Here is a 72,089-nt window from a genome sequence, read left to right as displayed (position 1 = left end):
TGTTTGGAAAAAGGAGATACATTACTTCCAAGAGCCTCTACCATCTCACCACTTCACTGCTCAAAAATTACAAATTAGAAAGGAAGCAAACACTGAGTTAAGCTGCACTCCCAAAAAGAATGCCCAGATTACCATAACTCAAGACTCCATGCACAGGCCAAATATCTAACACTGTAATCAGTTTAGAGTTATGCACAGATTGACATACATATATAGCTCCATCCTGTATGAGGAACTACTAACTGGAATCCTATTTAGTATGCATATGTGACACCCAGTTGCAGACAGGCCTAAGATGTACTAACCCTTTCCTGTAGGAGACTCATAGAACATTTTACTGGATCCAGGCCTCAGGAAATAGGAGCAGGTGGCCTTTCCTTACAATTTGCTGAACAAGAAGAATTTTTTTCTTCTATACAAGTAGTTGGAAATATCATTCACCCTTAGTGATTTTTAATTTCCCATCTTTAAACAGCATAAACAATTGAGACAAACTGAGACAAAAATATGAATATGAAAATGTAAAGAAGACAGTAAATATTTTGTTATATGTCCTGTTTTGTAATAAAAAGTCATGTCTTATTCTGTATAAACACTCATATAGAGGGTGTTTTGAAAATGCCCAACTATACTCATAAATTGTATATTATAATGAAGCCTTTTGACTACACAAGACTAGTTGGTAGAATCTTTACTGCTCTTGTGGTTAAAACCCGTATAATTTCATGATATTATGAGGCATTAAAGTGTATTAGGACACAGAGTTCAGATGGGATTAGGTGATTTTTCCTTCTGAACTCCACAGTTTTTTGTGTTTTTTTAATATAGCTCTTAGGTTCTTGAAAGATAAAATTCAAAAAAACTTGCTGTGCCTAGGATTTTAGTGTTCAGAAACACTGTTATTAGCACAACCTGATAGATGGTCTGAACCAGCACTCTTTCTCCTGTCAAATGTAATATTTCTTCCAGAACAGACCATGTTCCTATCATAGAAATAAGAAGCCCAGATTCAGGAAGATCCTCCATCAGTTGTCCAGAATCGAGTTGGTAAAGTTACTGTGTTGCTTGCACTCTCACTCTTAAGTATGTTTTTAAGTGATGGGGAAGCTGAAGCATTCTGAATTTTAATTTCTGGATATAATATTAATTTAAATTAATTTAGCTTTAAAAAACTAATTTCCCTTAAAAGTTCAATTTTAACAGCTCTGTTAGTTACCTTGCAAGGAGTTCCTTCTGAATGTGAGTCTCTCTTCTAACATAAAAGCTGCCAAGCCTTTCAGATGTTCTGCTAGACCTCAGGCAGACCTCAGACCCTGTATTAAATAATTACAGTCTCGGAGCACACCTTTGAAAGATGCTCGTATTACACTTTTTTTTTTCTTTTTTTTGATGGAGATTAAAATATTCCCAAGAACTAATAGCAGTGAAAAGGAATTGCCAGTAATCCTCTGGACATCCCTAAAAGCAATCCTCAAAGACAAAATAAATGCTTTTTTGAAAGGCATAGCAGTGGGCAGAGAAAATCCTTTTGATCCTTTAGGATCATAATTGCACATTTTAAGGAATGCAACACAAAAAAATCCCACAGGTATACTGCTAAAATCTGCAAAGTGCTATAGAATGGAATTATAATAATTGTAAAAATAATAACAATTGCAATAATAATAGTTAAACAACAACAACTTAAAACTAACTTGAGAGATGTATAAAATCAAACCTGGGAAGGAGGGTGCTGACATTTTATCTGAGGGAGCAGCAGCCCTCCACCACAAGCCCACATATTTTCTATTTGTTGTTGACTAAACCAACAAAGGAGATGGAGCTCAAGGTTTTCCTGTCAAAGAATAGGAACACAGAAAGCAGCAATCCCAGGTCTCAGCACCGAGATAGAAACCTGCCTGATTACTATCACAGAACATCAGCACCTCTCGGAGAATTGCTGGGAGAGTGGAAGAGTAAAATACTCATCATTAAGCCTTTTAGCACTCACAGAATTCTAGTCACTACTGGAAAATCTCTACTGAACTGTGAAGAGTATAAAGTAGCCAGCATTACAGTCATAAAATAAAATGTAAAAAAACCAGCATTCATCTACTTTTACAGCAGACCATATAGATTAAAATGCACTGCTACAGAAGTACTTTGGGTAGTGACTGTTCAAAAACCATCTATATCAAGGGGACTCTCTCCAGCTGAGGTTCAGCTCAAGATTAAGAGACGTCAGTTTGGGTGCCTGTATGTAGAAATCCTCACTGTGTTAGGTATCTAAGCTTCCATTACAGTCAGTGGCTATCAAGGCAGCAATCAAATAGCAATTCAGTTCACCTTGGAGTAACTGGTCAGCTGAATCATTCTCCAGGCAGCTCTATTGACCAGATCTCCACTGAGTTTAAGGGAGTTTAGACAGCTAGCTCACAGGCAGACACACTGGTGTCTGAATCCCAAAACAAATCCCATCTCTTTAAAGGACTTGGAAACACGATATTCTGGCACCTCCTGAGTACAGTAGCGTTTTGTTCTGTTCCAGTCTGTTTCCACTAAGATTCAGCCTGCTCCCTGGCTTGGAAGAACAACTTAAATGCTGTATGCCAATTAAGGTATGCAATTACTGTTCTTCTACCCTTTGTATATATGACAGGATATATTATTTAATTGTATGATCATATGCTGTTATTTTTTCCCTCCAGAAGCTGTCTTATTGAGTGCAGAAGGCTGATGATACATGTGATAAAAGGAGAATTTCAGGCACAGAACAAGAGGACGCTGCACACCTGTTTGAGATCTCCTTCCACAGTTCTCATATGATCTACCGAATCTTGTTCTCGAGTACTTATCGTGTTCTTTGCCATTGTATTCCTCAATGATTACTCCTCTCTCTTGTTGAATGTGTCTCTCTACTTCTCATTATTTTTTGCAGGCAAGTGATTTTTTTTTCCCCCTCTTTCATCCTAATTCAGAGCATCCTAAGAAACACCTTACATGTAGAAGCTGGATACCTCAGTCCAGCCAAAACATTACAAAAAAAAAAAAAAACCAGATAGGAAGGAACTGATCTCGGAAGTATTCTCAGACTACATGTAATGTGCATAGAAATCACTGACTTCAATGAAAAATGACAGTAGTCACATTGAGAGAAGCACAAAGAAGGCTCTAGCAGTGACTTTTTATGTTAAGAAATTATTATAGTGCTCCAAAAACTGTAAAACCAAGCTTTTGGGGACCTCCTTAGACTGCTGAGGCTGAAACCTACAACCCACAACTTCCCAGGAGACTACACTAACCACACCACACTTTTTCATCCCATCTCTTAAAACTAGGCCACAGCTCAGCCAGGAGTTCCTGGTACAGAGAGTAAGTAATGTGGACTTTGATCTCATAGCCTACTGATGAACACCATGAGAGGGGAAGGGTCTTGGGACCCTACTCAAGGGCCTGCTTATGCATCATGGATTAAAACATCAGTGGAGAAAATGTACCATTGACTTGGGTAGCAGGTACTAGATGCCATTGTTGCAGCCAGGAAAACAAACCAGATCTCTGAAGCCTGGCCCTAGCCGCTGCCCTTCCATCATTTATAAATGCATTTGGCTCCTACTCTAAAGAACTGCAGTAGCTTCTGCTGTATTAGAATGATTTCATAGAGATTTTTTAATCCGTTTTTCAAGTAAATGAACACAAAGACCTATAAATAGGTTTTAAATTACTGTCTCTATCACACACAGTTGTGGAGGACATGAAAACTCCTGGGAGTTTGATCTGTGTTAATTAAATCCAAAAAAATCTCCATAAGGTCTAAAGCATGCTTAATGAATTAACATGGAGGCCCCGTTGAGCAAAAGCCTTTTAAACTCCAGTGAAACAAATCAACTCACATTTTATTATTATCCACTTAACAAATTTAATCTGTCGCTTTATATCATGTGAAACCACAGGTTTTCATAAATGCTAATTAAAACCATTAAAAATGGAAATCTTCTAAGGGGCTTATGCAAAGTGTGAATATTGATGCAAAGAGATAGGCATATTTGTCCTTATGAATGAAAGATAGTACTTCTGCTAAAACAAACTGTACTTGAGAAATCTGCTGGGAGTAAGCATAGACACCTAAATAAATTTGAGACAGGGAGAGGCTTCAAAAAGCACCACTTAAAGGAAATTGGCATTGCCATTTCACTGACAAGATACAACAAGTTTTGAGAAATGCCATCACTCCTGAACCACAAAAAGCTGGAGAAAGGAAACCAAACTAAAATGAAAAGTAAAGCACCGCCTGATTCGAATCCCTAGAATCCATACATATTGAAGCCAATTTAGTGATAATTTGATCCATGAGTTGTTAACGCATGGGAATAGTGACGCTTATAGCAAAACAGTGGAACTCGTTTGTTTGTGCATCTGTTAGGATTCTCAGAGCACCCGAGTGAGTAACCCTCCTAGCAAGCGGCAGGAAGTGTGGGAATTCACATGGACTACATCCCTTCTTTAGCAACTGGTTTTACTCTGCCAAATTTTTTCCAAGCATGCACTGAGGAGCACGTGCACATGATTGCTGCCAGATTTTCTGCTATTAGATCCTAAACAGGATGGCAGATTAGTAGGAAGAAACATGAAGAGTCCACAGTTTAAAAATCTGCTTGAAGTCCTTGTAAGCAGCCTTTAAATCTTGCTGTCTTTATACACTCATCTGACCTTTTCTGTTTGTCTTGCATATACAGAGTTAGCTTTTTATTTTTTCCTCAAGCTCTTCAGACTAATTCACTTCCCAACACTTCAGCATAAATCAGAAACATTAGGGCCTCCTACAGAAAATCATACAAAATAACAACTTGAAGAGTCATCAGGAAATCATCTCATCTATTGCCCAGATCTACTGTGTGATAAACTGTACCCACGTCATTCCCGATGGATGTTCATATAATATGATTTTTAAAAGCTCCAGTGGTAGAAATTCCTTCACAGAAAACAAGACACTTCTCAGTAGGAGCACATGTAGGCCTTAGCATAAACTCAGTTTTTACTATTACCTATTTACTACTATTTGTTAAATCAGAAATCACTTTATTTTTATATTGATGTCATATTTCTATTATACATTAAAGTATATACATATACATAAATGTTATATAACAGTATAGGTATTTTTATAACTTCATATTTGTATTTATAACATGAAAATTCTCCTGGCTATTTAATTTTATTAGACAAATATGCCTCACTATTAGAAACAGTATGCGTTTTTTAGAAGCTGCACATCATGTTTTTATCACAGTGACTATTTTCTTTTAATCTGAACTATCCTAATTATCAGGACCTCCAGACAATATTATTCATCTATAAATGACACTTGCTGCCTAACAAGAATTTATATTAACAGATGCCACAATATAGAATAAATAAGCTAAGTTTACCAAAAAGAGTTGTCACCTATTACTGGTAAATGTGATGGTGTTTTATTCAATTGAGGAAATTCAAGACAGCTCTGAGTCACTCTCACTCACATGATGTTCAAGTGCCCACACATGAAAAATAATATACACAACTTTTTACCCCAGAAACTTTATACCTCAAATGTCTTAGACTGATGCTTTCACTCTGGTTTCACTTTTTGTCAACATAACACTCTAAAAATGAAATTTTGCCAACATGGGAACACAACCTCAGACCTGTTTCAGGAGACACTAAGTTAGCTCGACCATTCCAACAAGAGATTTTTCCTCCATCAGGGGATTCCTTACATACTTTTGAGCCAGGATATTGTCTTTCTCCTTTTTCCTAAAACTTAGTCAGAATGGGAAAAGCAAAAAATGAAAGAGCACTACTGTGGTATCTACTATTACAAAAAAGCTTCCAGTGAATAGGCCAAAACCAGGACACTGAAAAAGTGACAAAAAGCCACCTTTGTCACCTCTCTCTGATTCTGTGTCATAAGCAGGTAAGAAACTTGAGGAGACAGAAAAAAATCATAGCAGTAAACCAGATGTATTTAGGAGGGGAGAAAACTGATTCATTTCTGAAAAGCCAGTAGTTGACTTCTCTCTTATTTTCAGCAGGACTCTTCAGAAGAAGGAAAAAAAAAAAAAAAACAACAACTATAAATCAACATATTGGGTGGCAGCAAAACTAATGTGGTAAGAAGGAAAAAAAGACCAGACAGTCAAGGTAGAGAAAACAATGGGGCATTTCCAAACTTAGAAATTCAACTATGGGCATATTAATTTAAAAAAAAAATCCATGGGAGTATTTAGGCAAGAACAAAATAGTGATTTCTGAAATGGCAGAATGATAAGAAAGTGGCAGACTGACAAAAAGCCACAAGTTAGCCCAAACTTAGGCATTGCCCTTAAGTTCTAGTGATAAAACCAAACTGGCATGGATGATTTCTCAGTTACTACTAACAAGAGAGTGATACCTGATCAGTAAATAGTTATTCTGTTGGGGTTAGAGCACTCACAGCACTGAAAAATCACCATCGATGTCCACATTGGGTTGGAGGCACATGCACATGCTCAGGACCTCGCGAACAGAGTCTCTGAGAATTTTGAGAACGATTCAACAAAATACATAAAAACATAAAGAATAAAGAAAAACTTGTATTCCATCAGAAAGGAGAATGACATGCAAGTGCCAGGCTAAATGCTTTGCATAAGGAAATTATTCATATCTATATTTATGAAAACTGAGTGTAAAACGAAACCAAAGCAAAATGGCAACATTAACATTTACGACATATAAGATAAACCTGACTTGTGTGTATGTTCATAGTTTATCGCAATACTATTTTATCTTGTAAGTCAGGCAGCAGCTTTGCATTTAATAAACACTTTTTTCTTCCAGCTATTGCTACTTTTTATATCTTTCACTTTTCTACCTTGTCCTTTCATTACCTTATCACCCACCTGCCTTAGTCTTATTAAGAACATGGCATCTTTTCTTTTTACATATTCTCAAATAAGTAAGGCCAACAGAGAAACTTCCTGTGTTAGACAGCGGAAGTTAGAGGGAAAAGGGTCACAAAGATCCTGAAATATAGTGAGTCATTCGGACATGACATAGAGACAATCTTATGGAAAAAGCTACTGATAAAAACATGGCCAAGATAGAAGAAATTAGTTCAAACAATAATAGCAAGGAAAATACCCACCATTTTGGAATTCAAATACGTGAAATTAGAAGAGCTTCTTAAAGCTCTGGCAAATTTTATTTTTAAATTAGCTGTTTCACCTCCAGGCCTACCACAACCTCTTCTACTAAAAGGACAGTTTTTTCAGGTAAATGCATAGCCTTCCTTCCTTCCTTCTTAGGCCACAAGCAGAAAGCTCCTGATCATTGAGGGTAAGCAGAGCAGAGAAAAAGAGGATTTATGATACTTTCTACCCAAAAGCTACTTTCAAAGTCATAGGGAGTTAGGCATCCTGCATTGTATACACATATGTAGATGTGTATATGTATTCTGTGCATGTACACCTATATATTGCCTATATGTGCCTACAGAGTTTCAAGTACTCCATCTACATCACAAGTTGGGTGACACTGGACTCGGCGCTTGCACAATGTGCACACACACAAAACAAGTGCACGCGGCCCGACCTCAGAGCAGCCTGCACCGCTGGAGCCATGGCGTGCACAGTTAGGGGCATCTCCTCCGTGGGAACATGAAGCCCTTGGATGCAAGATGGACATTTCCTTCACGGATGCCAAGTCCTTGCTCTACACTCCAAGACTCATTCCCACCGAAGAAACTGGTGGAGAAGCATAACTACATTTAAGATCGATTTAAAAAGGGCATGCATGATCTCCTGTTTAAACATCACATGTTTTGCAATATGTTGAAAGAGTATAGATTCCCCCTTTCTTTATCTCTAAAAATATGTAGTGACATTTGAAAGAAGGAAGTATGGTCCAAATATAGATGTGGGAGATTTCAGCACTGTCATCCTGTGCTGCTAAAAACTGCAATAAAATAACTAAACACCTATTGTTCCATATACACAGACCATTACAAGAAACTGAGCAATTATAGGACACTACATATTTTCCATACATTCAGGGTATGATTTTGATGTCTTTGCTCATATTAATAGTCCTTTACTTCTTGAGTAGCTGCACTTAATGTCAGTGGTAGCACTCATGCAATATGAATATTCTAAAATTGTATTATTTTTTAATATTGTTTTATTGTTCTTTTAAAATATAAGTAAATTTAAATACATCCTTCCATTTTTGTGGGTTGATTTTGGAAGAAATTTTCTTTCAAGGATAAATGGACCGAAACAATCACTGATATATATTTTAACAGAGTAAAATAATAAAATGCTTACTTTAAATCTTGGGTGTGTCATGAAAAGATAATGGTCTGCAGATTAATTGAGATGCCAAGATTCTATTAATTATGACTGTTAATTGAAAAAAATGTTCTATGTGTTTTGGAAAATATGAGGGAAGTGATTGCTATTCGGAAAGAAAAACCATCTTGGATTTTTGAGATTCTAGCTTTTTGTGGTAAATTGCTGAACACACCTATTTTTATATGACATCCAGTTCTACAGACACTTTGGGGGCAGTAGCACATGAATAGGCTTCTTGTCTCCATCAGATGTGAAGAATCTGAATGCCAATAAAACATCAGTTGAGGGTGGTTTTTTTTTTCCTTTTTTTTTTTTTATAATGGGCTTTAAATATAAATTGACCAAAGAAGGGACAGAAAAATCAGGACCTGGTTACCTCCTCAGTGTCAGAGATTTTAAAGAACACAATGTCATTTTATTTTTTCTCTGTCTTTCATCTAGCTTCCTTTTTCTCAGCTTGAGAAACCTCTGACTGTCAGAAAGGAGATTACTTTCCTACTACCTTGCACCCAGGCCAGCTATTCCAATTAGAAAATAAAGTTCTGGATCTGTCACTGTGCCATTCTAAAACTTCTGACCAAAATCAGCGATGATGCAACTTTATGTCCAATGCCATTTATACCTACTTCTTGAAATCGAGAGGTGAGAGGAAGTCAGTGTGCGAGAGTCTGAGTATGAAATCATTACGTTACACCAGATTCTACATCTTTCAAAACTCCGCGCCACATTTGCTGCTCTGTCTTTCATCAAAAGCACAACATAAAGCCAAGATAAGAGGGATCAAGGCTGGTAAACTATTCTTCCACCTCCACACATTAGGTTTTACATGGCTGGAAATCTTTGCTCCAGAAAAGCTCAACTGGAGAACCGTGGCCCCGAGGAGGGCATCAGAGCTTGACCAGGACCAAGCCATCAGCCTTGCCCCAGCTGCGGGGTGCACCAGCCGGCAGGACGGGGACAGCCACGGCTGCCTCCCCTGTCGCTCTTCCCTTTGCTCTCCCCCAGCACGGGTGAGGATGCACAGCTGGAGCATGGAAAAGAAGGTGACTCAGGCCAGGTCATCAGCTAGCACCAACAACTAACGAGCACTGCACTTGCACGCACTGCTGTAAGAGTGATTTTTAGCAGCATACATCAAAGAATATGATTCAGCCAAGAACACCAGACCTGTATCTAAACATCTTAGCACTGACCTTGTGAAATACTACAATAGCCGTGTAATAACATCAATGTACCCAGTATATCGCATGCAAAATTTTACACATAATAATGAACTTCACAGCATCTTCATAAAACAGATAAACATCCTGGTATTAGTGTTACTCTTTCCCTTAACACATTAGTTTTCTCATTTCATTAGACCTTTAAACTACGATACAAAGCATTTTATGGCAATGAAATGTCTGTTCCTGTTTGTCCAACACAATGACCCCCAACCTGTTCAGAACATCTCTGGGCATCGCTGTAATATAAATACATAATTAAATATTTTAGTTCTCATAGCTTGCTGCAATGAAGTTATGTCTTTTGACTTTTTTAAAATCAGTAATGTATTTCAATCAGTAGTAACTGCTTTCTTGTTTCTATTTCCTGAAGAAATATTCTGAAAAATGTTACCTTCAGTAATGCTGCAGGTACATGATTTGCTGTATGTATTTTCTGTATTGGCTTTTCAGCACAGAACATGTTCTCCTTCAGTTCTAAATGAGCGACTCTGTCTCCCTTTAGACAAGGTCATGCTATATAAACCAAAGTCGCTTCCTCTTTTTCGCAGAAAACTCATTTCCCATTTATTAAACAGAAATGTTAAGCTGTGACTAATGTAAAAGCATAACTATTTTGACTACTGTCAGCCTTTTAGAGAAATTTCAGGATATTACTTTAACATTAGAAACAATAGGTGTTTCTAAAATGCTATTCCTCTAACACAACTCTACTGAAGAGGCTGTGAAAATAGCACAGTATCTGTTAGCAAGTGTCCAACACTGCATGTGATAAAAAAATCAAATATACATGTTTAGTTTAATGAATAACAATACGATGCAATACCAAAACCTAAACAAAAAAGAGTATAACTGATGACTATTTCCTTATGAGGTCAACTGCATTTAGAAAAAATTAAGTTATGTAAGTATTTTAACGTTATCTTAAATTATGGGTATAATTTTTCTCCTTATTCACTTTAAGTGTTCCAGCAAATCAATACACAATTTGTCTTACATTTTGCAGACTATAATATTTTATAGATTTTTCAGTAAAATTTGAGTATACATAACAAGCATTGTGATGGTTAGAGTCAGAAAATAGCATGTGGCATTTAATTATTAACACTCAGGATACAAAATGCATTCCTTGCTCTGAAAATGGCTCTGAATTGAATTGAATTTTTCTTCTATTGCATTTGGTGTTGAAATGTATTTGTTGTCTATATGAGTTTTAGATGTTTTTCTGACCAATTCAGGAGCTTTCAGGAAATAAACTCTTTATGTCAAATCTCATTTCTTCATTAATGTTGCATTTACTGTACACAAAAATGGCATCTCTGAAAGGAAAAAGTACTATTCATTTAATGGAGGCTTCTTTTCCAAAGTTGTCATGCATATGTTTTTGCCTTGGGAATGTTCTCTTTTTCCATAAGAAATTTTTTTCCAGGCAAAATTTTCAGGATTTTTTTTTTTTTTTTTTTTGGCCTTTGTTTAGAATTTTAAGATGCACTTCAATGTATTCAAGATGCAGTCAGCTCTGGATATTTCTGAAGTACATGGGTTTCTCAGAAACATCAGATGTAGTACGATGAGGACTAATTAGTGCCTGTGAAATATGTCACCACGTTAGAAAATTTCTGATATGTAGACATAGAAGTCTACCATCAGCAGGTAATTCAGTACTCTTCAGAACCTCTGGATTCATAACTTCTGAGCTTCTTAGTGCATGCTCATAAGAAGTAAGATATCTGTCCAGGAAATCCTCTGCTCAAGTGTCCTAGTCTTCCCCTAAATAAGGATCAACATTTAGGTTCTGACGTTCCTAACACCTACCAGTAACTTCCAAATCCGAAGGCCAAGAGTACATAATCACAAAGACTAGCAACTCTCTCCTCACATTTGGTTTCTAAATTCTTTATTATAACCAGTTTGCTTGCTATTTCTGAGTTTTGCCATTGAAACGCAAGTGACCAATGCACACACTGACAGTTTACAACATTTTCGCGCTGCTGTCAGTCAGGCCAAAGCCGCAGCCCTTCTGCTGGCCACTGAGGAACCAGGTTGGTACCCACCAGCGTGTGGGAACCACCTGGGTTCCTCCCACCCCTGCTTGAGAGCTCACTGAAGGCCGCATTCCCATCTTCACATTAGACATAACAAAATCTGATCAAATGCGGGTTATCGACCCTCAGGGTGTCATTTTAGTTGATTTCCACCCACACTACCCTTCTCTATACTCCCACGGTTTCATTATATTGCTTTACCTGAAATTCCCTGACTATACACCCTGCTCCCCACCCACGCATACAAATACTGTGCCTCAACAGGCCATTTGGTTTGCACGCTCTTGTGAAGGAACTTTAAGGGAAAGCATCCCCCCCAAAATCTCCCTTTTCCATAGTTTAACCTCACTGCAAAGTAAATTCTCATACCACAACAGCTATTATGGGAAGCTGAAGAGTCGTAACAGCAAATGACAGAAACTGGTAAGTCAGTTAATAATGCTTAATACATTCCTACTTTATAATGAATATATCTGTTCTTTGTGTCCAATCCTTCATTCAGCATCAGTAGCAAAATCTCCTAAGCCTTTAGAGATGAACCAGACCTTGTAGCCTGTAATATTATATACAGTCTGCTGTGACAGGCCGTTCTAGAGCATCCTCTAAGAGCTAAAGCTTCTGACCTCTTTGTCTCTTTTTCCGGAATTTTTTATTGTCTCGATAGTCATGCTGAAGTAGGAAAAAGGAAATATTACTGGCATTTTAGTTATTATATATTTTGTTGTAGGAAGTTTTTCTATGCTTCCCTACTCTACTTACTGGTTACTTCCTCTTTATTCAATATGACTAATTCATAAACTGATAACAACCTAGTTCTTGTTAGAAACTCCCAGGAGGTGCTATTGCGGCAGATGCTGGAGTTTAACTGCTGAGTCATTGTGTCATCTGATCATACCAAAAATGACTTCTAAATTTACAGGTTTATATCAAAATTCAATCAAAATCACTAGACGGTAGTAAAATTCTTTGTTATGGATCTGTATTTGTAGGTAACTACAGTAAAGCACTCAGGATTAAGAAAAGTTACTGCAGACCTTGACAGTAGAGCAGCACATTCAGTAGGACAAAGTGCCTGAGCATCCTATCCACCGGTTCAGTGGGACTGCATGTACCCATCATCCTGGAAGAGTCCTTATGCTAGAAAATAGTGTTTCTTAAGAACAAAGAAAATTCTAGACATATAGCCTCAATTGACAGTCCTCAGTGTAGAGAACCAACATGTTTTGACACTGATTTCACTTGCGATCTATGGAGAGAGAGATTAATTTATTTTTAAAAGCTAAAATAAATGCATGATAATAACAGAGAATAGGAAGATGGAAATAAATAAAAGAAAAATAATATAATTAGCAAGACAAGGAGACAACCAATGTATTGATGGCCTCTGTCCCTCCCAAAACATCTGTAAGAACATGTCCATACAGACATTGCAAGCTGGGTACCACCACAGGCTGTGTCCTCAGAGGGAGAGATGCAGAGGGGAACCCAGGGGAGGGGCATTTCCTCAGGACCTCCTAGTGATTCTCTAGCTATGGAATAAAGAGAAGCGGGAATATAACCTGCGATAGCTGGGCATTGCCAGTAGTACCTACCAGTCCACACTGATAATATGCTTGCCCTAGCCAAACTAGTCATCCCATTTTTTCCCTCAAAGATGAAAACCTAATTTCAGCAATCAAATTCTAAGTCTGATGTCCTGTATAGGTTCCCTTAACTAATATATGCCCCATAGTACCTCTTCTTAAAAAAGATGGCTATGTACTCTCCATCGATTGCCTGCTATCTGAATATACAAATTATCCAAGTCCAGAAGAAGGAACTAAGTTATAAGGGAAGAATTAGTCATTTTGTACTCAGGCAATTCTATCTTTAGTCATGTATTAACAAGTAAATGTTTAATGACAAATGATAAATTATGTCACAAATAAAAAGTTTTTTCTTTGTGGTAAATAACTGCATGTCATGCTAGAACAGGAACAACAATTATTTCTTTAAAGTCAGAAGGAGAGATTGTTGCAGTGAGAGCTCTACAGAGACATACATGTTGCCTTGTTCTGCCTTGAAATTTTATTCATGAGGCTTATCGAATGACTTACATACTTTTAAATTCCCTGAAAAAAAAATCAAACACCCCCCACCCTCCCCCCAAAAAAACCCAAAAAACCCACAACCAACTGATTCCTGCAATTTATACAACTGAAGTATAGGTGCATACAAACCACTTGCCCCACTGCATCTTCCTTTAAATGAGTAGCCAGTTAAAGAAACGGAAGAGCATTAGATAGAATAATATATTTCTGTAACTAGCATGAGGTCCATGATCCCTTCACCTCTCTGGGTGTATTTAATATGGGCCTTACGCAGTGAGAGTTTGCAACCCAGAGACAGCAACCTCCACTGCTCCCTAACACCGCTGTCCTCAACAGGCACAACCTGCTGCAGCGAAGCAGACAGTAAAAATGCTGAGTGAAAAGGCTTAGGCTCCGCGCTGCCGTGGGGAGCCCGCGCAGGGAGCAAGGCCTGAGGTACCGAAAGATATTTCAGAAGAAATCGCTGCTGCAGCGTGCGGTGGTCCGAGCACCATCAGTAGCCATCCCTAACCTGCCGTCAGCCACTAGAGGGAACACGTACATGTTAGAATTATTAACAAAGGAAAACCAGATGTTTGCATTTTCTTAATTGTTTATATTTCTTTTAGAATTCTTTTCTCAAAATTGTCACCTACAGAATGTTTCTGAAATGTGCTCTACTGAACCATTTCAAGTCAGAGAAAGTACAGCATTGAAGTTTAAGTGAAAGTGAAACATTTTCAAGTGAAAAATTATTATCTGCAATTGAACTTTTTGCAACCCAGTCTGCCCCATTTACTTTCAGATTTGCCGAAAGACCCAACAATACCACTGAGCTGTTTGTGAGTAAACCAGAGGGAGAACTTTTCAAGGAAAACAGCCTAACAGAAAATGCTGACTCACTGAAGAATCCTTTTTTGCAGAAATGAGACTTATATTTAAATTCAGTAAGTTCCTAATTTCAACTTCCATGGAATTTCCGGGCAGAGCAAAAGTGTGAATTGCAATACCAGAGAAGTGGTTCTGCTCTGCTTCCCGGCTTTCTTGCATCTCAGGTGAGAGACATATCCAAGAAGCTCTTGGATAAGTCTGAGTTGGTCTATTTTTCAGAGGCTGTTTCAGTTTGCATAAACAAATATGCACACTTATTGAGGCAGGATTTCTTTCCCATTCCTTATGACAAGAGGAATATTTACTATTCTGGAACCTCTTTCTCTGAGAAGTTTGTAAAGTTTCTGGTTTATTCTAAGACAACAGAGGACCTTTTTAAGGTCAGAAACTTCTGTATATCAGAGAATCTTTGCCCTGTTCAGCTCCAAATGTCTGTCATCTAGATTCTTAATAGGGTTTTAAAAGTAGTAATTTAAGATATTAAAATGATTTCCACAAAATACATCACAGACAACATAATAGCTGAAAAATATGCATAAGCTTCAATTAATAAAATACAAAAATGTGTATTTGGAGTGGGGTGTTAATATGTACTGAGAAGGCTGACCTTTAAAGCACCAAATGAGGCAGTTAAATAAGGCAAAAATATGGCAGAGTTTGGGTTTTGTTTTGGTTTTTTATTATTATTAAAATGCAATTAAAAATTAAAATAAAAAATTTAGACTAGGGACAGGCTACAGTCTCACAAGATCATCTATACATTAAGGAAAAGAATATTAAGAACTATTCGTAATAGTGTTGCATCACTTTTAGGAGAAAAATACTTCACAAACCCATAAGGTGGCAGCAAACTCCTTTTTAGTTGAGAGCAGTCACTTTCTGTCCTCTTTCGCACAAAGTTGATGTTTTTGATGTGTTTCAACACACACCCCCCCCGTCCAATTAACACCCAAAAAAAAATTCGTACACCAGTAGCATATATGTTCCTCTAATTTAAAAAGTATTATTTCTCATCAGGAAGATCAGATGCTTTCCTAAAGTAAAACCAAATACCATTTAGATCCTCGGGAAAAAAAAACCAAAGCTCCTACAATGAAAGGACCAAATGTGCCCCCCCTGCGAACTGACTGGCAACTTCTTTTCACTACAAATCAGCTGATCTCAGTCCTCTGGCTATTGAATGAGCAAAACTAACAACAAGGCTTACGCAACGGTTCACCGCAACAAAATCCCCTTCTCTAAGTTTTCACCTTACTGAGCCCCATGCCGGTTTAATACTCAGCATCTCCGGAAAGCACACATTTGCAAGCAGCATGGAAAACGTTACTTTTCACAGTCATGTTTACAGCTCAGAAATCTCTCCATCTGTGCACTGGAGAGGTTCGCTGTTAGAAATGAACAAGCTGTATTATATATGAAATAGTTTCATTGCTTCTACAACTCCACGGCTGCGACATAGTATCTGTGGTGCTGACAAGCCTGCAAGAGTCTCATCTACAAGCCCTGCCCTGTTTTTCAAATCTATTTGATGCACGAAACAAGTTACCGTATGTTTGGGTTTCCCCAGATACATTTAATCTTTTTGCACTGAAGATGGGCGCAGGCAGAATGAGCGGGACTGCGCGGTTGTCGAGGGCGTCAAGGTACGGAGTTATGGCTGGGCTCCTGACCATGCAGAAATCCCAGACACGGACACTCTGCACACGCATTTCTAATTCAGTATGCACATAGTTAGCCCGGTACTGCTGCAAAGCGTTCGGTTCAGCGAATCTATTGCATAAATAGTCCCATAATTTCATTGTACTTTCTGATTCTGTACAAATGCCATCCTATAGCACCCACTGGACATAAGCCACACTAACAAACACACACACAAAAATCACAGCTAAGTGTACATAGCAGCCATTTAATTTTGGTCATAATATACATAAGCCTAACCACATTACTGGATAATTTTGATCATAACATACACAAGACTAACCATGTTACTGCAGTCTATATGTAACAGCAAGAGCTTGTTTCTTCCATTTCCGAATAAAGATGATTTTTATACCTGCTACCCTTGCAATCTCATTCTGGAGTTTTGCAGATCTTAAATGTTAAAAGCTGCTCAGCTTGTAAAACACAGCAAGAATGAAGACTTGCATGTCTGGGTTGTCAGAGCCTCCCTTGGCTTCACCACCAAACTAATGGTAAGTGACTTCTGGAGATCCCTAACAGTAACACCCAGCAGGCAGTGGAACTAGACCCGAACCAGATCACACCGCCTCACGGTCTGCAGGATTTACAGCTACAACTTCAACTACTGTCACCTTTTCCTTGCCTGTGAAGGAGCGGGGAGGATTGAATTTGCTGTTTCCTGACTTTCTCACAGGTGTTTCCTATTCCTAGGCCTCTCCCAACTTAGTTCTCATACAGTTCAGTAGACACTGTTTTCCCTGTTTCTGCTTCCATAAACAATCACTGAACATTACATTTTGTCAGCTGAGACAAAAGATATCAGTGCACACTACGGTCATATAGAAATACCCAGTGTCAGGATATTCCTCTGACCTTCAAAAACAACTTCCTTTTTTAACTGCTCTTCATGCATTACTGTGAGCCATCTGTTTTTATGCTTTCCTGATTCCATAAGATCATGCATTACTTTGTCATAATTAATGCACCAATATTCATGATTATGCATTACTTTAAATCAAAAGAAGGAAAAAGAATTAAGCAAGCCCCACATCTGCTTATTAAATTAATATTAAATTAGCTGTGAGCTAAACTTGTCAGAAAATTGAGCTGGTTTAGTTGAGAAGATTTATCAACAGAGCTTTTACATGGAAGAACTGTGACCTTTAGTTAGCACTATTCTTTCTTCTTTGGACTTTGTTCAAAATCTAAACTAACTTTGACTCTTGCAGCAAAGCAAAATAAGTAATAAAATGTCTTCTCTATGTAACAAAGAATAATTCTTAGGGCAGCTGGAAGACATTCCTGCTTTAACACATGCATATTTTGGGAATGGTTTAATGAAACCATAAAAAATACAGTGGTCTAATTCTGAAATGTTTTATATATTGAATACACAAATATTTATACATGGAATAAAATGCCATGGGAAAGATATCTTCATTCAGCACTTACTTAAAGATATATGAATCAGTAATAGGAATAAATCCTCTGATGTCATACAGTTAGTATGACATAGTTCCTTCAGAGCTAGAAACAGCTCTCAGGATTGCCTTCTTGGGCAATGGAAAACATGGGCCATTCATACTGCTACTTCTTATATCAGCGGTTCCCTCATACCTGTCCCTTTTCTCCATGTGAGCTGTAACAATCTCAAGTTTATTTACATAAGCTGAATACTTAGGAAAATTGAGCTTTTTAAGCAAGACACATCTTGGAGTTTCTATTTGTATTTAAACTGAAATGGTTGTTATGCTTTTAGAATAGAGTACAGAGCTGCCAGAGCTGGACTTCTTATGATTGCAAGAAGTTACCAGCCTCACCCTTTCATTCCATTTTGCTTTCTGAGATGCCTGCTGAGTTATGCCAATTAAACTGTTTGCAGAGCCACAAAATAAACGAAGCTGCTGTGATCCACCCACGCCAACATGGGCACAGAAACGTGTACATGGGCACGGTTAAGAAGGAAGGGGACTGCTCTGGGGGAGTCAGTGGTGATTTAAATGTATCTCAAACTACAGCCTGAGGATGCTGTTTTGACAGCTGCTTTGACAGTCAAAGGTGTCACAGCTCCCTCTGGTCACTTGTTTCCTCTCATCTCTTGATGGCAGAGTGAAGTAATTCGAACAGATAAACTGGCAGAATATTACCCTTGTCTATGTTTCCTGCTGGCTTGGGAAGGCAATAAAGCTCACTGCAGGATCAGACCAGCAGAAGAGATGTAGTAAAACCCTGAAACTAGGAGCCAGAAGGTGTGGGATGGCCTCCTGCTAACACCAAGTTTGACCAGCTCCAACTAACGTGGAAAGGGAAGTGCAAAGGGTCAGCGTTTCACTGGAAACAAGTGTGCACCTTTCAAAAGGAAGAAGGCAGCTGGGGGTGAGGGGAACCATAAGTTCCTACCTTACAAAACTTAGACTGATGAGCTGGGAAGCTTTGGAGATCAATGGTTAATTGTAAATAACAAACTGGTGCCTATGATGTTATTTGTTTGGTTTTCTGCTTCACATAATAGCAATTAAATCTTAATTTTACTCCATTACTTTGTCAAAGTCAAATGCCACTTCAGTCCCTTAGTATTACAAAAGGGCAAAAGACAGTGGTATTGTCATCACTGATTCAAGCATTGATTAAAATTTGGTGGGGGGAAGGGCTTAAGCAGGATGGAGTGGAGGAATAAGAGGCAAAGAAATCAAAGTTATCCATATAAGATGAAACCCACTGGCTAAACTCCTTTGCATTATGCCCACAGCTAGATAAATCAAAACACTAGTGACTCACTACCCAGATTATCTTTGGGTCCTATGAGTAATTTGGTTGAAGTATTTGGTTGGGTTTCTACAGCCCAAAGGAGCTTTCAATGTTACTTTCTTCTGAGTTTCTACAAATAGCCTTGCTTTTGATGAAAAACTCTAAGAGAAAGTTGCATACCTAATAATACCTGAGAGAGCCAAACTAAGCAACATTTCTTGGAACCGTATTCAATGGTTACTCCCAGTTAAGATGTTAATCCATACAGTCCTCCTGCCACCTTTGCTTGGCTCTAACACATGTCCAGAGGCCCTTCCAAGCTCAGCTGTTCTGCGGGTCTGTGATTCTGTGAAAATAAGTTAAATTACTCTGGCCTCAAGGCTGCAAATACACTCCCCAGCTAGGGGTGATCGGACAAGAAAGCGTGTGATTAACTGAACATCAAAGATAAAAAAGAAATTGCTGTCTCTAAAGGATGAATCACATCACCCTAAGACTGGTGTCTAAGCCAGATGAATCACCCAGTAGTAGTACTTACTTCTTTCCATAGACTATAAAGGGAGCTCAGAGTGACTAGCTGTGACTCATACATTTAACTCCTACGCATCTACGATTGAATGATAAAATCCTCTTGTTTAACAGTGAGAGACAACTGTATCTGTCTTCTGAGGGAATACAAGAAGTTGTAGACTACCCTACAGTCTATGTTTATACCTGAGCAACAATGATGATTGGACAGATCTGTACTGAGCGATGATCCATGGTAAGAGTAGGTATTGTCATCAGCAGCACTGCTGTTACACCACATACACCTCCTGCTGGCAGCTCTTTTCTCCCCAGGAGCTGGGTTGTGTGTGGAGGGGTTATTTATCTATTTATTTACTTATTCTGGTTTGGCGGTTGCTCTGTTTATTACTTTTCTTCAATTCAGATTACTGCTTCTTGTAGCTTCTAGGAACATCCACAGATAACAGCATCTGGCTGACTGAGGCTTTTTTAGGCTGGTTCATGATTAAAAACCGCCTGCCTCTTTAGTCATTAGCTTCCTATTGATTAGGGAGCAATCTGCTGTTCATCCACTGTGGGGACCCCTATTTAGCTGGTAAATAGGAATGCAGCAAATGGAGTTTAGTATGGCAGCTTGTTTAGAGAAGGCTTAAAAAAAACCTGCTCCAGGTGGTGTGGGACTGTGTAGCAATGGTGGTGATGTGCCGTGTGGCGCAGTCTCTGTCACCAGCTGGAGAAAACACCCTGGCACATAAGAGACCTCAACCCTGATGGCAGTCTGGAGGGGATATGCTGTGGCCAGGTGACAGGGTGCAGGGAGTCTCTGGGCTGGGGCTCATGGTGGCCTCATTTGTGGGAGATGTGCTCTGCTGAGGCTGCCAGGTAAAGGGGTTGTGGGATGAGGTGACTGACAGCACACCATCATGAAAGAGGAAGAGGAGATCGTGTCTTCCCAGACACCTAAGCCACACAATGAAGTACGTAAGCACGGCACGAGGCTATGCTTGAACCCAAGGTGGATGGAGACTCCAACAGTTGGGGAAACTGGAAGTTTATGATTTCTGGCACCAACAGAATGGGTCCTTCCTCTGCCTTCAGATCTGAGCTTACAGTGCCCTAAGAGCCCGTGAAGAGGCACCAGCTGCACTGGGGAGAGTCTGGAGCCTGAAATGAGCATCAGGACCAAGATGGAAGTGGTGGCTTATAATGTTTGGAGGGGATGGAGCTGCTGTCACAGGAGGTTTGCTGTTTGCTGTGTATCCGATCCAGGACATTGTGGAGAAACTGTTGGGGATTATGATGCCCTCAGACTATTATTTCTCATTGGTCATCCACACAGGCACCAAGGGAGACCTGGACCAAATCTAGGGGGTCTACAGAGCTCAAGAGGCAAAGGCGAAGCACATGGGAATCTGAGGGGAATTTTCCTCAGTCCCACAGGTGAATGGGAAAGGCCTGGCAGGATTGAACATCCTCTGAGTTATCAGCTGGCTGCATGGCCAGTGTCACAAGCAGTACTTTGGCTTTTATGACCATGCTGTAAATTCCTTTTTCCCTGATAAGAGATGAAGTCAGAGGGAGATGTAGGTCACAGTCAATATTTATTAGAGCACCTTTTATTAAATAAGCTATTGTTACTAATAGCACATAACTATTCACACAGTACTCTTCCCTCACTTAAACATACATACACAATTACCAGTTGGAGCAACAGTTAAAAGCCCAACCCCAGCTGCTTACTCAGAAGCAGAGAGTCATATTGATGCATCAGTGGCTTTTATGTAGGTGTTGAAAATAATCCCTTCAACGGTCCTTTGTTTAACCAGCTGTATATGCAATTCTGTAGTATTCATCTGCATACAGCAGCCACCATTGCTTCTTCATGTGGTCTGAGCTACACAACCTGTTGTCGATGCTAGTGTAAGCTAGTGGCCAAGTACAGATTCAGCAAACTCTTCATGTCCTGAGTTTATCAGTTTTTGTGGATTCAAAAGGACCACTAGTCTGTGGAGATCCTGGAAGACCTTCACATGCTACTTCTCAGCATGTACTTTTCCTCTCTTCAGACTGCTGTTTTCTGGTTGATATTTCTCCATCCGCACCCATAGATATCTACAGAACCCATCCACACAAATTCACACAGAAAGGGCTCTAATAACAACCACAGGTCTCTGTTTCAGGAATGAGGACTGCTGGCAAAAGATGGGATCCATTTTGAAAAGGTGGCCAACTTGGCAAGGCACCTCAGTAAAGCAGTGCAAGAGTTTGCAGTTAAGTGAGGGGAGAGAAGTTAGTAATTGTTAGCACAAGAGGCAGGGCGGTGGGAACAAGAAAGCCCTCAGGAAGGATTAAACAGGTCAAGAGTTCCTACCCATATGCAGTTGCACACAGTTTGGGAGGAATAAGAGCTCTGCATGCATATGCAGAACTATGACTGGAACAGTTGGCAAGTGGTGGGACTGCTCGAATGACAGGACCTCACTGGTGAGTGGACGCAAGATCTCCAAAAAAGACAGGCAGAGAGAAGAGGAAGGGGCCTTTTATGTGAAGGAGCAGTTTGAGTGTGTGGACCTCTTCTCTGGAATAGGCAACAGACTGGGTGAGGACTTGTGAGTCAGGGTCAGAGATGAGACCACTGAATGTGGCACTGTAGTGGGAGTTTGTTACAGACCACACAATCGGGGTCAGGAAGTGGATGAACCTTTTTTTTTTTTAAGCAACTCAAAGTAGTCTCTAGATCACGGATTCCTATGGGGCACTTTATCTTCCCTGACAGCCACTGAAGGGGCAACACAGTAGGATGACAATCTACGAGGTATCTAGAGGGTGTCAGGGACAACTTCTTACCACAGATGTTAGGTGGGCCAACCATAATCTTGAACAAGAAAAAACAGGTTGGCAATGTGATACTCAATGGCAGCCTTGGCTGTAGGGACCAGGAAACAGTGGAGTTCAAGATCCCAAGAGGAAGGAGAAGGGCAAATATACAGACCCCGTCTTCACAAGAGCAACCTTTGCCTTCTTCAAGGAACTGGTAGATGGGATCCTGTGGGAGGCATCTCTGAAAGCAAAAAGGAGCTCAAGAGAGCTGGCAGGTCCTTAAGGGAAACCTCCAAGTGCAAAAACAGTCCATCCTGATACTCAGGAAAATGAGCAGACATTTCAGGAAACCAGCTTGTCTAAACAGGGAACACAACTAAGTTCCAGTGTAAAAAGCCAGTATATAGGAGGTAGAAGCAAGGGCAAGCTACTGAGAATAATATCATTGCCTGGACATGAAGGGATGGTGAGATACTCAATGACTTCTGTGGCCCAGTCTTCACCTGGCCAGGTGTCCCTGGCCTTTGCGCTTAGAGATGGGATTCAAGATGACAACTGCCACCAGTGGAAAGGAATAGAGTTAAGTTATCTTTATGAAATATTGAACCATACAAATCCAATGGATCAGACTGTACGCATCTGATTGCTTGCCATCATCACTGTGATGCTGATTTGCACCATATCTGAAAGACAGGAAATCAGGAGAGGTCGTGATGATTGGAGAAAGGCAGATGTTGCATTCATCTTAATACCTTGCTGATCTGAGAAATGGCAATCTGATCAGCCACATATAGTCCCCAGTAAAATCACAGAACATGCCCTCTTGGAAGCTAAGAAAGCAAAGAAGGTTTTTGGGAATAGCTAGCACAGATATACCAAAAGTATGCCATGGTTAACAAATCCAATGCCAAATGCCTTTTATGATGAAATGACTACATCTGTGGATGTGGGGAGGACAGTGGATGTCATCTACCTTGATTTTAGCAAGGCTTCGAGAAGATCTTCCACAGCATTCTTGTACCTATGTTGAGATGTTACAGTCTAGGTAGGTGAACTACTAGATGGGTGTGCTGGTTTTGGCTGGGATAGAGTTAAATTTCTTCATAGTAGCTTGTACAGGGCTGTGTTTTGGATTTGTGCTGGAAACAGTGCTGATAACCCAGGGATGCTTTCGTTCCTGCTGAGCAGTGCTGACACAGAGCCAAGGCCTTTTCTGCCTCTCACCCCACCCCACCAGCAAGGAGGCTGGGGGTGCACAAGAAGTTGGGAGGGGACACAGACGGGACAGCTGACCCCAACTGACCAAAGGGATATTCCATACCATATGGCGTCATGGTCAGCAATAAAACTAGGGGGGTACATTGGCAGGGACTGGCTGGGCATTGGTCGGTTGGTGGTGAGCAACTGTTTTCTTTTGCATTGTTTGTTTTTCTTGGATTTTATTTTCCTTTCTCTTTGTGGTGTTGGCGCTTTTTCTTCTTCAAAATTTTTTTGAAATTTCTTTTTAGTTATTAAATTGTCTTTTTCTCAACCCATGAGCTTTCCTCATTTTCACCCTTCTGATTCTGCTCCCATACCACTGAGGGGGAGTGACTGAGCAACTGTGTGGTGCTTAGTTGCCACCTGGGGTTAAAGCACAATACTGGGTAAAAACATGTCTGGTTCTTCAGGCCAACTGTGTACTGGGCTGTGAAAAAAAAAAAAAAAAAAAAAAAAAAGAGATTACAGCCACTAAGTCAAGGGAAGTGATTAATCCCCTCAACTTGGCACTCATTAAACCACTTCCAGTGGGGCTCCCCACATTCAGTTTGGGGCCCCTCAGTACACTGAAGTCACTGACCAACTGGAGAGAGTTCAGCAGCAAAGAGCCACCAAGATTGTCAGTGACTGGAGCACTTGCCTTGTGAGGAGAGGCTGAAGGAGTTGAGCTTGTTCAGCTTGTTCAGAAGAGGCAGCTTCATGGAACTTAGGGACCCCCAAGAGGACAGAGACAGCCTTTTTATTAAGGTGTGGTCAGAAAATGAGAAACAGTGCCCATAAATTGAAAGATGGAATGTCCTGACCTCATACAAGGAAAACATTTTTCACTATGAGTATAATTAAGCACTGGAGCAGGTTGCTCAAATATGTTGCATAAACTCTATCCTTGGACGTTTTCAACACCCAAGAGGATGAAGCCCTGAGCAATGTAGTCTGAGTGTTGATCCTGCTCTGACCAGGAGGTTGGAGTAGATGAGCACCTTTCCAATCTGAATGATTCTATGAAATATTCTTTTTCCCCTCCATCATTTGTATGCAGTGACAAATCATGGGTAACTCTGTGAATGACAGTGGACATAACTGAGAATGACGAGGCTCCCACTCCCATCCATCCATGCAGCAGCAACTCTGGAAATCCCATCTGGCTTTCCAAATTCAATTCTTAGTTTCCTTTATAGGTGAGAACCCTAAAAACACTTACAAAGATGAATCTTTTGAGAACAGTATCACCTTCCCTTCACTAACCCCTGAAGTATGCCAAGATTACAATCCGTGGTATTCTCAGATCTCATTGTAGTTTGATGATTTGCTTCTCACCAGATTCGCCTTCCCTTCAAAAGAGAAAAGAAAATAATGAACTATTTCCCCCCCCCCCCCCCCAAAAAAAAAAGGTTATACCAAAATTGTGATGGCAGCCATGGTAGATTTTCATCCTTAGTTATATTAGAATTTCAAAGCAGAAGGTATACTTGTGTTATACTATACTAAAATGGGGTTTACAATTTAAATCGTAATTATCTCTGAAAGCTAATTCAAAATCACTGGCATTTTATAATGATCATCTAAAGATGTGAAAGTCTGTAAAGCAACTAGAGCATTCTCAGACTTCACAACAAGACTACTTTTAATGTAATTATAGCAATTAAGACCCTTCTATTAATAACTTTCTTTTCAGATTAACAAGCCACTTATGTAGTACAATATAAAGAGGCTTCTAATTACAGTGACAACATTGTGATTTTTGAAAACTGTTTAATAATGCCTGATAAGTGACTGCCAACTTGCATTAAGATGTTTTAGGAATCCTGCATAGACCTGATATTTGATAAACCTGTTTTGAAGACACGATTTGAATTGCAAATTGAATTCAAAGGAAAATGCAGCATTCTTCTGCCAGAAGGAGTAGAATCCTTATTTGCAGTGCTGAGCAGACCTTTAAAAGCATAGCAGCACTTGATAAAACAAGTCTATAATTTGTTGTTATTTGATGTACCTGGCCGTCTGATGCAAAGCACACTGATGACAGAAAAACTTCTCTTAATAATCTGAGTGGATCAAAATCTTAAGTAAATTATCTGGTTTAAACAAGCCATCCACTCAACAGGAAACGTAAGCTAGTCCAGAAGAAATAAATAGAAATATGTTATTTGAATTAACAGTAGGAAATAATAAAATGTTGGAACTGAGTCGCTATTTGATTGCTCCAGAGCACTGTATCTATTTTAGATTTTATGAACTTATTCCATTGCTGCATATGAAGCTCTTGGATTCTTGAATTTATTTTTTTTTCTAAATGTCATATGGGTTTAAGTGAGAGTTATTATTCATATTTTAGACTTGGATACTGAGATACAGAAACATCAGATTTTTCAAAAGAGAAATCAGTAATATTTAAAGAATGTTAGCTGAATTTTTCTGAAATTTTTATCTCCAATACATTATTTGGAGTCATATAAACATTTCAGGTTACTGAGCCTAGAGTGAACGATTGCCAAGCTACATGGTATTGACAGCTATCAAACTGAGCTACCAAATAGTGACAAGTTTTTGTGAACACAATTATTCAGAAGTTTATAATATGGCAAAGTTAGAATCAAATTCACCTATTCTTTAGAAAACACGAAAAGAGAAATCCTAGACTTACTTTCTGCAAAAATTCAAGTATTCATTACACAGATTAGAAATATTAGACTTACAGTTGGATGCACTTTTGGAGGGAATAACTGACTTAACAAAATGGCAGATTTACTTCACCTGATGGCATTCATGAAGCTGGGCTGAACAGGACAAATAGGTTTTATTGAAAAAAAAAAAAAAGAGGCCATTTACAGGGGACATTTACAAAACCAGGAAAGAAGGGTATACTTTCTTCCAAAACCTTATCTGGTAGTGCATAATAAAGTTGCCAGGGATTATAGAAATTGCCCAGTTTATATATTCTAAGTGTGACTACACTCACAACTATCCCACATTAGTTGGAATGGATAATTACCCAGAAGCAAGGGTTGCTCCTTCACACCAGGGACTCTGCACAAAAAGAGATATTTCAGAAAAAGAACGTTTCTTGTCAAAGCTGTTCCGCTCAGCACAAAATATTTTAAGTACATACTTGGTGAGACAAAATATTTCCTTACCTTAAAGGTTACAGGATTTGTGGGGGAGACTCAGAATTAAAAGACAAAGTATTAGACGAGGATCTCCCATACAGTTGAAGGCACTAATCACAAGACTATCCAAGAGGAGATCAGTACATCCACTTAGCTTGTTTGCTGGATGTAGCCATTAACCTCTATTCAAAATGTCTTCAAAAATGAGCCTCTAGCTGTCGGTAAAATTTCCAGTGAAACAGGCACAAGAATTTTTTAACTCACAAAAGAAGGCATAATATTCTCCACAATTCATGTTCTAGGAAACACCTTAATTATCTGGCATTAACAATAAATCAACTTATTTCTCTGCTCTATTGTTCCACCTCCACAAGCAAATAAAACAAAAAAGAAACAACAATAAACAAATTTTAAAAAAAGACATATGCTGGGTAGGATGTGAGGCAACAAAGCTTTCTTCTCAAATGGTTCATGTCTGGCAAAATTATAACGAACTGAAAATAGACCCTGTACTGGAAAGTGTTGGATAGCCTTGGCTATTGCTACTATATTTTGTCATTCGTGGAAAAATGAGCAAAGAAATAAATGAAAGAAAAAAGCATTGAGAAGCAGACATGTACGTGGGCACATTGACTGCTGACTTTCTTTTCTTGTGTAGCTTTTTGTATATATTCCCTTAGTAACAGATAAATACAAGATGCTATCAAGCTATATTAAAATACTTTTTCTTGAGAAAGAAAGGCAAAACATGGAGAAGAAAGTAAAATAAGACTTCAGTCACTCCATATAAGGGAGTGGGAAGAAGATGGAAACCAAATTACAGAGAAGCAAAGGGTAAGCGAATGCATACATAGCAAAAAACAAGGAAAATACATGAAAAGCTCTAATCTGATGTACCATGTTGTTCATACTGTTTGTTTTTATTAATGCCTTGTGAATTTTTTAGTCTTTACCAGTAAAGGAGTACAGCTGATGCATATATAAAACAGCTGTCAGAAATTCTGCTGTAATTTTTCATGCCTAATACATACAGAAAAGAAGAAATACACCACATGCGCAATGAAGTGAAAACATAAAATGAGATACAATTTCAACAGCTTGCTGTCTTCAGTATTCATGCATCATATTCTATCCAAAGCTTTGAGACAGCAATACACCCATTGTTCATCAGAACTAGATGTTTGACCAGTGAATGATTTGGTTTTCAGTCCTTAGCTTATATACTGTAACTATTTTACTACTGCCCATTGAACAAGCCAGAATCTAGGCAGTACTGTACTTCAAGGCGTGCAAACATACTGATAATCTTTGGGACTCACAGATTTGTTTCTTCCTCTGTGGTATGTACAATAGGCAGTTTCTCAGTGATACAGTATAGAAGACATGAATTCTAGAGTGTCTTCTGAACAACAAGCCTCTGCCAGTCCCACCTTAAAGGTCGAATCCTTAATCCCCTGTAGACATCATTTTGTAGTAAAGTTGTCTCACGGCTGTATGTAATAGTCCTACCATTTCTGCTTCTGCAATAACTTCTCCCTTTACCTAGCCTCCTCATTGAGGAGTTCCATGAGAACTTCTCCGCTCCCAGCTACACCATCCTGCCCCTCTCACTCTGCCCTCTCTGGTGTTTGATTTCCTCCACAACCCATTCAGCTTACTAAGCTGAGGGGAAACTAATTCATCAAAAGATGAATACATTTCTTCTGTCTACTGAGTTGAACTGGCTACTCAAGGAATCAGAGAAGCACCAGAGATGGCACAAGGAAGGTCATGAGACTGCGCAAAGGGCAGCAGGGAGGGAAGGAGGAAGAAACAGAGCAGCAGCTTTAGTCAGAAATGGCTGTTAGACATGATCGGTTGTCTTCTCTAATTGCTCCTCAACTACTTAGGTACTTTTACTGTATTATTTTTTTAAGCATGTGAAAATGTTTTTATTTCTCCCCAAAACACACTGGTCAGTTAAGAAGCCAATAAACCATTCAAAGTCACTGGCACTATGTGGCTGTGTAAATCTGAACACCTAGGCAAACTACTTGTAGGACAAGGCCTACCAAAGACCAAATGCAGTAAGTGTACGTGAGCATCAACCTGTGGCTGAACTCACACCTTTGTAGGCTCTTTGTCACATGAAAAGAAATCAAGTTTCCTGGAAGCTTTTGCAAATTCTTTGTCATTTGCTGAAAATGCAGTTTGGTCTGATTCTTAATCTGTTCTTGAGACAATGTCACCTTTTTTGTAGTGAATACCACTCCTGCAGCTCAGTCCTCTTGAGCCAGGCTTTTCATCTGTTTCAGAGTTAGAAAACCTCTACACTACAGGCCTCCAAGTCAAACATCAGAATACAACGGCCAAAGTGAAACGCATGTTACACTCTCCACAGCTCCCACAGATATAAATGACACCTTTTCAATTTAAATGAAGCCACAAATGTAGGTAAATTCCCTCCATGGATGACTTAATAATCTCAACTAGCATTCCCATCTGCTGGATTAGCATGTCCTGGTTTCGGCTGAGAGTTAATTTTCTTTCTAGTCACTGATATAGTGCTGTGTTTTGGTTTTAGCAGGAGAATAATGTTGACAACAGATTGATGTTTTTATTTGTTGCTAGGCAGTCGTAGTGTCTACACTAAGTCAAGGACTTTTCAGCTCCTCACACCCTGCCAGGTGCAGCGGAAGCTGGGAGAGCACAGCCAGGACAGCTGACCCAGACTGGCCAAAGGGATATTCCATACCATGTAACATCATGCTCCAGATATAACTGGGGAAGCGAGCCGGGAGGCAGAATCGCTGCTCAGAAAACAGACTGGGCATCAGGAGGGTTTTTTTCCCTTCCGCATGTGGTGAGCAATTGCATTTGTGTATCATTTGCTTTATATATATTAAAAAATACATATATAAAAAATATATAAAATATATATAATATATATTATTATTGTTGTTATTGTTATTACTATTAGTAGTAGTATTATTCTCTTCCTTTGTTATCCTATTAAACTGTCTTTATCTCAACTCATGAGGGTTTTTTTCCATTCTTGTGCCCATTCCCTTGGGGGGACAAGGGGTGAGCGAGCGGCTGCGTGGTGCTTAGTTACCAGATGGGATTAAACCACAACAAGGGCCTAAATTTGCATTTAAATAGAGACAACAAGTGCTAGACTCATAGCAAAGTCATATTATTATATGACACCACTTAAGTCTGAAGAAGGATTTGAGTGCAGTAGAAAATCTTCCAGGACTGAAGAAAAAGAGAAGTAGCAAGCCCAAGCAGGGAGTTTACTTACTGTAGTTTTGACAATTGTCCTAATTTTTTAATTTTTTTTTTTTACTGTATACCATACATAACACCAGCAACTATAAATCATTCCCACTGAGACTAGTCCTTTGACAAGCTGTAAGTTACTGGGTAAGATCTCAAATGGGTACATTTTCGGTTGGGCTAAGAATGGGTTTGATCGGTGACAGAAAAAGCAAGAGCGCCTGATCTATTGAAGTGGCAGCTTGGAGATGTATTACCCTAATGACAACCTCAATCCACTTGAGAGAAAAATTTCTGCTTGCAGAGCCAAGCCAGAATATTTTTCAGTGGCTATAAAAGGAGTCTGATATTCAGGAAAGCTGATGATCAGTGCCTGTTTCCTAAGACTTAACAGGCTTGCTTTTTCAGATGTGGGTGGCAAGTATCATAAGAGTCTGTAATTATGAACGGACACATAAAGAATTCAATTACCTATTAATGTTCCTTGGCATTTGTAGTCATAAAAGCATGGTCTCATATACAGTAACTACTTTCTTTCAATAGTGTTAGACATCATCTCTGCAAGCCTAGGCTGAAGTTATTAAATATACATTATAGCAAGAGTCGCTATGTTTCTATCCAGCTGGTACTTATGTTATCCCTTTTTAGACATGATATACAATCTTTATGTAAATTATTACTAATGGAAAATCTAAGAACCGCAGAACATTTGCTGGAGCTCTCTTGCATGGGAAAGAAGCCAAACAAGTGCTCATAACATTATATTGTTAGCAGAGCAGTATAGGAAATTATTTCCCATCCCATAGTTTCCTGAGAGATCAAAAATTGTCTTGCATTGCATTGAAATGAAACCAAGAATGTTCAAAGTGAGAAACCTGACAGAAACACCCTTTGCCCTTTACTGAACTAACTACCCCTGTAGTAAAAGCATTCACCATGGTTACATTTTTCTAGTCCGAGCCAGGCAGAGCACAATCAGATATTGGTCTTCCATAATTCATGTAAATACCTTAATCCTACGTGAGATGGAAATATTTTTTCCTGTGTTCTCCCACTGTGATCAGAAACTCCACTCCTAGTGTTTGAATTCCGGCAAAAAGTTTAGATTTCAGAGAAGTAGCCTGTTCTCATGACAAAATAAAAACTGTTTGGCATAAAGTTTCCAAATAATTCTAGTTTCAAGATTTTGCTACTAGACATTGAGAGACAACTGACATAAAAGATAAATATCAAATTTTTTGATCTCTCTTCAGATGGAAAATACAAGTGTCTAGATAGCTGTTCCAAATCAAAGTAAAACATTAGAATCCAACAGAAATCATAATAAGGAAAAACTGCCACAACAGAATTCCTAAAAAAAAAAAAATCATGTTTAGCTTTTGCTATTTTCTCACATATTTAGGTGAGATAACACCTATGAGTACTGTCAAAAATCAAATCACAGAATCACAGAATGGCTGAGGTTGGCAGGGACCTCTGGAGATCATCTGGTTCAACCCCCCCACTCAAGCAAGGTCACCTACAGCATGTTACACAGGACCATGTCCAGATGGCTTTTGAATATCTCCAAGGAGATATGGTCAGCTCCCAGCATGTACCAGTGCCTGGGGTTGTTCCTCCCCAGTTGCAGGACTTTGCAATTCCCTTTGTTGAACTGCATGAGGTTCCTGTCAGCCCATTTCTCCAGCCTGTCAAGATCCCTCTGGATGTCAGCATGACCCTCTGGTGTATCAGTCACACCTACCAGTTTTGTGTCATCAGCAAGCTTGCTGAGGATACACTCTGCCCCATCATCCATTAATGAAGAAGCTTCTCTCATCTACCAAGCAGTCATCTCATCATAAAAGGTTATTAGGTTGGTCAAGTATGACTTCCCCTTGGTGAATCCATGCTGACTATCTTTTTGTCCTTTATATGCCTGGAAATGATTTCCAGGATTAGCTCCATCACTTTCACAGGGATCAAGGTGAGGCTGACTGGCCTTTAGTCCTCCTCCTTGCTTTTTCTGAAGATAGGAGTGACATTTGCTTTCCTCCAGTCTTCAGGCACTTCTCCCAGTCACCATGATCAATCAAAAATTACCAATTTACCTCACAATGGCATCATCCAGCTTCCTTGGTACTCATGGGTACCTCCCATCAGGGCCCATACACTTCTGTATGTCCAGTTTGCTTCCAGTATGCCCTGACCTGATCCTCTTCCACCCAAGGTACGTCTTCCTTGCTCCAGTCTTTTCCCCTGGTCTGTGGGATTTCTGAAGGCCAGGCTTATTAGCAAAGACTGAGGTGAAGATGGTTTTCAGTACCTCAGCCTTTTGCATGTCCTGTGTCACGAGGGCCCCTGCCCCATTCAGCAGCAGGCCTACATTTCCCCTACTCTTCCTTCTGCTACTTGTGAACCCCTTCTTGTTGCTTTTGACATCACTTGTCAGGTTCAACTCCAGGTGGGCTTTGGCTTTCATAAGCATGTCTTTGCATGCTTGGACAGTGCCTCCATATTGCTCCCAGCTCACCTGTCCCTGCTTCCACCTTCTGTACATTCCCTTTTTATGTTTGAGTTTTGCCAGGAGCTCCTTGTTCATCCATGAATGAAATATTTATGGAAACTTACTATACAATAAGCTTTTCAAAGTGTATCTCTGGCTTTACTTATTATTTTTCTGACACCATATTTATATATATTTTTTTAAATACAATTAATGATTCATTTTGAATAAGTGTTGGTGGTTGTTTTGGTCTAAGTACATTTACCTCAATTAGAGATTTAATAATGCAGGAACCTTCTTCATGTTGGCGTGTTTGTGACTGATTTTATGACTGAAATTAATTAAAGAATTAGCTCCATTCTCCACTACATAAATTCTGAGTAATATCCAGTAAAGTCTAAAAGTTATGCACTATAATGCTTGGTTTCTATGCTAGGGCACCTAAAGCACATAGAGTTCACGGAAGAGTTCCATAATCCAGAACAGACTCCAAGCCATGAAGCATACTGAGGAAGAACCACAATCAGCAAGCAGCTGCCTCCCAACTTATCTGAATCACCCATACTTGATAGAAAACATTTCTGCCTGTTGGGAAACAGAGCCTCCTTCTATCCCAGTTCTTTCAAAGAATAAAGCACAGCTCATTCTTTCCTTTTAGAAGAGGTTTTTCATTTGTTTTCCCTCCTCCCCTTCTCTTTCTGCCTCTAATACTGCCCACAAGGTAGAAGATACAAGTTCAAGTTCCTCATCTGATTGAAGGAAGATTTGATTTTCCCAGCAAGCGCCATAATCATGAAGTTGCAGCACGTTTTTTCACCATTTTGCTTTGCTGGTGTTTCAAGAACTGAAGATTTACAGGGACAGGCAAGTAGAAAAAGAAAGAGTGTGACGGTAGCCTGTGTGAAGGGTTCTCTGGATGACAGTTCCTCCTAACCTGTAATACTGTAGCTTTACCCCATATCTGGTTAATGCAGGTCTTGGGACTGCATACCCACTAAGACAGACATACTACTCTCTCACTATTTCAATGGACCTCTTTCTCTCTTCAAAAGCATAGTTAAAACATCTCATTTAACTATGTAGCCAAAGTCTGGTAACTAGGCCACAGTTCTAACAGATGGAAGCTGCAGTTCGAATTTCCATCAGGCTGAGGAAAGCTTACAACTTTGTATTTCAACCTATCTACATGAGCATTACCAAAAAAGTGGGGCAGAGCCTCTTCTCACTATATTCTTTTAAAAAAGCAATAGCTGTTACTGAATTTCATAAGGACCTTAAATCAGCTTCTATTTCATGCATGGTCCGAAACTTCCTAACACATTAAGCCTCTCTGAAAAGTTAAATACAATGAAGCTTAGTCTCTAGATCTTGAATGGACCAAGCATGAAACACATATCAAATTACTCTGTCAATACTAACATTCACAGAATCTCAAATCTAAGTTAAGAAAAAGTAGAACAATTAGCATTAACGTACAATGGAGAACTAAGTATACGCTCAGCTGGGAAGCAGATAATCAGTAATGCAGTAAGATTTGCAGCTTAGGGACCCAAGTTCCCTTCTGAGTTTTTTATTGGACCTACCCCAAGACATTCCATGTAACATTCCTGTTTTATCCAAATGGATACAAAAAGGCAAATGTTATTCCTTTCTCAAACTGAAACGTTTTTTGAAAACTAAATTAGTGTATTAAGCCACTTTGAGGCAAGACAGATTCCTATATTTACTTTACACTTAAGATTATATTTACAAAAAAAATCTTAAAAGCACACAGTGTCATTAGTTATAACATATGAAGCTCTGAGTAAACAGCACAACTAGAAGAATTTAGCTGGAAGCTAGTCTGAAGTATTTGCTTCAAACTTTAAACAAAAGAACTATTTATTAAATAACAGGTTTAATAGAAACAAATTTTCAGCATTGCTAAGTCATTATGATACATCCTTTCTCTCATTCAAGGATGGACTTATAAATCATCTGTACAATCTACATATCAAATGTTTGGAGATACATACTTACTCCAAATGCATTCATCATTATGGTATCTGAATGCAAAGAAAATTATAAAACCAAGAGGACAATCTGACAGATCGTCCACTCTCTGTTGTCTGTGTTCCCAGAAGTGTGTATGGTAGAAGTATTAGCTTTTTCCCATCTTCTGTCCATTGTGTCCATGAACGTTGCTGTGGGAAAGTTAATGGTGGCATGTGTCTTGCTCTTTCTTCAAAAAATACTAATATTTAAAACAGGTATTCAACATTTCCTAGACAGTTATGAAAAACCTCATCTCTGCGCCCTGGCACATTTCAATGCTGTGCACCTGGCAACTTTAGAATCCTTAAGGGGAAGAGTGATACAGGATCACATTCACTGAATAGGAACTTATTTCTGCCAGAATAATTGAAGTCATAGAAAACACAGAAAACACTTAGAATCTTAAAATGCATTTCTTTATTGATCCAGGTCTCAGAGGAAGGGTGTTCCAACAGCAATCTGCTGGTTTGCAAAATATAAGTCTTATATCACTGTCTGCATTTTCCATTACATATATGAATTTCTATGCTTCATATACAAATTCATAGATAGGAAGGCTGTTAAAGTTTACTATATTTTGGCATTAAATTACACAATTGAAAGATGCACAAATCACAACCAGAGCATCTCCAACTCAAGAGATACAAGAAAAATATACGCAAAAGAAATTATTGTTAACCCAGCAGTGTCATAGCTTAGTGGGGGGGGGGGGAAGAATAAAAATGTCATGATCAAAACCATTATTACGCTATTATTCTCAGGGAGATAAGAATAAGCAAAATACACTTAAATCACAGAAGATCTTGTTTCACTTTTTTAGCTTCCTAAAATGCAAATATGGTTCTACATCCATTCCCATATGAAAAGCATATAATGAGGACTATAAGACTTTCATTTCTCTGCTTAGCACAGTCAAAGGTACCTAGCAAGTCTTTGTAATTGCTGGCATTTTCCACTATTACATTATATCATTTAACAGCACATTCATAGAACAGGAATCATCTCCTGCTCAGTCCTTTCATCTTAGTCTGACAAAGTCACATGGATGGTATTTAAACTATATTGGTCCCAGGTGTACCACCATTTCAGGCACTCTAAGTTCCCCTTGTCTTTCACCCCCAAAACCAGCAGGAAGGAAACACTAAACCAAACAAAACAGAATGAGAACAAGAAATGAAAAACAGAATTTCAAAACCAAACAAAATTCACGCAACAGCCCTTAATATTCACCTCCCTTCGGAACAGGCACAGACTGAGCACAGCAGCACTACCTGATGGTCTTTGTTCTCTCATTTTTTCTAATGTTATGGCTTGAGACCATCTTCTCTTAGCTTTGTACTGAACTTCTTGGCCAAGGTCTGCTGCATAGATTCATTGATAGGAGCAGTCAGCCCATGCCATACACCGTGATGCCTGTTCCAGCAGAAAAGTCAGAGTTTTGCTTTTACCTCTTAACAGGCAACAAACAGACCCAGTCTCATTTTTGCTTTGTTGCAAACACCTTTCAACAAGTGATGGCAGACAAAAAAAAATTAAGTACTGAAAGAGAAGTATATTTGGCCTCTGAAGAAATAAAATGACTTGAGACTTACTTGAGAAAAGTTGGTATGTGTGGAGAGAAAAGATTAGGTTCTGCAGATGAATGACAATCTACCAAACTACTCACAATTACTGCCTAGGGTAGCCATAAAGTCTGTAGGAATGTTTGTTACTTTTTCCAAAGACCAAAATAAATATGAAAGAAGAAAATAAGTATGGAAGTATTCAATTTTGCAAACGCTTAATTGTTCTGTCATTTTATATTACATATACATTATATTTGTTTTATATTATCAGTGACATCCCAAGACTGATCACGTGCATATGAGTTTGAAGACTGGGATCAAAGTCTAAATTTTTTTCACAGTATTCATTCAGTGCCAACGAGAGAAAAAATTTTTGTTTGGTTCAATGAATAGACAAAAATCACTAATGTGAAACGCGCAGAAACCCATGCTGAGATCAGGTTCTGGAGAGTCAAAACCTCTTCAGGTGGAAGCAAATCCACCTGGGCAAAACTAGTAATTTCCTCCTGATGTAGTGGAGGTGAGAGGGAGCAGAATTAGGCCACAGAATTTGCATCAACGAGCAGTTCTACACAAACTCAGGGGACTGGGCTGGGCAGAAGGCCAGCAGCAGGGTTTGGGCTGGTCAGAAGGTCGGCAGTAGGGTCCTGCCCCAATCGCCCCACAACCAATGCTCCTCCTTTGCCTCCACGAGAGCTCAGCCCCAGCAGGGTGAAACTTTTAACTGTTTTTACAAAGCTGTGCCCAGCCTCTCCCCAGCACAGCCTGAGCACCAGGCAGCCTCCTGGACCGCCAGCAGGAAGGTGGGGGCTGGGGCCCGGCCCTGGCGGGCATGGCACGGTCGAGAAGCGGCTGAGGGAACAGCCTCGGCAAGGCCTCGCCCGCTCTCACCTCCCACTCCTACTCATGTCAACAAATGAGTCCGAGATTTTTTTTTTTTTTTTTTTCCCCCCCTCCAGGAGCACCGCGTTTCCAGGCGTCTGTACTCGAAGGTAAAGCGCTGCGCCAGCAAATGCCTTCCCGGTGACCTTATCATCCCACCAGCGATGACTCAAAAGCCCTGCCCGCAGGCCGGCCTCCCGCCAGGCCCGGCTCCCCCGCTGCCGGCACCGGGACGGGCAGGGCAGACAGGGCCGGGCAGGGCGGCGCGGCGGCGGCGGGTGATTGGCTGGCGGGCCCGCGGGCGGCCGGGCGGGGATTGGCTGCCGCCCTGCCTTTGTTCGGCTGCAGCCACTGCCGCAGGGCAGCGGAAGTTTGAGCGCGGCGGCGGTGGTGTCACCTCGCCTCAGCGCACCGCACCCCGGCGTCGCCGGACAGGAGCCGCCTCGCACCCCGCCCTGCTCCGGAGTCCGGCCCGGCCAGGCGGCAACATGGACCTGGAGAATAAAGTGAAAAAGGTAAGGTGGGGGCTGCCTGCCGAGTTACCTGCCGTGCCGGCCGGCATCCTTCTCCTCAGCGGGTGGCGGCCGCGGGTCTCCCTCGGCGCTGGAGTCGCCTCCCGAGCGCTGGGGTCGGCCGCGGAGCGGTGCGTCCCTCCCGGCGCCCTGCCTCTCCCGCTCAGGCTCCATCGCCCCATCGCAAAGGTGGGGGGAGGTGAGAGGCTGGGAGAGCTGCCGGCGAAATGACCTCTGCTGCCTCGCCCTCGAGAGGAACAAAAAACTTCTCCTCCGGTCCCGACGCTAAGTAAGAGGCTGCGGTTTGTTCCCCAGGTAGCCGAGTGGGTACCCCTGTCCTGTCTTGCAAGTAAAAACATGTATCCCCCCAAAAAAAATCCCCTGATATCTAGTAGTTGTGTTCAGGTATGTGCTCAGTGTATGTGTGAAACCTAAATTACGTGCTGTTCGTCGATATGCTGAAGATTAATTTCTGACCTTTGATGTGACTAGCCCATTACAAATGTGTTGTCAGCTTTTGTATCGATTACGCTCCTGAGACAGAAACTTAGAGGTGGTTTGCTGGGGAAGGGGGCAAGAGTTGTTTTGGGTTGGCTTTTTTTTTAAGGCATATTAACTAGTTTGCTTGGAGTAGCTGGCAAGAAGTAAAGGATAAGTGACAGAAGTGAGAAGTAATCCAATTGTATTAGCTATTTTTCCAAAACTTGCTATTGAAAACTTTGTATGTAAAACTGATTTAATGTGGGACACACCTTTGAATCTGTGTTTTTCAGTGCTTTTGCCAATTAAATGCAGCACTGAAGTGAGGACTTCTTTTAGTAAGAACTTCTTTATGGTCTCTGTTAGGACAGTATTTGATAAAGGCAGAAAGAGCTTTGTATATGAACATGGATTAAATCTGTACATAACCCACATTGATATACCAAAGCTAGTCTCTTGAAATGCATGTTGTATGGATATATGTGGTTTGTATTCCTGAATTATTATGTTTAAGGGTAGTAACTTGTTTTAAATTATATATGTGTGCTTTTGTATACCTGTATGCTTTTCAAACTTTCAGGCTAGAAACTGACTCAGATATGGAAACAGTCGTGCAGCATGGAAGGTTACCTGTTAAGTCAAGGCTGAATCCTAGTGAAGCAGGTTGGCCTTGGGTTACAGCTTTCTCCAAGTCATGTAACTGCATGTGATGATGTCAGCTGGATGAGGTTCGTAGTTTGGAGAAACTGCATATCTCATCCCTCAGTCAACTCAAGGATATCAGTGTATAGATGGGTGTAGCTAAGTACTATCACTGCCTTTACAGGCTAGTTGTGTGCATAGAGTTGTCCCCTATGTGTGACTGGATGTAATGAAAACAAGCTTCTTAATTTGATTTGCTTATACGTTCTAAGCCCATTTTGAAACTTGATGGCTTCACAGAACTTGGTCACTGAAAGTTTTTTGAATTCCAGGAGGGGGGAGATGCATATTTGTGGAAGATACAGCATTCCTATTCAGAATTTCTCTATCTAAAGAGAAAATAAATATGTGCTGTGAAATACAGATAAAAATCTGCTGATAATGGAGTCTTGATTTGAGTGAACTTGTAGTGGCTGAACATCTGCTTTAAATTGCACTGTAATTATTGGGTAGTTATGTGTGTTGTAAGTTTATTTGACTATTTTTGGTCACCTTTTACTCTTCTTTCATAAATTTAAGATTCCTGAAGATTTTTCTGAACTCGCTCAGACAGATGCAGAAGTTGGTGCAACAGTAGAAAGCTGCAAAGCTCTGTTTATAGAAAGTAATTTTTATTTTCTATTCTGTTCAATTTTGCTATTAATACTGCTGAGAGATGTTTATGAAGAGTTCTTCACATTTTCTCTGTTTCTATTAAACATATGTTCAGAATACTTCTGTTCTTCCTGTGTCTCCCCTCCTTTGTTTACATCTCCTCATCACCTTCTTTCTCTTTATAACTTAGATGAAGCTCATTTGCCAAGGGAACAGAGGATCTGGGACAAGTCAATGCAGGGACAACTGGGAAGCTTTGCTATGTACCCGTGTGTTTGGTACTAAATCCTTTTCTTCTTTTTTGACTACCGATACTTACTTAATAAAAACTTTTTCAGATTTTGAACATTGGAATGAATAACAGTTCATATCAACTCTGCAATAGCTGCATGTCTTCAGTCTTCACCCTGTAATTCCTATTCTCAACCGGTTTGTTTCCTTATCTTTACTTCTCTCTTTTTTTTTCTTTTTTTTTTTCCCCTCTCCCCCCCTGCAACTTCCCCCTTTCTTGAAAGGTAGAAGAACATTTTGGGAAGTTTCTAGTAAAATTTATCAAAACCAATAAACTACTTGGCCTTTAAGAGAAACCTGTCTTGAGGTGGAGATGTCCCTGTCAGATTTTTAGTCCATCAGCAGTAATGGGTTACTTAACCATGCATCGTGGTTCTCACCCCTGACTTCAGGTCCTGTACCCTGGGCTGAAATAACTTGTCTTTTCACAAAATCTGCTTGCTACCTTATGTTAACTTTTTATTTTGTAGTGACATGTACCTATTTACTGCCTGGCAAATGAAGATAAATGTTAGGGGCTAATGAGCGGCTGACCTGCCTGTTGGGTAGGAAATTCCAAGAACACTGGCAGAAGAAAGCAGGAATTGCCACGTTGTCCCAAAATAAGTTGCCATTCCCTTGCTTTTCTGAACTTAGATTCTGAGTTTAGAAGTTGGCTGTTCTGTAACCCTGGCGTTCAGCAGAGCAGAGGGAAGTGAATGGCTGGTGGAACAGTGCAGGGTGTGGAGGCTGTGACACCCAGCTCATGCCGTAAGGGAACAATTTCTGCCTCCCACCCACAACTGCTAATGTGTGACTGCACAGGGTAATATAATGGGACATCTTCTGCTTCTAGAAAACTCAAGAGATGAAATTTCCAAGGTGACATTTCTAAGATTTCTCCAAGTGTCAGTAGTCCATGAGTCCATTCTGCAGTTGTGAGCTTCTGCATTGTCTCTTTGGAAAACTCATGTTGGCTTTCAAGTAGCTGGACTGTACTGGAGAAAAACACGTGCATATATGTGAATAGTGCATCTGTATCTATGTGTCTGGGTTTGTACAAAAAGAAAACACTTCTGAACTGGCTGAGGAAAGTCTGTTTTCATTGTTTATACCAGGTTTAGGGTTTTTTTTTTTTCCCCAAAATTTAACAGTTCTAGCACAGCTCATCAAACAGGAGTTGTGTCCCTTCCAGTACAAGACCACTAGGGCTCAAACAACCTACCTGTCCTTCAGCAGGAAGAACTACTGCCCCACCTGCTGCAATTTCAAGCACATCCTTTTAGTAGTAAATAGCTTATGTATTTGCTGTCAGGTAACAGAAAAGCAGCAGTCCTATGTAATATACCCTTCTTAAGTGTTTGGCTGTGAGGAATCTAAGGATGCAATTACTTCAGCTCAGACTCTTCATTTAACTACTTCTGTTTGGTTTATTTTGTGCTCTAAAACTCGTCTTGCTGTCTTCACAGTAGGCCAGAGGAAGCAAGCATCTGTGTAGCCAGATATCTCTCTTGGTCTGAATCCTGAGTTCTGAACAACCACAATCTGCAAGAAACACAGATTTCAGAATGAATATTCAGCACTGAGAGTATATGCAGAACGTATACATATATGTGGAATAACATGTAACTTTTTTGTAGTCAGGTCACCGTGCTTCTTGGAGACACAAAATGACTGGCAAACATCTAGGCCGTGAATAGTGTGGGAAAACATAGCTGCAGGGCAGGCTTTTTAGCTACTATATGAATACTAAATCTGATAGCTTACTGTCTGTTACAATTTCCCTTTAAAGGGAATGGGGGGTTTAAGGCTGACTATACAGTTTTCTCCTTTTTCTCAGGAGGAATTGGATTTGCTTTTGCATTTGAGGATCATGAAGATAGCTTTGTATATAAAAAGAGATTGCACAACAGATCTGAAGCATAAAAACTAGCTCCAGCTTGAAAAGTACTTGTGCAACAGACCGACCACTATTTCTCCCAAGTACAATATACACTGTGTTCTCAAACCTTGCTTTGGGGGTATAGGGAGAATGAAGATTTAATGCTTTTTGTTGAAGACCCTGTTAGAACAAAGTTCCATAGTCTGGATTCCTGCCCTGTCTGTCACCTCTATGAACTTGGTAAAATGAATCAGTAGGTCACGGTTCTGCTTTGCAGTCCTGCTGGCAGCATAGTCTCATGCTTCACAAGAGAAAATAAGAATCTGGCAGCAAGCTTGTTCTCTATAAGCTTTCACAGTATAATACTTGCTTTATAAAATAAACTTTGATTATAATGGAGAAGGGGCAGAGGAGTTTGGGGAGGAGAGGTGCAACTTCTTCAGTGTGGAACGTCTGTGTGGTTTTTTTCCTATGGCATGAGACTTGGTTTGTTCTGTTGCGGTGGAAAACCAAACACAGAGTGCTTTAGACATTGTTAAGTCAACAACTGTAATGTTCTTTGATAAATGAACGGTGAATAAAGTACGTATAGGAGCAAAGTCAACTTTTTCATGTTTTGCAAAGCATGATTTAGTAATATTTGCTGGGCTCCGCTTCCTGTTTGAGGTCATTGTTTGTTGTGGTGTTATTACCATGGAAACCCACGATAGTAGAGCTTTTTTGCTGTTCCTTATGTATAGCAAGATCAAGGAAATGCAAATTTATTAATGGGTGCGTTTTGCCTGCAAGGAGAAGTATGAAAACAAGTGTGGAGGTGTGAGCAGAACTACTTCAGTTTTGTTAACAAGGAAACAAGTAACTGCTTCCTGCATATGTTGTGGTGGGATTTTTTCCCCTCTAAACTTTTTTAAAAAAATAAAAAATTAGTGTGAATCGTTTTCAGGAACACCTGTCTGAAGGCACACCCCTAGCTACTTTTTGTCCATTGTTCCTGGATATCAGCTTGGCAAAGACAGCTAGGCTAAATAAAACTTTTTTTCTGTGGCAAAAGTTCCCCTCAGGTATTTGACCATAAAATATCATTAAATGCCTGAATAGCAAGCGAAGAAACCCTTTGGATGCAGGACTGCATGACTTCTAAGATCAGGGGAAACTTTCTTTGATATGGCATAGTTATAAATCAAGTATTAAACAGTAACATGAAAAAGTAACTTTAAGTTACAGTATTCTGTCTTTTAAAGGCACAAAGATCTGTTTCTGCAAATGTTCTGGGAAAAAACATGTTTTTCTTTTCCTCTAAGTAAAATAATAATGGTGAGTAGCAGTTGTGAATTAAATTTTATTGGTAAAAGTTGATAAAAACACATTTCTTTTACCTCAAGAAAGTATACTGAACATATCTTGCAAATTAATGGCTTCTTCCTAGCAAACAGGAAGTTTACAGATGTAATGGAATAGATGTAAATATATATACTGTGCTGTATTTAAAAATTATGTTTTACAATCTTTTTAAAATAGATATGCATGTTTGGTTTATATACATACACATCCTGTACACATTTATGTGTTTTATATAGGATATAACATAATAAAACCCCTACTATATACTTTCTACTAACATGAAGAATTGGTGAGGTGGTTCTAGGTGCTGGAGACCTCAGGAAGAGTAGGGCTGTGAAGATGAAAGCTTGTCAAGCCTGTTATCTAGGCTCTCAGACTTGGTCAAGTGTAAAGAGAGTTAAGGAGGCTTCTGTCATCACAATTCCAGATTATGTTAGATGTAACTGTACTCTGGTACTGCTGTGTGTATGTTTCTGGTCTTTTTCTTTTTTTTTTTTAAAGACTGCCTAACTCTCCCTTTGTGCCTTGTTCCCATGTCTGAGGTTGTATAGCTGCAGCTTCTAAAAGCACTGGCTGAAAAAAAGTCGATCTTTAATCTTCCTGCAAGATCTTTAGATCCTAATAAGTGAATAGGTAGATTTCCATGTCTGCTTCTCCAAACCTAATATGAGAAGATGTGACTGGGTAAGAGAACTGATGCTAAAACAAAATTCACAAATATTGTGAAAATACCTCTGCAGCATTGGGTGATGGATAGTGCTGTATTGGAGGTTAATAGACAATGTTATAGTGTGTGTCAACTGCATTCAGACTTAGCTAGCATAATACTGGACTTTGTGTGTAAACACCACTTGTTTTCTACCCAGCTGAGATATTTTTAATAGCTGTAAGTCTTTTGACAGTAGACTGTGTAGCTATGTCTTAAATATTTATATTCTGAGCTGTTTGATATTTAGTTGAAGACATCACAATAAAATAAATTCCTAGTACTAGTGTACTGTCATAAGCTGCTGCAGCTCCTTGATTTATTCTTCTGCCCATCCCGCCCAGATCATCTTTCAAATATTTTTTTTTTGGATGCGACCATTTTGGCATCCTTCTTTCTGTGCAAATGAACTTCCTTAGCCAAGCTTCTCCATCTTAATCCCAGTCAACTTTTCCCTAAATCTAAATGCATATTTAAAAAAAGCTACGACAGACTTGCTATCAATTTTAATAGACATGTTAAATAATAACAAATATAGAGTGGTTTGTGGGATACTGCTCTTCAGTACAGATGAAACTTTTTTCTCTCTTCTCATACAGTGTCTGTAAAAGTCTTGTAAGATCATTATCCAGATATAATCATGTCTTTTGTGGGCAGGTTTTTTTTTCATTCTAGAATCATAAGAAATAACATAGGTTACAGCATCTAAACTTTAAAAACAGAAGACTTATTTTCATTTCCGGTTTGTTGTGTTTCCCTAATAGAGAAGACTTCTGCTGGTACAGAACGTAGTTATGCATGATCAGGTCTCAGCAATAAAGCACACACACACCACATGAGATTTCTAATGCGCCTTGTTCGCATAGTCTTTTTTTGTGTACTTGGCTTTACCTTCACTTCTTTGGAAGTTCCTAAAGTACATTAGGATATGCTACAAATCTGTTCTGTTGTGCTATACAGGTGTTTTTTTCAAGTTTAGGCTGGGAATGGGAAACATCACTTAATGTAGCCCCTCAAACATCCAAATGGATCAATAGTTAGGTAGTCTTCAAACAAGATCATCCCTGGGATTTTATGGTAAATCCAAGAATAGCTTTAGTGTGGATCTCTTCACTTCTGCCCTTGGACCACTCAAGGGTATGGGAGAAAAATTCTCTTCACTACCCTTTTTGTAGATCAAAGTCTATTCTGGGGCTCACTGTTAATTATTACAGCCCACTAATGACAACTTTCTCACTGTATAGCCATAACCTTTCAAATTCTGGAGAGGTCTCAAACCATGGAAAGACTTTGGATCTTCTGCAGAGACTAGGTACTAGTATTGTGTCTTACTGCCTGTGGCGAGGTGAAAGATTAATATGGCTCACCTGTTTGGTGATGCAGACATCCTCTCAGGGGGTAAAAATGAAAAGGAGCCAAGACCCGAGTTATGTCTGGTCTTTTGGTGGGACTGAGGAGGTAAAAGAGATCTTCTGGGAGGGAGACCTTTGTAAAGGGGCAGGAAGGTTGGAGCAGCTAGCTTTATTCCAGGGCTATATTTGTGCTGAGTGTGATGACTATTAAATTGTAACTATTAAAATAATTAAAGACTATCCAGTGTCAGGATACTCTTGGTATGGTTTGTGCCTGGCAGCTCAGTGGGAGGGAACAGAAATGACAGAATCAGACTCTGTACAGTGATAATATGAAAGACAGTGGGCAGAAGCTGCAACGTGAAAAATTCTGATTAAACATCTTTCCTCCGTGTGGTCCAGTGTCATAATAGGCTCTTCAATCTGCATCTCGACAAGGCACTGGGCAAATTTGATTTAGTTGCATCTGTTCTTTGTGGGCAGTTGGCTCACCTCCAGAGAGCCCTTTCAACTTAAAATAATCTATGCTTATTAAAAGCAAGTATAGGCAAGCTTTAATTTATCTATGATTTCTTGTTTAACAAACTTGACCATATTTTACCACTGAAGATCATCCTGCAGACTAAACTGGCCATCTGCCTCTACACGCATAATCTGTTTGAGTCCATGATTTATTTTTCATAGCTTCCCACGTGGGTTGACGCTTTGTTGTCTGATGGTCTGTGAAATCTCCTGTATTTATAGGAGTACAAATTCTGAAATCAGCATTCTAAAACTGCAACGAAGCAGGACTTCAATATTTGCCAGCAGGTTTAAATTAATGGGAGGGAGCAACAGGATTTGTTGAACATGACCAGGAATGAAAGTCCAATAAACTTAACAATAAACTCTTCCAATAAGCCAGGTTTAAGCTATTTCATAGCAACTGCTGTGTTTTTCTTGCCCATCTGAAGAAACTATTAAGCACTTGAATTGGACCATTTGTGTTTTTAAGATGACAGTAAGCTTCTATGCATGGCTCTTTAATGTAAAGATACCCAGCTTTTGACACTATTCCGGTCTGAACTGAAATGGGTCAGTCTTTCACTAATTCTCACTTAACTGTATCCATTTGAAATTCTTTGCCCTTGAGGACTGCTTAATCTTGAAAGCAGCATGCAACGGATGACCTCAATCATATTTATATTGTCTTCTGTACTCGGACTATTTAAATCTGTATTGGGTATGTTAGTAATACCAGATGGTTTCAGATAGCTTTTGCTGTAAAATGAAAATTAATGGCAGTAGACAGGCAGGAACCTTCTTCTGGCAGTGTTTCAGCTGACCCATCTGTGCCACTTCTCCCATAACTCCATTTATGGGGAAAATGGGTTCCCTCCTGTTCTCAGGCATGCGTTCCTGCTGCAGGGTGTGCTCAGCCTGTTCTGTATCTCGGGGTGCTCCAGCATTGAGCCAGCCATGGCCTTTGGAAGGCATGGGAAATAAACATAGGCAGCAGCAGTGAAGAAGCACACTGGAGCTTTAGGCTCTCTGAATTTCTCAAATTACAACAGAATTGGCCGCTGAAGAGGAAGCGGTCACTTCTGAGGCTGCCTTACCACTGAAATGGGTCCTGCCTGTTACAGGACTGTGGAGGAATGTTTGACATGCACTGACTTTTAGATAGTCAAACTCAAAACCATTGTGTGTTATGTCTTTATTTTTGGCCACACAGTTTCTCTGTCAGAACAAAGGCAGAGGCTGTGCCTGCATCTGGAATCATGTCTAATTTGGTTCTCAATGTGCTCAATTAGTTTTGAGCTAAACCTTTTCCATAAGGTGACCTAATATTGCATATAGAAAGGTCATTCTCTTCTTTCTGTTTCACAGCAAACTGAGAAATGCATTTCAAAACAAGTCTATCTCATTTGCTAATTAAATTTATTTGTCTCAAGCTGCATAACCATTTACTTCATGATGTGCTCTTTATTACTGGGGAGGTAATGTGGAATCCTGTATTTCTGAAAAAATCTGCTCTGAGACTGCTGGTTGTGAAGATGCAAGTAGGCTGGTTGTTGTCCGTGTAGTCTGGGGAGGGAGTATGTTTTGGGTGGAGTGGTTACACAGCACGTATTTCCTCTCATTAATTTGCTTCTGGAGAGGTATTTTTAGGTTAAAAACCCTTAAATGTTAGGGAGGCTTGGAAACAATATATTAAAAAATTTGCAAAAAAACACTTTAATTTGCTTACTTGCATTTCAGATCCTGTTTTAGGAACTCTTGAAATGTTAAGGCTATTGCTCTGTGTACAGTACAATAGTGCTCTGTACACAACTGATCTTGGGTTTATAAGCCTTCTAATTACAACACTAATAAAATTATCGTTATTCCCCTTTCTTTCCCTTCCCCTCTTTTTAAAGGAAGGGAGACCCCAAGCATGAAGAACTAATGCCTGTTTGTAGCTGAAGTAGCAGCAAGAGAAAATGGGTTAATATTTGCTTGCTGCTTTTGGTTTTTGTTTGTTTGGGGGTTTTTTTGGGGGGTGGGGAGGGTGGTTTTTTAGGGGAGTGCAAACATATCTCAAGTTTAACAGGTTTTTAGGGAGGATGGCATTAAAAAATGAGCAAAAAAAACCAAAACCCAAACAAAAACAACCTGTCCTGAAAAAAAAGAACACAATTGTTTTATGTTGCTTTAGCTTCCTCTTTAGTGAACATCCTGGCCAACATTTGTTCTCTCTGTGTGTGACTTGACAAGAGTGCTTAGTTGTTTTGTGATGTATGGGGTGCGCGTATGGCGGGGCTCTGGATTCCAGGTGAGAAGACCCCTGTAAACACCCATCTTGAGTGGAGACAAACTTTATTAACCCCTTAGCTTTATATATCCAACATAGACAAAAATGTTGTTTATGACAGAGAACTTAATCTTTAAAGTTGTTTATTTTAGATGTCTACTGGTCTGGCTTCAGTTTAGTGCCTATAGCATGTGAATTTCTTGAGCCCTTAGGCTGATAAAGATATCGCCACGATCACAGCAGGCTTGTATTTCTTCCAGATAAAGGAAGAAATAATTTCATGTCCCTCTGTCCATCCCTGCAGTTGCAAGCAGTAGCTTAATAGCTGCCAAAGTATCTCTTATTTCTAAATAGATGATGATCTGCAGGAAAGTTTTGTAATTTCCTCAGGGATGTCTAATGACTGTGGAGGGCAGTGATCCTTCAAATTACAAAATAACTGAAAACATAGTCTTCTCTGCATCTTATCATGTGTTCTGTGTTGAGCAAGTGGTTGTGAATAATGTGTACTTTCATTTTGGACAAACAAGTTGAAAGTTGAGCTGTTTATATCCTGTATGTACAAAAATAGTAGTATGACTTCTCAGAGTAAATTGCAAACTTCTTAATAAAACTGTATCACCACATCTAATAAACCCTGGCATTTCATTATTGTTGCCAGAACTAAGATTAGTACCAGAACTTGCCAGCTCTAGCTCACTTACCATTCATGGTAAAAGCCAAAATGGAGGTGAGCTGTCTCCTTCACGGTGACCATCCCTCCCACTGCATCCACCCACAGCTAACTGGGAGCCGCTGGAGCGCTGGATTCCCCTCTGTGTGTCGGGCAGGAGCCTGCACACCCAACCGTGGCCACTGTTCTTGGCCCTTCATCCCTCTGATTTAAGAGCGATGTTCCTGAAGGGCTTAAAGAGCTGGAGTAAGGCATTTTAAATTTACTGTGTTATATGAATGCATTAGTTATGGTGCTTGGTGTCTATTTTTCACCTCAAACTTCCAGTGGCTGTTACTCAAATTTGCTGATGTGTTGATATATTGTGTGAATAGTTGGCCTTTATGCTGTTTTTTTATATTCTCTCATATTTCCTCTGCGTTATGAATTGGTCGTCTGTCCTTGTAATCTTTTCACAGTGAAACCCTTTGCATATCATTTATGGTCATTGCTTTCGCTAACTGTGCTGTTTCTCTTTCTCCTTGGAAAGTAAGCTAGTATTAGTCCACTTGAATGTAACTGTAAAGGGTATGTTCTGCTCTCAGTCACTATCAGAGTAGTCCCAAATATATTTGGGAATATTAGACTAATCACTTTGTTTTCTTTATTCCTATCAGATGTTCAGGTTAATGCATATAAATGTGGGAACTGTTTATTTTTTGATCTCCTGTATTTTGCCAAGTCATACTGCAAATCACTTTGTCCTGACAGCTGGATTAAATGTCCTTTGACTTGAGGTCTTATGGCCTCACTCACTGTGGTTTCACAGCCACAGACCTAAGGAAGGGCTGCAAAGAATCTGCTGCTTTCCTTGTGTGAAGTTTGCAGAGTGAGGTGGCCTGGGGAGACAAGTCACCATAAAAATGCTTGGTTTTGGCTAAGGCTAATTCTGCCCGCTAGCTCAACCCTTTGAACAGGCTTGTGTGAACACTGTCGCTTACGGAGGTACAACAGAAAGGTGAGTGGACCCCAAAATACTGTCCTGATGTCAGCTTAGTCAATGCTTAATTGTTTGCTTTGGTTGTGGATTGTATGTTATGAAGGCAGCAGAAGTAAGATCATTCATGCAGCATATTTCTTGAAGCTGACTGTCACCATCTTGCTCTGTACACAGATGGGCTTGGGCCATGAGCAAGGATTTGGTGCCCCCTGCTTAAAGTGCAAGGATAAGTGTGAAGGATTTGAGCTTCACTTCTGGAGGTGAGTGACACCAGATGTCTCAAGCTGTGACTCAGCACCACAGATCTTGGTACATGAATGCAAATGTGTAAGTAACTGCTTTGTTGTCTCTTTCAATTAAATTATTCAGATGCTTTAAAGAAGCTGTGTCTAGGTTCAGGGTCAGGGCTTCTCAGCTGCGTTACAGCTGAGTGGTGAAGTATGTAATCACTTATGAACATAACTTCATCTGCACTGAAGTCAATGGTAATACTTCTACTGAAGCATTTGCTTTAGCTTAATAAACAGTTGAAGGAGATTTGTAAAAACACTTCTATCCCTACGGTAAGAGAGATGACAGGGAAGAAGCATGCTTTATGTCAGTATTAAAATGCTTTCTCAGCTCCTGACCAAATACATAAGCTTTCATCTGAGATTTTAGGTAAAATTATCTTATCTATGTTGAAGCTTTGTATACATCTACAAATGACTTTGAGGGGGAAGAGGTGTCATAATTCAAGTTCGATAGTACTTGGCCTTGGATGCATTGTTCTTAAACCAGTAAGAGTTGATGACAGTAGTGGTAAGTAGCCTATGCTGTGATCTATGCCATTCTGCAGAAACTTTGTATTCCATTAAGACCTTTTCTTGTTTTACTGTAACTAGATAGATAGATATATATCTCTAGCTACCCCAGTTCACTGATTATACTGGGTGTGCTTTAAGATGTAGCTTAGTGACTCTAATTTTTAAAAAAAAAAAATCCTTCTCAAAGGGAACAGCCTGGAAAAGACATTAAGATAATAATTATTGGTAGCACTAGCACACACTAGTAATGAAAATGATTACATTTCACCAATGCTATTTAGCTCCAGTCACAACTGTATCTGCAGTAGGGTTTTATTTTGTAGGGTTTTCTTAAGGTAGTCTTTACATCCCAGCCCTAGTGGCATCAGGTGCAGATAAGGCCTAGAAGATTTTACATCTTTGCCCAAGTATTTGACTGCAGCTGAGATTCAGTTTAGAAAATAACCAGACCACAGCAAAAACTTGTTACAAGCTGATGAGGGTATAGCTTCTTGGTTATGTATCTGTAATATGTAGCTATAGAAACAACTTACAGATAACCACATGGAACAAGAAGTGGTAATATGCTAATAAATAAATGTGATCATCTAAAAATAAATTATTAATTTATGGAAAGACTTTTTCAATATGTAGTCAGTGACCGAGGGGACTTGTGTAGAGGTACTAGGAAAATAGAACACAGTTAATGTGTGTAGGTAACTTAGTAAAACAGAATTTAAAAAATTGCAGGAGTAAATAATGGTGTTTGTCCATGGTTAGATGAGAAATTATGTCACTTCCTACTTGAAAGAAAGATCTTTTGTTCATAGTCAGTGTGATAGATGGGGAAATCACAAGTAAGGGAGGAAAAAAAGATTACTCCAGTTAACTTTTCTTCAACTCTTCCTTTTTATCCTCTTTTTCTTAGTTCCCATTGTTAGACCTTGTAATTCCTAGCTTATTCTTTAACAGGGGAGAATTTGGGATAGAAAGAAATAAAATGTGTAAAGTGATTTAGTCACGTAATAGCATGATTACCAAGTCAGAATGTGTCTGCTTCTGTGTGTGTATTTGGAGGGGGGGGGGGATGTGTGTGTGTTTTCTCTATACACATTTCAGTGCTCCTGTGGTTAGGGTTCATTGTGCCAGGTCGTGAATACAAAGCTCATCAAAGCATTCTCTCCTGAAAAGCAAGAGCTTGTAGATAGCAGTGGATTAAAGAGCAAGTAAGAAAAAGACATGAACCCAGTGGCTATTCAGTTAAGATTAAGATTTAATTTGGAAATCAAATCTATATAGGATAGACCAGGTAAATAAGGTGTCTGGAAGTAGTCTGAGAAGCATCATCTATGTGTGCCAGAGAAATGTGGCACATGGCTCTGAAACAGTTGAAGTTAGCCATTGTAGCAATTCAAGAATGGCTTTGAAAATAGCTGTTTCCCCAGCACAGCTGCTACTGGGGACACTAAGGGTGGGAATCTGAAGTCTGAAATCATGTTGTGTACACAGTTTTCAAAGGAAAAAATAGATTAATATGCTTTGCGTGATGCAGAGATTTTGGGAGTCCACCACTTGAACAGAAAGGGATGGATTCCAAATATCTATTCACTTAGTCATGTTAGCCTTAAAATCTGAAACTGTATTTTAAGTAGAAGCAAACTGTAGCACAATTGGACAGAATATTGTCTTTATAACATGAACAATCAAAATCAGTTCAAGCTTAATCACTGAGTTCACTATTGCTCAGCTGTAAAAGATAGGTGTTGAAGTAGGGATTGTAGTTAGAGAAACCGCTACACATGGTGGGGAAGAATAACTGGTGGGTTGACCCCAGCCAGCAGCCAAGCACCCACGCAGCTGCTTGCTCCCTGTCCCCTCACAGCAGGGTGGGGGAGTGAAAAGAGAGAATAAAAGTGAGAAAACTCGTAGGCTGAAATAAAGTCAGTTTAACAGGTGAAGGAAAGCAGCTGGCGGGGTGGGGGAGCAAGCAAGTGATGCAAAGGCACCATCTCTCACCAGCAGACTGATGCCCAGGCAGTCTCCAAGCACCATCCACTTTGTAAGTTAGAAACCCTGCCTTCCTCATCCTCTACCCCTGTCTTATTGCTGTGCATGATATTATATACCATGGACTATCCCTCTGGCCAGTTTGAGTCAGCTGTGGCCCCTCCCAGCTTCTTACCCACCCCCAGCTTACTTGCTGAGGTGGGGGCAGAGTCCAAAAAAAGAGGAAGCCTTGACACTACCAGAAGCACTCAGCAAAAGCAAGTGCGATCAACACTGTTCTAGCCACAAATACAAAGCACAGCACTGTATGGGCATTATGAAAAAGTTACCTCCGTATGAGTCGTGTTCGCAGGCTGCAGTCCTTACTGTGGTCTATGAAGGGGTGGCACTGCCCTCTCCTGGGTGGAGCTTCGGAGCTTCGGTGGATCATGTAATTCTTGGTCTAATACAGGAAATCTCCGGTGTACCTCAGAGAGCTACGATGTAATTTCTTACTGCATTTCTGTACAAAAGAGCCTCAGTTCTACCTTTGGGGAGTCAGATTGGAAAGTGCATGGAAAAAATACAAGTATACCTATCTAGTAGCAGGGGTTTACATGAAGTTGCTACGCTATTCTTCTCTGTACTGGGGGTGTTTGGAAAATACCTTTTCTGGGGTGGCAACTGCTCTTTAAGCACTTTGTGCTATAATTCTTGTGTGGGATGGTTATATAGGTGCAGAACTGTTAAAGTGGGCTAGGATAGAAATAATGGTAAACAGAACCCTTAGTAAAATTTCTCCTGAAAAGTTCTGAAAGGCTCAGTGTTCTGAGCTGAACACAAAATTAATACAGTGAGAGCCACGGTCTACAATGGTAGCTGAACGGTGAAAAACTACCTGCTTTATCTTAGTGTGTTAATAGTTTTTGCTTTTAAAACTGTCCTCGGAATCATGCTTCTCTCAAAGTGTAACAGCAGGAGCAGGCTGAGTCTTCTCAGTTCAGGTGTTAGAGTTCCTTCAGACTGCAAAACTGCCTCTGCACCATTAGCAGGGCAGGCTGGCTGTAAGAGATTGCTACTCGGATAAATGTTTGCTCTTTGGGAATGTTTCCCACTAGAGGGAGGTGTGGGACAGGAGTTGAAAGCTGCCAAAAGTAGGAGGGAAGGTTCTGATTTGTCTTGGTCGTGTATATACTGGAAAGTGGTAATTGTCTCCGGCATGGCTTGCCAAGATATTAAAAAGCTTCTGGAGACAAGAATCTTAAGCTTGGGAACAACCATTTTCAGCATCTGGCTTCTCTGCACAGGTACGATCCCTGGAAGGGAGGGAGAGCTTTAAGTTGGCTTTAATGTTTTCTGATACAGCTGTGATAGGCAAGTACTGAGGCACAGTTCAGAGTATTTATCATTACTATAGCTGCATTAATAGCAAGAAAATATAACAGAAGGAGTCATAGCAAGGACACAAGCCTCAGGATTTAACAGGTATTTGTGGAGGGCTTTTCTGCACTTGCTGCTGCTGCATCCTATCACTAGGAGCCACTGCAAAGCCAGTGTAGGAGGGGTCATGATCGGAATTAGTTTTTCTGGTGGGTTGACCCTGGCTGGAGGCCGGGTGCTCCCCAAAGCTGCTCTCTACTCCCCTCCTCAGCTGGGCAGGGGAGAGAAAATATAATGAAAGGCTCATGGGTTGAGATAAGGACAGGGAGAGATCACTCACCAGTTACCATCATGGGCAAAACAGACTCGACTTGGGGAAATGAATTTCATTTATTACCAATCAAATCAGAGTAATGAGAAATAAAAACTAAATCTTAAAAACACTTTCTCCCCCACCCCTCCCATCTTTCTGGGCTCAACTTCACTCCTGATTTCCCTCCCCCCTCCCCCCCCCCCCCCCCCCCCAGCAGTGCAGGGGGACAGGGAATGAGGGTTGGGGTCAGTTCATCACACATTGTCTCTGCTGCTCCTTTCTCCTCAGGGGAGGACTCCTCACACTCTGCCCCTGCTCCAGCATGGGGTCCCTCCCACAGGAGACCGTCCTCCACCAACTTCTCCAACATGAGTCCTTCCCATGGGCTACAGTTCTTCACCAACTGCTCCAAAATGGGGATCTCCCACAGGATGCAGACCTTCAGGAGCAAACTGCTCCAGCATGGGTCCCCCATGGGGTCACAAGTCCTGCCAGCGTACCTGCCCTCGTGCGGGCTCCTCTGTCCATGGGGCCACAGGTCCTGTCAGGAGCCTGTTCCAGTGCAGGCTTCCCACAGGGTCACAGCTTCCTTTGGGCATCCACATGCTCCAGCATGGGGTCCTCCACAGGCTGCAGGCGAATATCTGCTCCACCATGGACCTCCACGGGCTGCAGGGTGACAGCCTGTCTTGCCATGGTCTTCTCTACAGGCTGCAGTGGAATCTTTGCTCTGGCGCCTGGAGCACCTCCTGCCCCTCCTTCTTCACTGACCTTGGTGTCTGCGGGGTTGTTCCTCTCACATCTTCTCACTCCTCTCTCTGGCTGTAGACTGCTCCTGTTTGCTTTTTGGATTTTGTTTATTTTTCTTAAATGTGTTATCCCAGAGGCACTACCACCGTGGCTGATGGGCTCGTCCTTGGCTAGCAGTGGGTCCATCTTGGAGCCAGCTGACATTGGCTCTGTCAGACATGGGGGAAGCTTCTAGCAGCTTCTCACAGAAGCCACCCCTGTTGCCTCCCCCACTACCAAAACTTTGCCACACAAACCCAAGACATTTTTACTGTCCATACACCAAAACACAGAACAGTAGGAGGATGTTTGACATTTGATTTTGGAGAAGGAACTGGAAGTCTTTGATCCTTGCTGCCAGTAGACATCCAGAACACAGGAACTTAACAGCTTGGGAGAGATTGTGGAATCTGCTTATCTTCCTCCTTCCCCTCTTTCTACCAACCCAAGACCTGGAAGCAAGGCACAATCTACTAGATCTGTCTTTTACAGTGATATGCAACGTCTAATTGCACAAATTTTGAAACTTCCTCCTTATTTTCCATGTTTTGAATGGGGAGAAGCTTCCCAAACTACTCAGAATTGACTGGAGGAACATTTTTCTCCTTTGCTGAAGTCATGAGAGCTGTGAGTCATGAGCAGGAGTCCCCAATGCCGCCTCCAGCAGGGATCTTGCCGAATATTCTCAAGTGAAGGGAAAATCTTTTTGATAATGCAGATGGAGAGAACAAGCAATTCTCACTGCCTGTCTTTGATAGAGCCAAAGGAGAAAAATTTAAGTCTATACATATAGACACACACACACACATGTGTTTATATATAGATGTCTCTGTGTGCATATATAATAGCAACTGGTTTTCCTGGCACAAGTCAAGTGTTTGCTTTAACACAAAAAAATAAAAATTAACCATCAGTTATCAGACAGATTTGTGATGTGTAAGTTTGAGGTAATGGAATGGGGTTGCTTCAGTAAGATAGCTGTATTGTAGTGAAAGAAACTACCAGCTGATGTAGTCGAAGTAGAAGTAATTGGCCTTATGCCTTCTGCAGAAGGGATAGTGACTAATGAACAGGGCTCTTGTGCAGCAACTTAGTGGAAGAAGGTATGATTAAATTGTAAACAGTATTCTGTAGGAAGAATTATGTGTGTAAATGTCAACTGGATATCTTTTAGGACTGGAAATTTTTCAAGAAAAGGGATGATAGATCAGGACAGGAAACTTTTGTTTGTTAGCAGTGTACAGACATCTTCATGTGGCTGAGATCATTGGGGAGCAGGGAGTGGCAACAGCCTTGGGGATTTTCCTTCGATTTACTGAGATATGCTGACATCGGTTATGACTCTGCATTCTCCATGTTCTTTCTGGATTGTTTTCTCCTGCATTTGGAGACGTAATAATCCACAAACTCTAATGCCAGGGCCGCTACACTTGCAATGTTGTTATGCAGCCCCTGTAATAGCTTCTTGCAAACTCCATGTAGGCAAAGTGTCATTCAATTGATCTTGAAAGAGCAAGGAGTCAACATTAGACTGAAATATGTACTCAGTTAAATTCTTACTTAAACTAAGTTGGGGGCAGGTGGGAGATTAGTGAGTATCTCATTCTTTTCGATCAAAGTATAAAGTACAGTAGTTCTATGCTGGTTTTTCACAGCGGGACCTAGGAAGGACCTGAAAACAAGTTGTATGCTTTTACTTCTCTGCAAGTATCTGCTCATATATTTATCAGGACAACAGAAAAATCTCTCAAGGATATTGAAATTAGTGAAACTTGTTAAACCTTCAAGGTGGGACTGAAGACTATAAAAGCAATTGACTTAGAGTACTCTCCTGGTTGCAAACAGAAATAGGATCTCAAAGCTGTTCTGCATTCTGAGAGAGTAGTACTAGAAAATGAGTATGCAATTTCCTGACATAGCATGAGCAAAAATAAGGTGCCCTTGTGGCTTTTCCAGCACATGTGAAAGTCTCAGGGGAAGAATTCCACTACAGCTTGTTGGGATGGTCTGGTCTCAGGAGGTTGTCAATGCTGCTTTGCTGTAGTTGGGTGCTGTATGGAGTGGGGAGAGCTGCACAAACTGTCAGGCTGCTGTTGTCACCACACAAGCAGTACAACAGTATGAACTGTTCCTTACAGTTGCGAACTGTTTTGCAAACAGAGCTGTTCTGAACATCAAGACTATTCTTTACTTGCATGAGCCTGTGCAGGTTACCTGAGAACATCTGGTTGTTCACAAACGTTATTAGATCACATCCTGTCAAGAGGCAAGACTGAGGCTGAGGCTTACTATTGCTAAAGACTTAAGTTGAAAAAATGAAGAAATTATCTAGTAAGCTATTGCTCAAATGGACTAACTGCTTGAATTCAAGTTGCATGTGTGCTGTGAGGCATATAGCTGCATGATGGTCATCATGTAATGATGAACTAAACCTGCAAAAAGTGAGATCTGATTCTGTCACCTGGTATTAGATGTCAAAGAAGACATGATTGAGAGTTGGTAATAAGGTATAATCATCTTAAAAGATGAGCAAAGTGACCATAAATTGCTTTACTAATATATTAAATAGTCTCTAAGTATTAGCTAAGTAAAGGACACGTGTAGACTGATGCTGAAGATCTCACAACTTTTATGTTAGGATTCCTTAAGCTGCATAGTACAGCATTTAAGCTTAATTGGCAATGTTAGTTCATGCTTGAATGTTTTTGGGAGATTGCAAAGTGCTTAGTGTTTACTAGGTATACAGATAAGTATCAGCTTTGAAATTCTGTGCATCTTTCCTGTTGTGGAAATGAGCTGGAAGTCATGCAAGCTGTCAGACAACCAACACTTCAATTATGGATCTCTAAGTTTTTATATGTTGCAAAGTGAAGTCTGTTCTTAACATTTTTATGTTCCTTGTTATTTTTAGAGTGGAGTGGCCCGTTTCTACTGCAGAGTTAGCTATTTTTATTTGGAGTGGGCTTCCTAACTTAAGTTACCATAACTTATGGTTGCTCTATAATCACATGACCAGGGCAGTGTTCATCACACACTGAAATGATAGTACCTCACATCATAAAGTGGTGTATGTATATAGAGTGTATCTTTGGGACTGGCTATGCATCACTTCACATGACCAATTATATGCAGGTCCTCCTTATTCCTTTCCTTCCTATCCCCTAATGGGCCTGCTGAAGTCATGGCGTGCTCTTGTCACGTACCTGTTAGATGCCTTAAGATAAGTGTTATGGTTTAACCTGGCTGGCAGTTAAAACAACCACGTGGCCATATGCTTGCTCCCCAGCCGTGCAGTGGGTTGGAGGAGACAATTGAAAATGGAGAAAAACAAACAAACCCTGAACCTTCATGGGTTGAGATAAAGACAGTTTAATAGGACAGAAAAGAAAAGTAATAACTAAAAAAATATACAAAACAAGTGATGAACAGCACAATTGCACACCACCCAAAGCCAATGCTCCAAAAGACCCCGAGCTGGCCCACCCCCCAGTTATGTATGGAACATGATGTCATATGGTATGAAATATCCCTTGGCCAGTTGGGGTCAGCTGTCCTGGCTGTGCCCCCTCCCAGCTTCTTGTGCACCCCCAGCCTCCTTGTTGGCAGGGCAGTATGAGAAGCTGAAAAGTCCTTGACTGCCTGGTAACAACTAAAACATCAGTGTATTATCAACATTATTCTCATCCTAAATCCAAAACACAGTGCTATACAAGCTGCTAGGAAGAAAATTAACTTAATCCCTGCCAAAACCAGGTCAATAAGGTGTGTATCTTGCCTTCAAGACTTTAGAAAGCAAGATGCAGAACCACATTAGAGTTCAATGTGTTTTGGTGAGCAGGGTCAAGAAGCATTTTATAGGAAATAGTTTTATACTGTTTGCTATGTGAAGAATAAATAATGGGATAAAATATTACTCATTCCTTTTCAAACTAGAGATCCAGAAGGTTGATCTGTTTTCTTAGGCTATAATAAGAATTTTTAGTTAACATCCAGCTTTACTAATTTTCATATGCTGTGGTTGACTGCTTTGAACTGAAGCTCTGGGGAAGCTATTAATAAATAGTAAACTAGCTTGTCTAATCCAAGGTTCTGTTTATTATATGTGAATTGTTTAATTATGCTTAAGGTAATAAATTGCTATCTAATATCCCTTAATCAAAGGAGTTCAAATGTGTTGTATATGAAAGAATACCATTTATATCTAAGTAAAGCCGTCTACCTTTTAAGGATGTTATCTGTGAAAATTCTCTGTACAGCCTGTGCCAGAGTACCTCTGACTTGGTTCAGAGCTGTCTGAAGGGCTTTGTCCATATAAGCTTTTCACTTTTCTTTCATCTTCTCTCTTAAATGCTGAACTTTGAACAGAACTTAGTGCAATTACACTGTATATATGGCTGTATGCATTTTTTTCCTTTCTAGGAAATATTTGTTTCCACTTGATAGTGACCCTGTGATAACCAGATATCATAGATACAGTGAAATGCATATGAAGATAGTAGTATAGTGTGTGTAAGTTTGAGTCTATAAAGAGAACCTGAAAAACTAAAAGCACAAATAAATGGTTGCTGGGGGAATCATGCTGATGCATTTAAGTTAACTCATGGGTCCCTACCCATAATGAATGTGGTAGGTGGGTGATAATGGACATGTATGTGTGTGATCAGTACTGAGATGTAACTGAAGGACTGATGTAGCATCAAATTCAAAATGCATTAGTATAGTTGACCATTATCTATCTGATAAGAATTTCTGTGAACAAACAATGTAAATAATATGACAGGAGAAATAAAGGATATCCTCAAGAGATGTTTGGCATATCGCAGAATAACTTGTATGTTCTGTAATCAAAGCCCAGAAAACAAGGTTTTGGGTTGTCAATGATGTTGTTACTACTTTCAGCTGAGACTGTAACTTTGTTACTGTTTCCGTAAATTTCAGAAAAATATGCCGCAACTGCAAATGTGGCCAGGAAGAGCACGATGTCCTCACAAGCAATGAGGAAGATCGGAAAGTGGGGAAGCTCTTTGAAGATACAAAGTACACAACCCTTATTGCAAAGCTGAAGAATGATGGCATTCCCATGTATAAACGCAATGTAATGATACTGACTAATCCAGTGCCAGCCAAGAAGAACATTTCCATCAATACTGTGACGTACGAGTGGGCTCCTCCTGTTCAGAATCAGACACTCGTAAGTTCGACCCACTTTTTCTTCATGTTCAAAGCAAGAGTTGATGGGAGATAGGGAAGTGGATAAATTTGCCTCTTCTAGTCATTCTGTATGTACCTCTTCTTTTCTTCCTTCTCAAAACTGAAAAGATGGTGCCTGCTTAATGAGTCTTGCTTGTGTCATCTTGCAGATATGGATGCTTGTCTGTGGAACTCCTTGAGAACTGGAGAGATGAAGAGGTTTTTAATAGATAGGATTAAGAGTTATCTGCTAAGTCCCTGGAGTGCAATTTCTCTAACCTGCCTTTTTTTAGTAAACTTGAAAAATTTGCATGGACTGCGAGCTTAAAAAAAAAAAAAATAAAAAATTCAACCCCACAACAATTTATGTCATTGTTTAAAGTTAAGGGGAACACTCAGTCTTGCATATAGCTTTTACTGTATATGGTAAGAACAAGGTTAGTGTTGACATGTAAAAGAAGAGCTCTTTTCCAGTATGTTTTCAGCTGAAGTAGATTGAGATGGTAGATAGCCTTCTGAGGATTTTGCTTCACTCTTCAGACTTTGATTGCTAATTTACTCTACTGCAGTGTTGTGTGATCCATGCTGGAATCACATTATCTCTTCATCTACCTTTCAAAATATCCTTTTTCAGTGAATTAATCAAACTTTGAGCATCCAAATCAACTGTAATTTAATATTCAGTTACAAGTTAGATTTTTAGGCTTGCCCTTGCTTTATTAAAGCTAGAGCTTTTTTTTATTTAGCTAGAATTATTTCTGCAATGGGCTGTGTGCCCCAGGCAAACTATTTCAGCTTCTACTTTTTTACGACTATACTGATCATCAGTAGTTTTAGATAGCTTTGAAGAGACAAGGTGCTGTGTAAATGTTAATTATTGTTTACTCTGAGAAGTAATAATTCTGCTCTGTAAAAGGCTTAAAAGGAAGCCTGTCTCTGACTCTGGGAAGAAGCCAATTAATGTATCTGCTGTATTTTATCTCCATCTACTGTGTTTTGGAAGCTTAATGTTTATGGAAAGAACCTTGTTTTTTGACTAATTTGACTGTCGCTAACAACAGTAGAAACAATTTTAGTCACGTGTTTGCTTAAAAGGATGGGTCTGTAGTTGAAGTGGCATCTGATATCTAATTCCTCCTGGTTCAGGCTAGACAGTATATGCAGATGCTACCAAAGGAGAAGCAGCCTGTTGCTGGCTCAGAAGGCGCACAGTACAGGAAGAAGCAGTTGGCAAAGCAGCTGCCTGCTCACGATCAGGATCCTTCAAAATGCCACGAGCTCTCCCCCAATGAAGTTAAGCAGATGGAACAATTTGTGAAGAAGTACAAAAACGAAGCGCTTGGCGTAGGAGATGTCAAGCTCCCTGGTGAGATGGAAACGAGACCTACTGACAAGAATAATGTGAACAATGGTGACAGAAGCACCTCAGCTGCTGTAGGAGCGATGGAGGACAAGTCCCCAGATCGGAAGGCACCTCAGTATGTAAGTATAAGAAAGGAAAGATAAAATAAAAAGGTGTATTATTATCAGAGTGCTCTCTTTGTTTTAACCTGATTGACTGTTTTGTTAACTTGGAATAGTGAAAACCTGGGGAGGGAAAGAAAGAAGGGGAACTGGAAAACAGTGTGAATGTCCACACAGAATCCTGGTGTATGACCAAATTTAGTGCATTGCAGTAAATAACTTCCTAGGTGACTTTTTCATCCTCATTGCAAAAAACGTATTAGCTTGGAGATACCGTTTAGCAGGGTGGCTGGTACAGAATAATAATCAAGAAACTTGTGTAGTCCTATGGACTAATTGCTATACTTTTCTCCTCTTGGAGAGTTTAGTTTAGTTTTAGAAGCCTGTTTTCTTCCTCTTTCTTGGAAAAGCACCAAAATTACCCACTGACAAATTGTGTTTAAAATTAAATGAAACTACAAAATAATAAAGTAACACCTCTCCCTCCCATGTCCAACAATCTAAGCCGTATAGCGGCTGTTTTGACTAGCCTTGTTTTCATGTTCAGATCTATTTTTTAATTTTTTTTTTTGGCATCTGATTTCTGCCTTGTAATAGCTCAACAAAAGTATGTAAAACTACCTAGTTTTCACTGATATTTCTAAAACTGTAGCCTTAAGTATTTCTGGCATAACTCACTAACTTCTGCTGTGTATGTCTCTGCTACCAATTATGATACAAAATAGGGACAGGATTACTGAAATAACATTAAATTAGTTTAGTGAAGTGATTAGTCTAGACCTTCACTTCAGCGTGGCAAAAGCTCTTGTAACTTGATTTCCAGAAATGTTACTATTATATGTATGAGTCCTAAAAATTATTTGTTTCCAGGTTAGTTACAGAAAATGAATATACAAGTTCTAGATGGACATAAAAGTCTGTTCGTTAACATGGTTGTAGAATATGGCTTTCAGTGACATTAGGGGATGTGGTGGGCTGCTCTTTGGTGTGTTTTTGTTGTTGTTTTTTTTTTAACTCATACTGTATATTACTTCTGGTGTAATTCATATGGAATATGAAATTAACACTTAGCTTTGAACATGCCCACTTACCTTAGTCATATGCTGTGCCATTTGATTACCTGTAGCTACTTCCTAAAATTAATTATTCAGTTATTTTTGCCATTCTCTTGTCATGGAGATTCTAAGATACTAAAAAGTTATTTTTATCATGGCTTGATTAGGTTGCTGTCACTTTGTCTTAACTCAGCCTCTCCTGCTGGGTTACTTTAGTTTCACCACAGCAATTCTTCACTTATCTCCTTGAGAAAGACTTGCAGAAATGCACACCTTGCGCTGTACCCTGCTGGCCAACTGGCTGGGACTACATTAAGTCAAGGGCAGGAAGCACTCTGTCCTCTTGAGTAACTGTATCAAAAGGTGCTTCCTTTTTACATTACACCTATTTATTACTTCCAGACTTTTCCTACTCAAGCTTCTGAGTATACCTCCTACTGTTTAGGCTAGGCATATCGCATCACTGTGCACAGTGATTTAGAAAGTGTCTTAGAAATGCTTAATAATCTAAGTGAACGTTTGAGTTGTTTATCTATTGTTAGCTACTGAGTTTATGCTGGGCTAAATAATCAGGATTTAGATACATTATTTTAAGGGGGTTTTTTGTCTGATTTCTTCAATGTGACTTAGTCTCAGCCATATGCTGTAGCATTATCTCAACTGATTTTTTTAACAATTCAAAATAAACCAATACAGAGAAGAGCTCAAATACCTTGCAAAAGAATTGCTATCCTTGTCTACGCTTTTTTCTATCCATTAGTTCTGCATCTTTGCTCTCCAGATTTTCTTGTACTTTGTCTTTCAGACTGAGTCTGAGAGCATGTATTCCTGTTGCTGTGGTAAATAGTCTTTTGAAAAATTAATTTTTGTTATAGGAATGGATTGCAATTCTTTTAAACCTGATTGCAAAAAAACGACAAAACACAATTCTTCACTATTAATGTACATATAATAATTGCCTCTGATTTAAAAATAAATAAATAAAACTAATCTAGTTCACCATAACTGAAAGCTGAATAACAGAAAAATGGATATTCAGCACATTTTCATCTTGTAAAGCAGCAAATCTCTTTATGCACCTTTTAACCACCTAGGCTGGGGATGTTGCAAATGGTAGGTAAGTGAATCATCTTGCCTTCATCTGGGTTCATACAACTACTAAACCTTCCAATTGACTCCTTTTGGAGTATGAGGCCTAAAGTAGACGGAAGAGTCAAAAAGCTTTATATACATATATATTTACACTTCCCCTTTCATTCTGTTCCAAGCAGTTGTTCCTCCCCTTTTGGTGTCTTTCTATGTATATTTTGAAATTGCTTGTCTGAAACAAGTGTGAGGATCTGATCGATATGCCTTAAGCTGAGACTGAGATACTTTAGATGTATTTTTTTTTATATATATGTATATACACACAATTAAAAAATTGTGGCTGGGCTTGTAGTGATGTTAATCGTAGAGAAGACCTTCCCAGGATGTTCAACCCAGTCCACAGACCAATTGGAGTGCAGGAAATGCCAAACTAATGATTGAACTATAGATTAAAATTTTTGTTTCAGTAACATAAACCACCTGTGGTTTTGACTTGAAAACAAACCCTTCTCTGTAAGCAGATATAGGGCAGAAGACTGACTATGAACTTTTTAGAGCTATTTGTAGTGTGGCTGTGTTCATAAACTTTGTAGTCTCTTTTCCATAATCATTCTCTCCGTCCAGAGATCATTAATCACAGATGATTGGACAAGAGCCATGAGTGACTAGCATCCCTAGAACACGGCTTTAAACAGAATGAGTTTGAAATATCACAAAATGTTTTTATCACCAGTGATGCAGATTTGGCTTGATCTTCTCATGACCTATAAGTACAGCCATTTTCTTGTCATGTGTTCTAGTCATAGTCTAGCTGGTTAGCTTTGATGGAGGCTTCTTATTATTTTCTCCTTATTCTTGAGTATGTAAGGCTTATAGAACATAACACGAATTTTAATTGTCTGTTCTTTTTTTTTAAGAACTGGACTGTAGTTGTAAGAGTGCGAGTATGGCAAAATACAATAATCCATTTATGTATCACTAGTGCTATGTCAGTAAATACTCATCATCTTGAATTGCTTAGTTAAACCTGTACTGTGCAATCATGTCACACTACCTGATCATGGGAGTAAATTAAAGCTTTAATTTCAGTCTGGGAAAGTGGGCTTTATTAGATATGTTGATAATATGTAATTGCTATAAATGTACCTACTCAAAGACTTATTTAACTTGTTAATAACTTGTTTCCAGTCCTGCTATCGCTGCAAACTGAACATGAAAGAAGGTGACCCAGCTGTCTACGCAGAACGTGCTGGCTATGACAAATTGTGGCACCCAGCTTGTTTTGTCTGTTGCACCTGCAGTGAACTTCTGGTAGACATGATCTATTTCTGGAAGAATGGTAACCTGTACTGTGGAAGACATTATTGTGATAGCGAAAAACCCCGCTGTGCTGGATGTGATGAGGTAGGAAATACCCTAGTACGTTGCTTTAGCACATGAGTTTGTTCCTCTCAGATGTGAATATGATTCTTAGTAAAATATTTCAGTGCAGGGATATGATGTGCCTTCACAAGTTTTAGCTGATCATCATTGCAAGGATCTGAAATTGATATGGAAAATCCACATTCAGGGATATCCATAGTTTGCTTTGGATTTGGTGGGGATTTTCTGCAGTCTATGGAGACGTGGGATGTAATACATGAGTACAAATTCTATGAAGTCCCAATTACGCAGTTGTTTCCTCATGATGGTCACTAGGGGGAGCACCTTACTAAATTATAGCTTGTGCAGCATAGAGTACAGCCTGCCTGGTGTCTTTGGCAGCTGTTGGCTCTTAATAAATGTGATGGAGGCTTTTGGAAAACAGTCAAACAAGTGAATGCATTTGGTTTTGTTGTTGAAATAATTTGAAGCAGTGGAATCACCAGGAGTTGCTTGGAAATTACAAAGTATCCTGAGGCTAGCTTTAGTGAAAGAAATACTATTCAAATGCATATATTAATATTTGTTTGTATCTTTCTCATAGCTAATATTCAGCAATGAATATACTCAAGCAGAAGGTCAAAACTGGCATCTGAAACACTTCTGCTGTTTTGACTGTGACTGCGTTTTGGCTGGGGAAATTTATGTAATGGTGAATGACAAGCCAGTCTGCAAACCCTGCTACGTGAAGAACCATGCTGCGGTAAGATCTGTATGGACGCGTTGGTGCTGTGAAGGAAGGGAACATAGATCTATGGAGCTTGAAACTCTTACTTTCTCCTAGTGTGGGAGTATCTGAAGAGTATAAATTGAATACAAGTTGACTCAAGTCAATCATCTTTTTCCCCTTAGAAAAAAATTTAAAAGCCGACAAGTATTAATTCATAAACTTGAACAAAAGCCACTGGCAGGGGGCAGGCTGTTCTGAAAGTAACTTTGCCAGTGGTCAAGCAGGATTTTGTAACAGGAGTAGGAAAGTAGGTGAAGATGAGTAATGCTGGTAAATGTTTAGTTTGTGTCAATCATAGTTCATTTGTGACCAGTGGGATTCAACTTCAGCTGATCTGCTAAAAGCATGTAGTGGCAACTGCAATCTAGGTACTTGGTTTCTTTGTTTTTCTAACAATGTGAGTTATAAAAAAGTGACTGATGGGATAAAGCTGGAGGTTTGGGAAAGGGTGGTAGTTCTTGGTTCCTAGGTACACTAGGAACTCTAATCTGAGATGATGGTCCATTCATATCTACCAATTCTTTAGCCATTAGTTGGGAGCTCAGTCTAAGGTGCATCTACAGTGTTTACATAGTAAATGGGGGGGAAAAAACTTATCTCTAGCTGGCAGTTGATAAGCTTCTGAGGTAGATGTGTGGAATTATCTTTTGGAGAGGCCTTTTTTTCTCTCAAAATGTTAACTTCTTTGAGATCTAAATGATAATTTTTGAGAACCGGATTTTAAGATGAATTACATCCAAGACTTTCTAGTAACCTGTAATTCTTTGGCATTGCTTTACAGCTACCAATGCACAGGAAGATTTGTAACTAATCTCTTCAAACGTATGGGTTATATGAAGATCTGTGCTGTTTGGCACAAGTTTTTTTTTTCATTATTTAGCATTGGAAAATCCTAACTAATCTGTCGAAGTTTAGCCCCAGTAGCAACTAGCTTATTGTGTGTGTTTCATTATTTTGTGTCTTCAGCTGCATTTTGATCAGAAAAGTCTGCTTTAAAAATAAAGTAAAATCAAAAGCTGGAGACTTTTATTTCAAAGGTTTCTTTTAACACCTTCAGCACCTTAACACCTGTCAGTCTTCTCCAAAAACACTTAAGAATTTCAGCTTTTGTTGTAGAGAGGGTGTGTGTGCTTCATTTAAGTGTTGTTTTGTTTCTAAACAGATCTGCCAAGGCTGTCATAATGCTATAGATCCAGAAGTTCAGCGTGTGACATACAACAACTTCAACTGGCATGCTACGCAGGAATGCTTCTTGTGTTCCTGTTGCAGCAAGTGTCTAATTGGCCAGAAGTTCATGCCGGTGGAAGGGATGGTCTTTTGCTCAGTGGAATGTAAGAAAAAGATGATGTCTTAAGAGAAGATGTGCACAGAACCAAGCATTGCTGTGTTCCAAAGGCCCTTGCATTTCTACTGTAAAATATATAGTATTGGGGCATTTAAAATTATTGAAAGTATTAAATAGCATTTTCCCAAAGATTTTTTTTTTGAAAGACTGAAACTTGCTATGTAATCTTCACTACTTAGGCATAATAATACTTTCTTTTTTTGGAATATTTTCCCTGAGTCTTATGTCAAATGACTTTGTATCCCAGAAATGTAAGAAAAAAATGTTATGAACTATATACACTTTGAGGGAGCTCTTTATCGTGAAGGATCTTTTTGCTGTATCTTGTCTAATGGAAGAAGAAAATGTGAAAATGCTCCATTTTTTCCTATTTTGTATGATAAATGTAACTCTTCCCCTTTGGGTTTCACTAATTTATCATTTCCCTGCTTTCATCAAGCACTTTAGAGAAAATGATCAGCTTTAGCAGCACACACAGTTTTGTTCACTAGACCTCAAATATGCAGGGAGAATGAAGCTTAGGAAGGAAAAAAAAAAAATGTTGCCTGTAATCATTTGCTAGTTGTTGACACATGGGTTCTTGAGGGATAGTGGCTACTCTAACATCTAGTTTGTAAAGTAACTCTGCTCCAGTAGAAAACTGTGGTGGCTCATGTTTCTCTTTCTTACAACTATTTATGCCTGGAAAAGTTTTCATTTTATGAATATTGAAGTTACTTTACAGATACTTTTAATTTTTGGAGGGGTACAGAGAAAATATGAGAGGAGGTCTTGTCCAGATTTAAAAAAAAAAAATTAAAAAATCCATTAACATTAGTGGGTGTCACTCTTATCCTTTCAGAACCAGCTTCTGTGTTTTCATGAATGTTCTTTGTATAAATTGTGCCTTCTAGCAGAGGGATGTGGCACACAATATGCATTTCCAAGAATGTAATTCTGCAGAAGGATCATATGTAGGCTTTTGACTTGTAAGTTCTTAACCAAAGCACAAAGAAGTCTTTCCCAGAAGACTTCCAGTATTTGAGTGAAGAAAAAAAAAAAATCATAGTTGTGTACTAGCTTTGCTTACTAGATAAACCAAATGTGTGGTTCTCTTTCTTTTTCTTAAGATTTACTGATCTACAGTGAAACTTGTTAGCTACTTTTGTGCCAAACAGTGCATGGAGAATCTTTGGTCTGAAAAAAACCCAACAATAAAAATAACATAATTTTAAAAAATCTATGCAAGTCTTCAGCTCTTTTTAAGTTTTATGGTGGCTGCATTGTAACACAAATAAAAATTAGTGTTGTTGACTTGAGTTCTCTACTCATTCTGTTCTTGTTGAATCCCCTTTGGGGGACGCAAAGAGGAGGAGAAATGTTTCCATACTTCTCTTTAGCTTTGATGTTATTTAAAAAAAAAAACAAAAACAAACAACACTTAAGGCCTGTATTACTGTAAAGTGTTTCTTGTGTAATATTGCTGATGTGCTTATAGGTGCAAAACAGTGGGTCTTGTTCCAACAAATACACAACTTCAGAACTTAATGTGAATTTACTTTTTGTTCACATAAATTATGGCCTTAATTATATTAGGACATAGCATGGGAAGTTTTGAGTCAGCACAAGTGAGCTTGGACTGTGTTCCTTGGACTTACTGCAAAAATAAGTCACTGGTGTGAGATAACTTTGTCTAAATTGAGATGTAAACTTTAGGTCCATGTTCTGGAAGCCTGTACAGCTTTTTCTCAGGGATCCTCAGGATGTACAAAAAAGTGTGTGTATCTTTCAGCAGATACCAATGGGGCTGTATTCCTGTCAGATTTGCAGTTTTCAACCAAGGAGAAATGGGATGCCTTGGTAAAAGAAGGTATTTCCAGTTTTCCATTTAAATGCTCCTTAATCTGTATCATGTGCTGTGAGAGTGCCACTCAGAGGGTGAGATAAGGTCTGATTTAATTATTATCTATGAGGATGGCTTAATATTGCCTGGGTTTTACTTGTCTTGAATGCATCTGTCCTTACCCACTCACTAACATCTAATCTAGAAGGTCCAGCTGATCTTTATAAAGAACTCTTTGTGAAAAGCTGTTGTGCAACTTTCTCTGCCCCTCCCTTGCCACCCCATCTAACAGCTCTATTTCTCCTTAATGTGATTGCTTGCACTGATGGCAGTCTTTTCACTTTAAACCTTGTTCAGTGCAGTTTTGTTTAATAAAGCTTATTGTGTAACCTTCATTCCCTGAGGACTTACTCATTCCATCAAGACAGAATTGCTAAGGAAGTTCATGTCAAACTAAACATCTCAATAGGCCATCATCTTCTAGGACTGTTTTTTTCTGTGCCTCTTGTGAGGCATGCTGGCTTGCTGTCTTAAGCTACCTCTTCTTGATCTTCCCTTGCCCGCTTGATCTCCTCTGGCTCTCTTCCCTGGAACCTGACACATCTAGGTGTTTCTGGTATAGTGTAGCCAAAGTTTAATTTATGTCTATGCCATAATTGGAAAAGATCATGTGCAGATGATACAGAGGGGAGACAAAGATGCTGCTGTGTGACTACACAATAGATCAGGAGTATTATCGGGTCTTGTAATGAGCTAGGAAGGAATTTATGTTCCTGAAGATAATGCTTTTAATGTTAGCTGAAAGATATGTTAACATAGTGGAGCTTAAAAACAAGCATTAAGGAGATTTCATTCTATCACTGCCATAATAAAAATATTGGCAGTTAAGTGTTGGGGTGTTTTTCCTCTTGTATTTTTTGGCTATTTTATCATAGAGGTCCCTTTGGATCTATTTATCTTAGTAAGCTAAGAATAGAAGCTGGAAGCTTTTTGCATACTTCAGTAATAAAAGTACATACTTTGCAGATGAAATTTTGAACTCAAAGTATGAAAGTCGAAGTTCTATGCTTAAGACTAGACCTTTGTTGGTAAGAAAGCCTTATAAGCACTCATTATAACAGCATATTCCTCTTTTCAGGCATAGTTAATTGGCTGCAAGAAACAGCCTGAAGAGGCACTTAGCCAGCTCTATTTATCATGCCACCGACAGAGTGACATTTGATTTTAACTCTTCACATGTTGAGCACCAAATGAAGGCAAAGATTGACAGTAGAAGACAAGTTTGACCTTGTCGCTATCAGCATGTGTGAGCGGGAAAAGCCCAAATTTACCCTCAGGATGTAACTTTTTGCCTGTCTTAGCTCTCTATGTTCTGTGTCGCATTTTATGCGGCTACTGTGACAGTGTAGGTTGTTATGACTCCGAGTTTGAGTTTTTAGAGTAGAGTTGTGTTTTTAGGAACTGGATGTGAAGAACAAGTAGGGTTATACAGTAGAACAACTTAATAGTAGGGATTAAACAAAAATGGAGTGTAGCTTGAGCTATGGCAGCGGAGGGCACCAAAGACACCATCCTGCCACTGGTCCAACTGGGACATATGGGAATTTGATTTTTCTTTTCCATATGGCAGTGGCAGTCAGCCTTTTCAAAGAACCCCTAAAATTACCAGATTTCTGTCCACTTATGCTTCTAACACTCTATGAAATTCTGAAATTTGCCTAGTGCCTAAAAATTACAGACAAGGTGCAATGCCATTGAGATTATCAGTAAATCCTGCTTCACTTGACCTGTTGATAACCTGGGCTGGAGCATCCAGGTATTACCTGTTGGTTGACTGCAGAGCTCAGGCGCCTTCACCAGCACCAGGAGGCCAATTGTATGAGCATTGCAACCCAGCTGCTTCTGTGCCCATGAGAGCAAAGGAGGTCTGTGGCACTCTGAGCATGCGTATGTCCTGCTGCTCTTCGGGAGATAGGGGTGTTTACGAACATGACAGGTGTTTAGCACACTTACGTTTTAATCTTTTTTAACCACTTCATACAGTAAAATTTACCTGTGTATGTCATTCCAAATATTAGTGCATTAATAGGACACTTTATAATCTGGATGAAGAAAAGTGGTGATGCCCTTATAGCTTTTACAGTACAAAGAACAAGGGTTTCTTTATTATTTTTTTTTATGACTTACTGCTACAGAAACATTTTTTGTGAACACCAAACAAAACATTTCCTTTCTCTGGGAAGAGGTAAAGTCAAGGCCAAGTCAGTTCTATATAGGGATGGTATTTTGGAGGACACCTTAGCGTACAGACACAATTGGCTTTGGATTTCATGAGACCTCTACTACCATTATATAGTCAGAATCCAATATTGCCTTTTATTTAAGGAAGACTTATCCTGTGGGTCTGTAAAGTCTAAGCTGGCAAAGGCTTTGCAAAAACTTTAAAAGAACAAAGCTAAAAAAATGCATCTTTGAATTAGTAACAGATAGTTATACGTGGTAGGAATAACCTGTAAATTTATTGAGATTAGGATTGCATCTAAAATTTATTATAGTTATACATATGCTAGAAAGAAAAGAAAAACATACGTTAAGCAGGTTTTTATATGTATATTTTACCTCTGGAAATCTAATGGCTGTGTCTTTTAAAATACGTGCTAATGAGCAATCAATACAGCAACTTACCCTTTTCACTCAGAATCTTAGGGTTTGAGTGTTACGAAACAGTTGATGGTGTGAAATAAAATTATCTGGCTTTGCTGATGTAATGACCATTAGCACAAAACCATTTACATTCAGGACTAACTTGAGGTGCTTGGAAGCTCTAGACCATCCATTCCCAGAAGAACTGGTGAGGTAGGGGTGACAGGATGGTAACACTTGGCTCAGCAACCTCTGCCAAGTTTAGCACGGGTTTGGGATGTTAGAGCTAGCAACAGGTGGCAAAGAGGAGGTTGGCAGTCCAGGAAAGGGTCAACAATTCAACTAGCAGCAGGCTCTCCAAGGGAGTAGGGGCACAATGGCTGTCCTGTAAGAACAGGATGAAGGGAGTTGGTGTCAGGATGCAGCAGTTCAAGGGCAAGGACTTGCTCCAAAAATTTGAGAATTCCTGCATGAGGTCCTCACACCCAGAGTGTGCTCTCCTGCCACAGCAGAGCCTCATACCTTGTGGCATCTCAGCAGAAAACTGTCATAAAAATCACCTCCACAAGAGTAGTCCACTGTGGTCTTCTCCTTTCCCAGCCCAAGCAAAATACTCTAAGAGAAGATTCCAATCTGATTCACATCAATATATATGAATGCTTTTGTGTCTGGTGGAAAAGGATGTGACAGACCAATAGAAAATCTTTTGCTAGGTCTCCATACCTCTCCATGTGTCAGGACTGTAGAGTGCCCCATTTTATCCTAGAAAACTGACAGGAACCTAGTCCAGCTGCTGGTCTAAGGCCTGCTGCCCGCATACCCACCATACTCCATTGAGCACAAACATTATTTTCATTATAGTTTTCTGTGTGAAACACAGGGAGGGTGTGTTC

General features: G+C 39.6%; 1 protein-coding gene across 1 annotated transcript; it reads left to right on the top strand.

Moving 5' to 3' along the window:
* Window positions 1-37,247: 37,247 nt before the first annotated feature.
* Window positions 37,248-67,773, top strand: TES (testin LIM domain protein). The gene is made up of 7 exons (XM_075743881.1): window positions 37,248-37,434; window positions 49,358-49,443; window positions 59,375-59,627; window positions 60,773-61,108; window positions 64,423-64,638; window positions 65,201-65,359; window positions 66,549-67,773. Exons 1-7 carry the CDS (start codon window positions 37,408-37,410, stop codon window positions 66,738-66,740), a joined length of 1,269 nt encoding a protein of 422 aa, XP_075599996.1. The 5' UTR covers window positions 37,248-37,407; the 3' UTR covers window positions 66,741-67,773.
* The last annotated feature ends 4,316 nt before the right edge of the window (window positions 67,774-72,089 follow it).

Source organism: Balearica regulorum, chromosome 1 (assembly GCF_011004875.1).
Source record: "Balearica regulorum gibbericeps isolate bBalReg1 chromosome 1, bBalReg1.pri, whole genome shotgun sequence".
Taxonomy (NCBI): domain Eukaryota; kingdom Metazoa; phylum Chordata; class Aves; order Gruiformes; family Gruidae; genus Balearica; species Balearica regulorum.
This window is presented reverse-complemented; position numbering and strand designations above follow the sequence as displayed.

Bases quoted from the DNA above. Each gene is read 5' to 3' on its own strand.
- TES (XM_075743881.1), top strand. From the start codon at position 37,408: ATGGACCTGGAGAATAAAGTGAAAAAG. The intron at 49,444-59,374 runs GTGAGTGACACC...CGTAAATTTCAG, and splicing joins TTTGAGCTTCACTTCTGGAG to AAAAATATGCCGCAACTGCA. The intron at 65,360-66,548 runs GTAAGATCTGTA...GTTTCTAAACAG, and splicing joins ACGTGAAGAACCATGCTGCG to ATCTGCCAAGGCTGTCATAA.